Source organism: Canis lupus, chromosome 14 (genome assembly GCF_048164855.1).
Source record: "Canis lupus baileyi chromosome 14, mCanLup2.hap1, whole genome shotgun sequence".
NCBI lineage: Eukaryota > Metazoa > Chordata > Mammalia > Carnivora > Canidae > Canis > Canis lupus.
This window is the reverse complement of record NC_132851.1, coordinates 33,713,093-33,785,181: the sequence shown is the minus strand read 5'-3', so window position 1 is coordinate 33,785,181 and position 72,089 is coordinate 33,713,093. Positions and strand designations below refer to the sequence as shown.

General features: G+C 42.3%; 1 long non-coding RNA gene across 1 annotated transcript; it reads right to left on the bottom strand.

Annotated features, from left to right (window-relative positions):
- Positions 1-28,073: 28,073 nt before the first annotated feature.
- LOC140603426 (uncharacterized) lies at positions 28,074-51,344 on the bottom strand. Its single transcript, XR_012006411.1, has 4 exons — positions 51,136-51,344; positions 50,614-50,714; positions 29,456-29,551; positions 28,074-28,840 (listed from the first exon to the last, which is right to left on the bottom strand). It is a non-coding gene; the product is annotated as an uncharacterized lncRNA (long non-coding RNA).
- Positions 51,345-72,089: the final 20,745 nt, after the last annotated feature.

Genomic DNA, 72,089 nt, shown 5'->3' with positions numbered 1-72,089 from the left:
GAGATGTTGGTGGAGTGTGGAGTGTCAAAGGCTTGCTGCCAGACTGTATGTGAGTTGTGATTGAAAAGGAAAGGTAAAGGGGACTCAGAAATGGAATGGATGGAGATGTGTCCCCTGGGAGGAGAGAGGAAGAGCCGGCTTCAAGGTGCAGGGATGCAACTCACAACGCAAGCTGTCTGTTTTGAACAGAACACGTGAGAAAGGAGCCTGCTAGACATCCTGCAGAGATAGCGGCTCCACAGGGCATGTTCACAAGTGGCTCAGAGGAGATGATGAAGCTCCAGCCTCTGTGAGCTCATGACTACATGAGTGCTTACTAACATAAAGCACCTCTAAGGAGCTGCGCAGAGTTCCAGGTGTTCACAGTGAAGACATGACCCAGAAATGTGTAGAAGATGAACATAATCAAGTAAGTTTTTTAAAAGAACTAAAAGCAGATGATCCAAGGAGGAAGCAGCAAGAAGTGAGAGAGAAAAAGGGCATGTGACAACACTTGAGAGGTGAAGGAAACTGAGCTGGGTGTGACAACGCACTGGAGTTCACCAGTTTAGAAAAAAAGAAGAATATCTATCCAACAGTCATGAAGGTATGTTTTATGGAAGTTGGCAAGTCCAAAATCTGCAGGGTCAGCTGGCAACCTGGAGACCCAGGAGAGCCCACTGTGCGGATGAAGTCTGAAAACAGTCTGCTGCAGGAGTGTCCCTTGTTTGAGGAGGCCAGTCTTTTTGTTCTAGTCAGGACTTCAGCTGAATTGAAAGCAACCTGCTTTACTCAAAGTTTACCTATTTAAATGTTAATCTCATCCAAAAACACTCTCCAACTTGACACATAAAATAAACCATCACAAAGCCTGATGCACTATTTGCAGAGACAAACAAGTATTCAAAACCCAACTTTACCATACTAGGTGAACGATAACAATGCTGACCATTCATTAATTGTGATTAATACTCTAGGAAGCATTTTATTTCAACTCATTCAGTCTTCACATCCACCAGTAAGAGGTGCCAATATTATCATTTTACAGAGAGGCCACGTGAACTCTGGAAGATTGAGTATGCTTTTCAAGGACAGATGAGTCAGAGCAGGGTATGATACTGGATAATCTCAAAAGCCATACTCTTTAACCAAACTATGCTGTGACCACTTTGAGTCTCTTGTACCCAGTTTCCCTGATTGCCTGTGGAAATTAGGCATACTAAGAGCTAGTAGAGAAGAAATGGCATAAAATCAGCTAGAAAGGTGGCTGAAATTTAATAGGTGGCAAATAAATTCTAGTGTCCTTTCTTTCAAATCATCAGATGGCTTATTCTGTTATATTCATTCATTCATTCGTTCATTCATTTTGCCCATACATTTTAACCAACAATCATTAGGTCCAATGTTAATACCATTAGTAGCCTTTACAGAGAGAGATGATTTGATTCCCATCCTTCACTGATCATGGTTTGGGCATTGATGATATTCTGCATTTGTCATAAAATAAAATCCAAACCTCCCAAGATGGTGTTCCAGGCCTTTCAGTCTTGAGCTCCTGTGGCTCCTGTGCTTTGTGCGGTGATATGACACCATCATAACCCACACGTGGCCATATGCTGGGCAGACAAATGGGCTTGTGAGCGTTATAGAGCATTATACAGATATCTCAGTTCTATGCAGAGCCTCTTATTTTTCCCATTATCTTTGCTGTTATCTCTTCTGAGACTTATGGCAAGTACTACTACAGTTATAAAGTCGCATTATTTTTATTACTATGGGAATTACTACTACAGTTATAATAGCATTGTGAATTATTGTGAATATTCAGTGAATACTCAGTAAGTTATTCATTCATTTAAAAATATTTATTGAACATCTTTTACTGTGAGTTTATCTGGGAAACTAATGAAGGGCTTTGAGGAAAGGGTGATATGTTCTAACATAGATTTCAAAAATAGGATTCTGATTCTTATATTGAGAGGAGGGTAGGGACAGACAAGGTGACAGCAGAGGAACCAGTTGAGAGGCTGTTGCAATGATCCAGATGAGAAAGGAAGGAGTCTTGGGCCATTGTGGCATCTGTGGAGCTGGTGAGAAGTGCCAAATTGGATCAATTGTAAAGGGACAGGAGTTGGTAGGGGTATATGAAAGATCGGATGCCATTTATAAGAGAAAGATATCCAAGGATGATACTCGAGGATTTGGGTCTGCTCACTGTGCTGAATAGAGTGTGTGAAGAACAAGATGGGGAGGTGATGCTTAAAATGTTTCTTAAATGTCCCTGTGGAGATCATCAGTTAAATTACTTGCATAGCAGTAAGGGCATCTGAGTAGTGCAGTGGGTTAAGTGTCTAACTCTTGATTTCAGCTCAGGTCTTGATCTCAGGGTTGTGGGGTAGAGCCCCACAAGAAGTCCTCACTCAGCACAGTCTGCTTGATATTCTCTCTCCTTCACCCTCTACCCCTCCCCCACTATCTAAATAAATAAATATATAGATAGATAAATAAATTAAATATTTTAAAAATAAATAAGTAGATATTGCATATCGTGGAACTAAAATGCACCAGACATTGGATAGGGAAGTGGGAAAATAAAGCTCAAGGACTTAGTCCTGCCTTCAAGTCCCTCACAATCAACAGGAGTTATTGGAGCTGTTTTAGCACACATGTTGCAGAGGTGTGCCCAGGTTAGATGCCCAGGGGCATAAAAAAGGAGCATTAGCTATGAGCAGAATTCTGAGAGGAGCAGTGGCTTACAAGAGTCTCAAAATTCATTCAAGGCCCTGGTAGCCAATAAAATAGGGATACGATAGTAGACTAATTAATCAAAAAAGTCCATTAAAGAGAGGATCATAAAAATGATGCATACACAAGTTAAACATTTTATATTAACTTAAAACATAAAAAGATACCTTCATTTGCCAAGTTTCAGATGTACACATCCAAGATCTTGATTTGAAAACAGGTCCCCAATTAATTACTCTTCCCTTGGTCCTTTTGCATAGATAATACCCATAATGTACGGTCTTTGGTTTCCAATATGAATTTTTTGGCAGAAGAGTAAAAACATAAAAATATTTGGAAAATAATATGAAAACAGATTTCTGGGTTTTCCAACTTTTCCCCCCAGTCTTTTACTGATTCAACCATAATTTTTTCAACTACTCACCTTTGCCAAATCTTCCCAAAGCATTTATTGTCATAGAAACAACACTTTTGTCTTTGGATTCACATTTCATTACTTACACAGTAATTAGTTCAATGTATAAACATAACAGATACAACTGACACAAATATAAGTGGGTTTTTTTGTTGTTTTTTTTTTGTTGTTGTTGTTGTTGTTTTTTATTTATTTTTTTTTGAAGCCAAAGCTCTCTCTTCGGGAGCAGAGGAATGCAGATGTATTAAGAGCAGCTTACCAGTTTGGCGCCATCAAGCACACTCTAGACATTATCAGTATATTTTATTAAGAATAACTAGGTGCAATTTAACCAGCACGAAATTAAGTAAAACTCATTTCAGAGACTCCTTGGGAAGAAAGTCTCTATAAGCAGCCTCTTCTTCCACCTGTATTTCTAACACCACTTTCGGCTGCAGCCAAGGTAATTAATTTTAAATGAATACAGATGGTCCCCAATTTACAATGGTTCAACTTCAATTTTTCGACCTCAGAGTGGTGCAAAGGGGATACACATCCAGTAGAAACTGTACTTGAAATTTTGAATGTGGATCTTTTCCAGGGCAAGCGATGTATGGGACGGTCTTCTGGTGCTGGGAGGTGGCAGCGGCCATGGCTCCCTGTCAGCCAGAGATCACGAGGGTCAACAACCTACAAACAGACAACCATTTTGCATTCACACAGACATTCTATTTGTTACTTCCAGCACAGCATCTAATATATTACAAGAGACAGTTAACACTTTACTATAAAGTGGGCTGTTGGCAGATTTTGACCAGCTGTAGGATCATGTCAGTGTTCTGAGCATGGTTAAGGTGGGTGTGGCTAAGCTGTGAGGTTTGATGGGTTAGGAGTATTATGTGCATTTTCAACTTATGATATTTGCAACCTAGGGAGGGTTTATGGGAATGTAACCTCGTCATAAGTTGAGGAAGAGCTGTAGGATTTGGAACACACCTGCTATAAATTATCTTGATTTTACCTCTCTGGCTTCAGGGTAATATTACTAGTAAACATTTCTTGATTGCCCTCAGCTACCTTCTATGTGTTAACTTATGCTGAACTCAGAGAACCCCATGAGATGGGTACTATTACTGTGCTTATTTGATAGTTTGGCAAAGGGGACACAGAGAGGTAAAGTCCAAATTCCCTAGTGGCATCAAGAATACTATTTCTTGTCTCCTTTCTTCTTTCTTTGCCTGCACAGGCAAAACACTAGAGCAGCAGAGGAAATTTTTTTTTCCTGTGAAAGACCAGGTAGAAAATATTTTCAAATTTATGCACCATATAGTTCTATCACAACTACTCAACTCTGCCATTATATCATGCAAACAACCACAGGTAATACATAAATAAATAAATGTGGCCTTGTTCCAATAAAACTTTACTTAACGAAACAGATGATGAGCTAAATCCGATTCCTGCACCGTAGTAAGCTCTAGATAAAGGGAATTATTCACCATTTATTCAGCAAACCAGATAATCCTCAGTCAGATCACTCCCCACCCTTATGTAGTTCATTTACATAACTCATTACCTTGCTGTAGTTGATTATTGTTTTGTATTAGATATGATAAGCCCTAAAATTATATGGCTATCAAAGTAGAAACTTATTTCTTACTCATATTAAGTCCAAAATGGCTGTTCTAGCTAGGAGCGAACCTCCTCGGAGTGGAGGAGATTTAGAGATCCAGCTTTTTTCCACCTGGAATTTCATCTCCAGTAAGTGGATTCCAAGGTCATTCTGGAAACAGGGAAGCACAAAAGACCATGCAAAGGAAGGCTAGAGGTAGGGAGTGTAGCCACAGATGCAGAAAGGAAACACCATCTAATAAACATCTTTAAAACCAAGTAAGATTTTTAAGGAATGATGTGGGTAGAGCTTAGGGAAGAGCACAAGCCAACTTACATATCTGCACAGGAGCAGAATGTTCTGGCTGGAGTGTAGAGCACGCATGATGAATAGTGAATCAGGACACACCATGCAAGGGTATGCATAGTGTGTAAATGTCAGAGTACAGATAGCATTTAAATAGTCAACAATGGAAGCATACAAAAGAATTTCCAACTCTGATTTGAGACTCTCTGGCCCTGCTAAGGACAAAACCTGTTTGGGGAATTAAGGAGGCCATTTGAAAGGTGGATGAGAAAGGGGATCAGGGAAGCAAGAGGCACAGTAAGAGGTCATAGGCGTAATGGAGTTCACATTACAGTTACCTAAATAAAACCCAGAGAGCGGTGTGATGTGATGGAGGAGAAAGAGCACTGGATTTGAAGGTAGGAAACTTGAACGTCAAGCTTGGCCCCGGCAATAAACAGTTGTTACCTTGAGTAAATCACTTCTCATCTCTGGGACCCAGAGTCTTTATTTCTCATGGAAGAAAGTCAGGGTACAAGAAAACAGAAGCATCTTCTTTCTGCACTAACATCCAGGGGCTTGGCAAAAATTAAAACTAAACAAAGAACATCTCTACTACCTGTAGTCCAGATGCAGAATCTAATCACAAATGCGAGAAGACTCACTCTAGAATGAACCGAAGGTTGTAAATGAGAAGCTTCTGCACATTATCACCTCCACGTGGTCTGTGAAAGAGTTAGTTGCCTCAGGGCAAAAATGAATGTACCCCTTTAAGAACACCTAAGGGGACCTTTATTTCTACTGATAATCATGTCCATTAATTTATTCAACTTGCTTGCACTATTTTTTCTCCTATTGTCTGGAATCCATCAAATGTTTTGCCCTCTCACAAGAATTGCTGATGGCCATTGATCGATTACTTTGTTTACAGAGGCTTGCAATGTCCCAGCTTTAAAATAAAATTAAAATGAAAAAAAAAATCCTAAAGCAACCCTGCAGCAATTGGGAAATTAATCGTTGGTTTCCAAAGCATACCGGAGGCTGAGATTAAAAACATCAGCCCTCATCTCCCCCTCCGAAGGATCACAGCATATAGGGGCAGCTATTCACCACCAGCAAATTATTTCAGAGTTTCAAGTGAAAGCTAAGTAAACCCTTTTCCTCCTGGCTGCTCTCAGAAACATTCCCTACAGCACTCGGCCTCGACACTGATGACTACCTCAGATGTGCTTACACAAAACAGAGCAGTTTGGAAGCCATTTTGATAAATGATACTTTCCTTTCAGCAAAGGCTGGACATGGAGGTGTTGTCACTTGTAAGTGCATCTAAATTGCCAGGCACAATTAAGGCATCATCTAAGCTCTAGGAATGTTTTGTCTGATTCAGAAACAGAGAGGCACTTAAATCATAGGTCTTGGCCAGACACATAATAAGAGTGTGAAGATTTTTCTTAGTAAATGCCTCTCAAACCCTGGCCCACCCTGGAATACCCATATCTCTCTGTCTCTCTATGCATCCCACATATATCTCCTGAGTCATATCAGCCGTGAGACAGATACTAAGTGTGGGTTACAGTTAGAAATGTACCAGGACCAAAACACCCCTCAGATTTCCTGAGATTTTAAAACTTCGTCAACTACTTTAGTAGCTTGATGTCTGAACAAACAAACAAACAAACACACGTGACTTTGATTCTTGCTACCAAACATGGCAGCAGCAAAGTGCACAGTAAAGGACAGGGAGCCAGGAGGTGGAAGGAAAAGAGGAAAAAAATTTATGTTTTTGACTTGTAGAAGCATAGTAGATTTGCTCTAACATTGAAACAGAGAAAGTTTGAGGAGAAACGGGAGCTGGGACATGGGGAAATGGGGAGATGTTGGTCAAAGATTGCAAATTTCTAGATAGAAGATGGGTAAGTTCCAGAAGTCTAGTATTCACCACAGTAGCTGTAGCTAACAATGCTATGTTATATACTTGAAAGGTGCTAAGAGAGTAGATTTTAAATGTTTCCACCATACACACGAATATATATATTGCAGTAATGCAATGTGATGGATGCGCTGACTAACCTATTGTGGTCAATTCACAACATACACAAATATAAAATCATCCTGTTGAACACTGTAAGTTTAAACAAGGTTATATGTCAATTGTGGCTCAATAAATCTCAGAGGAGGAAAAAGTAGAAAGAAAGAGAAGGAGAGAGAGAGAGAGAGAGGTAGGAGGGAGGGAGGGCAAGGGAAGGAAGGAGAAAAGGGTAGATCCAGGAGAGAGAGAGAGAGAGATACGCTTGGAAGCAATCTAGAAGTCTAACTTTTTATCCTAGAACCAGCAAGCTCAGTACATGACATGTGACCAGTACCAAAGAATAACAGATACAATCAGGTTCTCCTCATTCTTGGTCCCTTTACTGCTTTTTCTGAATCTAACATCTAGCTTTCACTCTCCATTATGATCTGGGCCCTTCTTTGAGCCCAATCCATAGAACTAATTTTCTAGCTTTGAAGTCATTTCCTCACTTATAGCCATATTTCACATTCATTCATCTTATTTCAACCATGGTCTCTACAGGTTAATGGCTTGCACAGTCCTCCCCATGGTGAAGACTCTATCCTGGATGTAGGGCTTTGTGGTCAGGGTTTGCAGCTAACCTATTACAGCCCTGCAGGTAAGTCTCAAAGACTGTCCAAAAGGACATGGCAAAAATTGGACGAAGGTGGCATGAACTCTGGATCCAAGGAATATGGCAGAAGGAGGAACTTGTTTCAAAAGGAAAAATAAATCCACACTCTACTCATTGGTAAATTTGGCCCTGCTGCCCAGGATGACAAAGTTAATAAATTGGCATGACCAGTAAAATGTGACAGAAACCCAATAGGTCTAATTCTGACAGTTGCTGGTTTTCAATCTTCCAATTCAAGCAGAACTAACACAAGAATGAAGCCTGGAACTGTGCCTTCTATCTTTCACTGAGTACTGCCGTCTGATTCTTGATTAGGTTCTTTTAGGACAGAAAGCATCCTCCAGGTAGTCATAAGACCAAGACCTTTGGAGTCACAGAGGGCATGGGTCTATGACTCAATTCTGATATTCATTGAGTTTGGGGCTCTGATCAAGTTCTTTAAGTAATCAACATTGTAATTTCCTCATCTCTGAAATGGAGAAAGAGAAATACTTGGCATTACTGTAGTGAGAATTTAGGAAGTCCCAGTGCATACCACATTGCTCTTCAAAGGCCCATTCGTTTCCTGTCACTATGATATTAAAGAAAGAAGTAACCTCAAAAATTAGCATTTTGTGAATTAGAAAAGTTTAGGGTAATTACGAGTCCAAACAGTTAGCTTGTATCAGAGTCTGAGTAGAACTCAGGGTATCTAATATTAATGTCAATTTTAATATTAATAATTATAATAGCAGATATAAATTGAGTGCTGCATTTTAAACTTAATCATATAGTTTAATTAATTTTGAATAAGTAATCCATTAAGTTCGTTCAAAATAAAAAGGATAAAAAGTACTACAGTGAAAAATTTCTCTCCCTTATCTGTCTACCCTCTCCTGAACAAGTAACCCCTATTAATATAGTTGCTCATGTATCTTTCTAGAGTTTCTCTATGCATAAGAAAGCAAATAAAAGTATATATATCTTCTTATTTTTCTTCATTTTTATACTAAAAGTACCATGTTACAGAACTTGTTTTCTTAAATTTACTATATTTTAGAGATATTTTCACATGGACATTTTTTCTCCACTTTCTTTTATGGCAACTTAGTAGTTGGTTACATAAAAGTACCATAATTATTTTCACGAGTGCCCTATTAATTGGCATTTACATGGTTTCCTTTCATGTTACTATAAACAGTGCTGTGGTGAATAATCATTTATAAATAGTCTTACATATGAGTAATGAACATGATAAGATAAATTCCCAGAAGTAGAATTCATGGAACAAAAAAGCATACGAATTTATAATTGTGATAGACACTGCCCTTCATATGGGGTTCTACATTTCTATCAGTAATATGTACAAGGGTCTGTTACCCCATAGTTGTTTTTTTAAAAGTATTTTATTTATTCCTGAGAAACACACAGAGAGAGAGAGAGAGGCAGAGACACAGGCAGAGGGAGAAGCAGGCTCCATGCAGGGAGCCCGACGCGGGACTCGATCCCAGGACCCCAGGATCATACCCTGAGCCGAAGGCAGACACTCAACTACTGGGCCCCAGGCATCCCTGTTTCCCCACAGTTTTGTCAAAAAATACAATCCCTACCTTTTCAACCTTTGACAATAGGTAAACATGACAACTCAGCATAGTTTTGACTTCCATGTGTCTTATTGCGAGTGATGCTAAGCATCTTCTCATAGGTTAAAGAACCCTTTCTGTGAACTTTCTCTTCGTATCTCTTTTGTATTAAGGATTTTTCCCTTTACTCTATTAAAATGGATGGAAGGTTTTCCTCTTTGTCTCTAATTCAGTTTTGTTTTTGTTTTTTTTTTACCAATGCAAATGATTTTACTTTTTTATTTGATGGTTTCTTCTGGAGTTTGAATTCCGATTAGAAATTTCTTTCACATTCCAAGATGACCAAGTACTTCTTCTCCCCTAGGCCTTCTTTCATTGACCCCAGACCACCCAATAGCTCAGGATCACACCTTGTGAAGGTTTTAGCTCAAATGTCATCTTCTCAAAGATGTCCATTAGCCCTACTTGAAAATGCAAACTCTCTCCCCATGCAATCCCTGTTGTCTCATTCTCCTTTCTTTCTCTCCATAGCAATTGTTCATCTCTTTTATGTGCATTTTAGTTTATCAATTTATCTTATTCATTAGTTTGTTGTCCATCTCCTAACTTCTCCACTATGTAGGCCTAAAAGGAACAGGGGTTTTGTTTCTTTTGATCAACACAATACCCCCAGCACTTCTTCTATATCCTGGCATATGACTGGCACCCAGTAATACTTCTTGAATGAAAAAAATATTTTTTTCCACTATGTTTATGGTTTCATTTTTATATTTAAATCTTCAATCTCTCCTAATTTTAACCCAGTTTATGGTATGAGTTTCAGATCCCACTTTGCAATTTTTATATGATTAACTCATTATTCCAACACTATGTATCAAATAACTGTATTGTCCCAGCTACTTTAAAATGACTCCTGTCACCATGCTTTTATATATTTTGGAATTTGTCTTATACATATGTAATTTATTTGCACTTAATTCACACAACAATGATCTCAGTACGTATTGTTATTTTGATTTTATAGATAGGGAGATTAAGATCCCTTGAGGACAATTGACTCATATAACAGGAAGTCACAGAATCACAGCTAGATATACATGCCAAATGGTAGCAGAGCATCCATCCAACCTCAAATACTACCTTCATTTTATACCCTGTGGAATCCTCCATGGTACTCTCTAGACAAGACATGACAATGTATGCTGCTTTTCATGAAAGCAAACTGTGAACTGCTTTGAACAACAAATTTTCATGCATATGGAGTCATAGAATATAATTAATTTGGATGCCAGAGACACTCAGAAGGAAATGTTGCTTCTTTAACACCACTAAAAAATCCCATGCTCTAGGCCCTGGAGGCCAGAAAAGCTCATCTCAGACCTGGATATTCTCTACGCAGGATAACAAAAAACAAAACAAAACAAAACAAACAAACAAACAAACAAAAAAGAAAACAAGCTCTCAAATATAAAATAATAAATTCAAATGTTCATGATCAAAGAATTTATAATTTTACACTTTTTACATATTGAATATATTATGTTATATATATGTTATGATATATGTATATATATATATATATATTTTAAAGATTTTATTTATTTTTTCATTAAAGACACAGAAAGAGAGGCAGGGAGCCTGATGTGGGGAGCCTGATGCAGGACTCAATCCCAGAACTCTGGGATCACGGTCTGAGCCAAAGGCAGATGCTCAACCGCTGAGCCACCCAGGTGCCTTGTTATATAGTTTTTAAATTTATAATTTATTAAGAAAAGTATGTTAGTAGGAACCCCACAGGCTTTAAGGTTTTTCCCATGGAGAAGGATGCCTGCATAAGACTTCTTCTGTAATGGACAGATTTTGGGGCTGAGCAACTCACAGTAATAATAGTAATTGCATTCATTGAGTAGCATCAATAGAGGCAATGGGATTTATGTAGAATAAAATATTGTTGTTTGTTCAAAAAAATACTAATATGATTATTTCCCTACACATATAAGAAAACCAAGACTTGGAAAAAGTAGAGAACTTTTGCCTTGCCTCAGGCCTCTCAGCTAGGGATGGTAGATCCAAGACTCCACACAAGTCTCACAACAAATATATGATTTTCCCACAACACACTGCTGCTCCCAATCTTGTGGCTGTCCTCATTTTGGTATGGTTATTGAGCAAAGCAGGGCCCACTGAAGGATCTAAGATGTTATTGTAGTACCTGCTAGCATACTTTTCATTTTTCTTACTCTCCTTGCCTCACTTCAGTGAGACACTGAGGGAGGAGTCTCCTTTGCTTGGGCCCTTTAAGCCATCCCAGCCCAACAACGTGCCCCATACCAGCTGGCCCTACAGATTAAGTGGGAAATAACCACTGTTGTTTCCCTCCATCATCTAGGTTCACCTTCTGTCTCCTGACCTCATTTCATCCAAACTGGACTCTGAGTGTTGGCACCAGGTTTAGTCTGATTTATAGACCAAAACTTGGACCATGGAGTTTCTCAATGATTTTCCTATGATGAATGATTTTCCTTTGATTTAAATCTTAACTCCTCTGTTGCTTTGACTTATCTGACCTCTCCAACTCTGGGTATTTAGGGGAAGTTTCAGGTAGGAAACATTAACTCTAGAACCAGAGGTAGGGCCAGGTCCCCTTATGCTCAAACTGCAGGATGGAAAGAGTCAGGCAGGTAAGTCTAAGACATGTTCACTCCATAGCCTTCCTGATTCTGCCTTCAGTCTTCTCTAGTCTCTTCTCAACACAGTGGGAAGACATTGTTCTCCTCAAAGCCTTCTGCGGGCTCGCACTGATTCGAGTAAAGAACAACATAGGGTTTGACAGATCTGCGCTACCTTCCCCAGCTACGGAATCTGTGCTACCTTCTCCAGCTCCCTGGCTGCATCTCTGACTTTTCTTATCATTTTATTCAGCCACATTCATCTTATTATCGCTCAAACTCTGCAAATATACCTCTCACTTAGGGTCTCTGTTTCAACACTTGCTGTTTTTTGCTCTTTCAAATGCTGCCTTCTCAATGAGGCTTTCCAAAAATATATTACTTACAATTACAACCCCTTCAGCCCCTCATATCCCAACCTCTTCCATGCTTTCGCTTTTTCTTAACATTCAACATCTAAACACACACACACACACACACACACACATTTCTTTTAATTATTATCCCACTCTCCACACCAGATTATAAATTCCATGAAAGCAGGGATTTTGTGTGTTTTGTTCACTGCTGTATTCCTAATGCTTCAAATAATGCCTGATACTTGCTAAGTAGTTAATAAATAATTATTGAATGAATGAATGAATGAATGAATGAACAAAATGGCAGCCAGGGAAGATATCTAAGCGGTAAAGAGTATTCTGGTAGATTCTATGGGTAGCACAGATAAGGAACCAATTATGAGGGTTGGGTAGTCAGATTTTGACTTGTAAATGCTATATTTATAAATGTTTTATACTGAGTATTTAGAGAAGATGTTTACTTCCATTTCTTTGGAAGAAGAGAAAACCATGATCCCGTTCCCTTAAGGTAATAGCTCTAGCCTAGGACAAAAGATCCCCTAAAACAAGAACCATGGAAAACTGAGAGTCCCAGAAGTGTATATTATGTATGCAGTATGGTATTGCTTTGTTTGATGGCAGTGTTGCCCCAGACCCCTTGAGTATATGTGACATATAGTGTACCCATTCAATATTTTAAACAATTGAATTTCAAATACATCTGACTCCAAGGAGTTCAGATAAGTGGCTTTGAACTTGTATTTTCACAAGCAGATACAGTGAAATTATAAATAAAAAGAAGATTATAGAGTTCAGAATTTGGCATCATTGGGACAGGAGTTACAGAGGCACAGATTTCCTATTTCTAAAATAAATATGTCAACAGTTGATTTATGATTTCCAATATTACTGATTGTGAATCACTGACTATAGTCCCGTTCCCACAGACCAACGTGAACAATGTCTAAATCTGATGGGCAGGGATTGGGGTGAGAATCTGCATAGAGAAGATTTTAACCTAAATAGGTTAACCAATGAATTTGGACATAATCTAGAAGATGAGTAATTGGATTTCAAGCACAATCTCCCCATATTTTGGTGGAAGTTATAATTTTATTGAAGTCTTTTTATGTGATCAGCCTGTGTGGCCAGTTCTTTTGCTTATTAATGATTATCTTTTACATTCAAATGAGGGAATAATTTTGACCTTCAAAGATCAAGGTTCTGGGACTCAGAGAGGGAAATGAAATTAGACTAATATCAAGCCTTATCAGCATCCAAAGACTCAGTAGGTGAGTTCTATTGTTTCCTAGATGAACCAATAATCTAATTTGCAATATTAGCAGATATGACAGCCAGACTGGGACAAACAGGGAAAGCAAGTTCATGAAACACAAGACTATGTGTAAGTCAGCTCAAAAACCAGTAAGTCTTTATTTGAATGAGCATGGTTAGAGTATGAAGTCTAGGAAGTAGGATTTTTTGGATGATGAAGCTCGGAATATCTGTTGAGCTTAAAACTTCAAAGCTTAGTCATCATTCTTGCCCTTAATTCCCAAAGAAGGAAGATGTCAGCCACTCGGGCCAGGCATACTGGTGAGCAGTTTCAGAGAAAAAGCCTCCTGATATAAATGTCCATGTCTTAGACAGTTGTACTCTGGAAACTGAGGTTTAAGAAAATAGCAATGTTTCAGAACAAAGGGGCAGATCCCAAAGAAACTCAAAAATTAGATCACAAAAAGGCAAGTTGAGATTTTCATTTTGAGACAGGATGTTCTTTGGTTATCCAAAATTCCCTAAGCAATTAGAAGAGCAAACTGTCCCTTTCCCTGGCCTTGGGTGAGAATGGAGGCAGCACAGGAGACATGTCATACCAGGTTGAAACTCTCTGACTGCCCCCCTCACCCCCTACTTAGTTCTTAGGAGAGTGTGCTGAGCTCACACTGCTCCCTGCCTGAACTGATCTCTTTTCTTCCTTACAGCAGCATCCACTCCACTGAGAAGACTTCCTGCAGGCCCGAGACACCCATGAGCCCTCATTCCCTTGACCTCCTATTACAGCTTGCCTATTCTTCCATTGCAGCATGCTCAGTCAAGGATGGGATCTTTCTTGTGTCTGTTCCCAGACCATACTGTGTAGACCTTGAGGGCAGGGACCACGTTACATCTTCATAGGTCCGAAACCTACAAAGGACTTTACCTGCGGAGAACAGGTTCCTCAAAAGGGGGCATTTCCTGAAGCCAATGGAGAATGGCAGCTGGTATATGTCTATTTGTTATGTGTGTGTTTAAGACACCAGGTTTTTCTCCCACTCTGTTTCATTTGCTGATGAGTAATCACTTCAACCTGAAGAAAAATATTTTATTATTGGGAATTTGATTAACTCTTAGCTCTGTGGGTGTGTGGACACTCTGTGCTTGATATTAAGGTTAGAATATCAGCATTGGGAGCTAATTTAATTTTGATGTCTCATTTTCCTCTACTTTTTCTCCTCGGTAAAGTGCCAACAAATTGGAAGTTAATCCTGCTTCTAAAATTACCCAAAGTACACGACAAATTTGTTTGCAGGAAATACAGACAGAAGATCACCTGATTCTGCTGTGTGCTTTGCAATGAGGCTGATTGGACAAATGTCATGATATGCCATTACTATTTTTAAAATCTAGTGCTGTATGTCAGGCTCAGTGTAGTCCATTCTTCTGCCTTTTCTCAAGCAGAAAAGGCTGAATTATGCGGATCTCTGGCTAACAAGAACTTGTCTGTGCTAGAGCAAATGCTGGAAAAAGGTGCCTTTGTCATGTGGGGAATCTGTCTTATATGTACTGGTGCCTGGTGTGGATCAATGGCTCCATACACGTTGTTGAAAAAAAGGAAGAAACAAAGGATGGAGTGGAGGAAGGACAGAGATAATTATCAACACATTGAGTGTATCTGTTAAGTATCTTATATTTTATTAAAACATATGTAATCTTCATTATACACTTTGAGGTAGCTAATGAAAGACAAACTGAGGGGTAGAACCATCCTGTAACCTGCCCCAATTCTACACTTGTCCAGAGCACATGATCCTATATGGACACAATGGAGATTAAAAGTAGTTAAAGGGCTGATAGTGGAATCCACGAACGGCAAACTTGGGTCAGCTAACTTGTCTCTTTGAGCCTCAGTTTCTTTATCCATAAAATGGGATTGATAATATCTATGTCATGGTATCTATGTCCTGTGGACATCCAGAGGAATAAACGAGATGATGTTAGTAATCCACTCAGCATAGTCCAGTACAAAGGAAATGTTTGACACACAGTTCGACCAAGTTTTAGTGGTGTCAGAGCTGCTTGGGATGTTATTTTTAGGATCACTGTTTTTGTTGTGGCTCCCTGACTTAAATCCTTTTAGGGCTGGTGCCAAATATAAATGAGGAATGAATGATGCTTTGACCTAAAAGCTTGTAGTAGGAGGACTGGCTCAGAACTGCTTATGGTACCTTTTCTTGTGAATAGAAGGTGAACAGAAGCAGACTTTGAGTCAGTTGACAACAATAAATCACAGCTTAAATGCATCCGACAGGGCAAACCCATAATTGCTTCCTTTGTTGCTCACAATTGTTCATTATGGCTTGGAAAGGCCCCCAGATCGTATAAGGTATATCTGATGTAAAATATCATTAGCTATAGCTCCTTCCGCGCCCTCACCTTTGCACATTATTGAAAAGAGCTGGGAGAGAAGGTGACCAGAACCAAAGCAATTCACAGCACCACAAAAAAGTGACAGTTTAGCATGAATACAGAGCTTTTTAAGCTTTGTCCCCAAACACTGATGGAGCACCTACACCATACTCTGTCTCTAAGTGAGGCGTGTCACCCCACCCGCCCTCCCAGCCTAGAATGGGCACATGACGACATGTGCTCTCCCTGGAGACCTCTCACCCAGCACCTCCCACAGCATCCCATGCTGGCCAGAGCGAAGTATTTATGGCCTTGCAAAGATGGTCAGTCTAAATATCTCACTCTCAGGTGGAAGGAGCGGTGAGCTTCTTGTCTAACCTGGGATTACATTCTCCAAAATACCAGTGATCTAACTGGGCTAGAGTCTGGTTCACCCACCTGAAAACTCAATGGTCTCCCTTCCACATGGTCTGCCTTTCCACTCTCCTCCACTGCAAGATGTACCCATATTTGTTCAAATATCACAACAGTAATAATAATAATAATAACAATAATAGTAATGAGAGTGATACACACCAAATAAGCTCCAGGCACTGTTCTAAAGTAACTAATTTCAACTTCAAAACAAAGCTACGAGGTACACGGTACCTCCATTTTACAGATAAAATAACTGAGTCACAGAGAAGTGAAGACACGGGACAGATCATAGCACTGACGATGTCAAGTGGAGAGAAGTGCCTATGTTTCATTGTCTCTTGGGTTGGCAGTTAGGATAGGCTGAGATGATAGCTCCACCATCTCGGCAACTTGACACAACTGGGGTTTACAACCTCATCACTACATATCCCACTTGGGCTGATGGGGTCTTTTGTTGCATATTGTCTTCACTCAAAAACTCAGGTAAATGTTGTCTATATCTTCTCTGTGCTTCCTTGGCCAATGTCATCAGAGGAAGAGATTACAGTTGTGTCCTGTACTGGAAATGCAACACTTCTTTCCAGAGGCAATACAATCAACCCACAATTTAATTCTTCAGTACCCCCCATCCCACCAAATACCTCTGGTCTCTGCAGATCTCTCTGCCCGGTGGTAGCTGCAATGGGTCTCTCCTGTTAGACACTTGGGGATCATCTGTGTTTCCTGTTGTCCTATGTCCCCCAGTGGTTGGCAATCACTCACAGTGCACTCACTGTCTAGATGTTGCCCAGGCATCTAGATGCTTCCTCTCCATCACTATGCTTTCTGTCCTTGGGTGGGTTTCTGTTATCTCTCCTCTGGACCACTGCAAATGCTTCCTGACTGCTCTCCCGGCCTCCTGATAGAAAGGAACAAAGAGGTGTCCAATGCACTCCATTCTCCCCCTCTCTGAGACAATTACTCCCTTCCCGTTTAGCTGCTTACTTGGGTATTTGCTCCACCTCAGTGATGTTTGGGTCTTCCTGAAGTGGTAAATGAAATTTGTTTGCACAAGCAAAGTTGAATCTATTATGGATTTCTAGGGTAACTACTATTTATAAGCATTTGTTTTAGAATCATATAGACTAGGAATCATAGCTCTGTGGCCCCCACAAGCACTGGAAGTCACTGAAGTTCCCTGAATCCTGGTTTCCAGATTTGAGAAATGGGAAAAATAGAAATAATATTTATCTCCCAACATTTTGATCAGAAATATGTGAGAGCATGTTTGTAAAAAGTCTAGCACATTTCCTAGAGCAGAGTAGAAAATGTTCATTGCCTCTGAAGTACACAAAGTATTCACCAAGTGTGAGCTGGGGAGTAAGAGCAAGTTGGTCTTTGCTCTCTTCTTAGAGAAACAGGAAAGTCTATGAGGTAAGTGTAGGCTCTGGAGCTAGACTGGAGAGTGCACATGCTGAATGTGCTGCTCTATCCTCTCTCTGTCCCAGTTTTCTCTGGGTGTAATTATGGCACCTATACTAATTGTGAGGTTATTGTGAGGATCAAATGAATAAATGCATGTGGGAAGCTTACAAGAGGGATTGGCGCATATTAAGAGTTAGTAAACATTCGTTGTTGTTTTTCACCTTCAAGAATTTAGGAACAGGTTGAAAATGTAAGATTTGTGCAAATAAGAGCTTGTAGAATCCCACAAGAGACCACGTGAAGCTTCCCAGGGCAGAGGGTGCTCATGCTGGAGAGAAAGGAGGTAGATGTTTTATGAGATCTTGAAGAATCTTAGCTGAATCCTAGGTCATTTAGGAACCATGGAGGGATATAACAATGAAGTCATAAGAGGTTTTTTTTTTTTTTTTTTTTGAGAATAACTACTCTGATCATTTCCAACTCAATGAGAAGAAATGACATGGTGGCCTATCAATGAGGTGACACATAGTGCCTTGACTTAGTCTTCCATGCAGCCAGACATACATTTTTATTATTGTTGTTTAATCTAAAAGCCCTTTCCTAAATAAATAAATAAATAAATAAATGCCCTTTCCTGCATCTTTAGCTTTATGAAATAGAAATGCAGCTACATTGACACATCTTCTGACCCTTTGATCCATCATTCTCCAATGACCATACTCAGGAATAGTCTAATTGAGTGCCTGAAGACATATGTGTCACAATTGCCCAAGGCCCTTTGCTATGACAATGGTACTGGCTGTACTTCAGTAGCCCAGGAACTGTGCTTAGTTCCTGAAAGAGCAAATCCCACTATACCAAGTATTTGATTGCTGTAGCTAAATTTGAGTCTAAAGGAAAAAAAGCAGAAAGTTTACTCTAACTTTGTCTATGGAAATGCACACCATGGGCTCAGACTATCCTGGCAGGCATTCATTCAGAATCACCCCCTGAGCCCCTGCCATCGTCAGGAGTTCTGTGGGCCTGAGGATACAAACACAGAAGAGCAGTCCACGGACTCAGAAGGATTCAATGACCCCCATGTTAGTCCCAAGTCCCCAGGCTCCATACAAGCTCAGACTTTGCTAATCAATTAGGAAAACATGTTGGCCCACAGTACTGCATTATTTTACCACAATGCAATTTCCATTTTGCATGGTATCCCTTTGGATCTGAGAACAAAGATGTTCTGACCTGGAAAGTGGCTCAATCACTCAAGTTCTTCCTATCTTGATTACATTCTTATTGTAAACTGCATAGCCAGCTTGTCTGCTTTTCTTTCTTACATCTCATGTTCCCTGCAGAAGCTCATAACTTGGGATGAATACAGACTTGTGCCCTCAGCCCTTGACTTGTCAGATCCAATCAATATCATTGTTGAGTCACCTTAGGATAGAGCAGTGGCCTGAGAAGTAGGGCAGAGGTCCTGGACCCTAATCATTCCCTCTTTGCCTCCCTTGATTAGTGCCAGCTACGTGCCCCCAGGTAACAGAAGAAACAGATGCCTCTCTTGCCCCCTCTTTCCAAAGCCATGGGGATCAGATTGTGGTTTCATTTTGCTCATGGCCAGACTTCAGAGCATTGTGTAGTTAGAAGCCTGAGGTTTAATGTTCAAGAGCAAGGAAAGGAAAGAATAGGATTTACCGCGAATATCTCTTTTCTGAAAATTAAAAATGTCGAAACTCTGTTATATGTAACATGATGCTCTCAATGCCCACGCTGCTCCATTTCACGGTGCTTGTGAGAACTAAAGCAACATGAGCCAAGAGAGCTTGGGGGAGATCACTGGGCACCCAACAGGTGCTAGAGTTTATTCTTGAGCAGGTTGGAAGGAATATGAACTTTGAAATCAGATGTCACTGGGCTCCAATCACAACCGGTCCACTGTAATGAATCCTAAAAACCCAGAGCCCTTTTTTCTCAACCTGCAGTGTAGTGAATATCTAGTGCAGTGATTCTCAAACTTGACTGCATGTTAGATTCATCTAGAGAACTCCCAAACCCTGATGCTCAGGCTGAAACCTCATTGGTTTTATCAGAATATGTCGGGTGGGACCCAGACACCAGTATGTCTTGAAGCCTCCCTCTACTTCCAGCAGTAGGCAAGTCACACTGAGAACCTCTGGTTTAGTGCCATGAATGTGAACTATTAGCTGCTCACTCCCCAAACTTCTAATATCCATGCGTTATGATCACTCTGTTGTCACTTTGAGTGTCTGAGGTCAAGTCACTTTCTATCTCACAGTCTTCGTTCATCTCATCATTTATTAAGTAGGAATAATAATTGGATTGTTGTGAGATCAACCTGAATGGCCTGAGTGATCTCTGTGAACAGTGCACTGCTGGGGAGATGTTACGATGTCACTAACCATGCCTGTTGAGGTCCCTTAGTCATTAGAAGGCCAAGAAGCGAGAACATACATGGTTCGAAGCACATCATTCCAATCGCCTGGAAATAAATACACAAACTACTGATCTTCTGACAAAAGGGACTCCTACCACTCCTGCTTCGCAGCAGACCATAGAAGGATCTGGGTTCAAGCTGAGCCTAAGAATGACTCTCACTGTTCAGAGAGTTCCTAGTGAATCATATGATAGCTGGTTGTTTTTTTTTTTTTTTTTTTCCCCTATGAAATGATCCATTTTGCCTGACTCCCAGCAGTTTCTGTGCCCAAAGAAATGAGGACAAGGGGAGGATTCAGATTCCAGAATGGCAGGCTCTTTTGTTAGAGAAGGCTGCTGGGAACCTTGCAGGCCTCCTCTGTCCTCCCTCTTGCTTGCTAATTGATTTAATGGGAGACCCTGATAGATGTATTTCAGCTCCGCAAGGGCCTGTCCAGCTGATTTATGTCATGCAAGGAGAAACTTATATTTGCTCTTCCTGGTTTCTCTTTTAATTGCTACTGAAGGGAAGGCATGTAACTTTAAGAGTAGGGCAGTCATTCATCAACTCAGCAATAGCTCATGTTGAGGTTTCGGTCTTTCAGATTTAATAAAATTCTCATTTCTTAGAGGGATGACTTCTGGAGGGCATGTGCAGAAATAATGCCCGCAGAGAAAAGCCGTTTATGTGTCTACCTTATTCCTGGCCTTTAAACTCAGCCAGGTGTATGCCCACACGGCCCGTGGAGAAGCACACACTCCCCCTTTCCCATCTTCATCTGAAGAGCCTGGCTGTGTCAGGCCAGGCAGCTCCCTCCCAGCTCCTTCACACGGATGTCAGGAAGCCACCTGGGTCAAACTCAGGCTTTCTCAGTCTCAGCGCTAGTGACACTTGGGGTCAGATGATTCTTTATTATAGCGAGCTGTTCTGAGCGTTGTAAGATGTTCAAAGGCATCTCTGAAATCTACCCATTAACTGCCAGTAGTAACCTCCCCACCAAAGTCGTGACAACCAAAAATGTCTCCAGACATTGCCAAATGTCCCCTAGGGGGCAAATCACCTTCCCTGCTCAGTTGAGAATCGCTGGTCTGGTGGGACAAGGAGAAGGGGGTCATGTCTGCCCCGACTCTGACCTCTTACGACTGTCACACTACAAAAGCCACCTCCTTTCTTAGACTCCTGGTGTCTCATGCCGAATGCACATTAGAAGGACTGAACATAACAACATGTTTGAACATGTTCAGTCAATTACAACACACGATAAAGGGACAGTGACAGCAATGATGACAACAAAGGTGACCATTGCAGTGTGTTCTCTTTGTGCTTTTAGAAGCTTCTAGCAGCAGAGAAGCTTTGGTCAGACGTGTATGGATGTTTCATACACCCGGTTTCAGACAGCCTGCTATTCAAAACCATCCCTTTCAGACGTGCATGGATCTTGCTTGTTACAGTGTCAAAGAGCTCCTCTTGTGTGTGAGTACCTGCCAGCTGTATCCTCACGGGTGAACGGGTGTGTGTATGTTTGCTAGTATAAAAGTGTGTATCACAACTGAGGAATGGGATATGTTGGGATATGTGGCAAGGGGACGGGGGCTAGCTACGTAGGACATAGATGCTGGGGCGTGGAGGATGGCTATGAATATGTGTGGGATATGTAGTCGAAGGAAGTTCGAAGGCCCTTCTGTTTGTGGTGTGTAAATATTTATTGATTGTGTTTTTGTACCTGAGCGATAGCTGTGTGCACACAATGTGAGTAATGTGGGCGAGTTTCGTGCATAGTACAAGTAGATGTGCTGGTGTGATATGTGTGTGTAAATCACACCTGTAATTTTGGGTGTGCACACATGAATGCCTGTGCGAGGTGAGGGTGTGTGTGTTCCAGGTTTGGAGGCACGTAGGAGATGACTATAGAGGATGGTATATTTATTGATTATCATGTTGTTTATGTAAACTGGGTGCACTCTGCACTAGAGATGTGTGCAGTTAGGTGTGACAGGTACATATTTGGATAGAACATGTATGTGTGAGTATGTGCTTATCAATCCTTTATTTTTAAGCCTTTACAACTCAATGCATCTCTGTCGAATTTACTTGAATGAAATGAAAAGGAAATGCTTCCCTGGTCCCACCTTATTTCAGGACATGCCCATGCACTGCTTCCCAGACCATCCCCAAAGCGACCCTTTGCTAGTCCATGGCCCCTCTGGTAGGTTTCCCCTCCCCATGAGGAGCCTCAGCTGGCAAATGGAACAAATGGAACTCACGTGCTACTGGGAAGAGTGTCCTAACTTTGCTGTATGAGGAGCTTCCAAGTGGATTGGGTCAATCAATGAGAAACATAAAATAACTGTTTGTTGTTTGTTTTGAGTGAATAACGTGTTGGCACCCTGTCCATTCTACCAATGCTGTGGTATAGACCCTGAGGCAGCAAGCAATGAGAGAAACCATCTTGAGAATAGGAACGTGTTAACTCTGACTCCTCTTTATCTTCCCCACATTCCATGCTCAAGAGTCTTATTTTTGCATCCAACAAATGTATTTGTAGGGTTCCTGAAATGTGAGGAATCTGCTGGAAGGTCTGGAGGCTCAGTGGTCACCAAGAGATGACCTCTGCCAAAAGTGTTCATGATAAATTAGAGGGAAAAAAACAAGTGAGAGACAGATTTCAGTTTGGGGTGATATGCCATAGGAGATGCTGACTGGGGGCAGCCTGGGTGGCTCAGCGGTTTAGTGCCCCCTTCAGCCCAGGGTGTGATCCTGGAGTCCTGGGATCAAGTCCCAAGTCAGGCTCCCTGCATGGAGCCTGCTTCTCTCTCTGCCTGTGTCTCTGCTTCTCTCTCTCTCTCTGTGTCTTTCATGAATAAATAAAATCCTTTTTTTAAAAAACACAAAGAGATGCTGAGCAGGTCTTGGGCTTGCCTAGGCCTGAGAATGTGGGGGTGGGGAAAGCAGGCAGGACATCTCCCTGAGGTCACAGAGGAGGTGTTCGTGGTCCATCCTATTGACAAGGCAAGAAGGGAGTTCTGAAGGGCACTGGCTGATGTGTCCCTCCTTGTAACTGGCAAATAACTCGGAAACATGAATGCAGAGGTGCTTTAGAAAAAAAAAAAAGAAAAGGTGCTTTAGGCTTGCATTTTACCTGCTGAAGGAAGCCACCCAGGAGCTCGTACACAGGAAAGGCATGAAAACCTCTGTGTGACTCTACTCACTTTTTTCCCACCTCTGAATTCGTCTGTCAGGAAGTATAAAAAGAATTCCTGTCTGAGGCAGAAATCCTCTCCATCCCACATACCTCTCGTGTCTGGTATGTCCAGGTGAGGTGGAAAAATCCCGATGTCATTTGTTTTTGTGTCATTTGCTTTTGTGGATAAACCAGCTCTAATCTATGTCCAAATACCTTGTTTAAATTTATGTTTTAGAACATTAACAAACAGCTCCTGGGAACATTTGTGTCAAAGGCAATTTGTAAATATAGCCAGAAAGTTGCCTCTGTTGCTAGGGAGAAATATTTAACTTTTGGCTAATGCCAAACTTCCTCTCTAAAAACATGCAAGGAATAAAATACTTCTCTGGTTTTTTTAAATAATAACATAAAGAAGTAGATACTTCTGATTGAATCGAAAATATCATCTGTATACAAGCATGCAGTGTGGGCCTATTTTTATTGCAATTTTCTCTTCTGCTTCATCTTCTCACATTTGGAGGATGGATAAGAACAAACCTAAGGATGGCCCCGCAGATAAAGAGAAATGTCACTGGAAAGTGTGAAATGAGGCAAGACACAAACTACCCAGTAGCTCTCAGCTTCATCACCAGGTACCCTGGTGGAGGAGCCCTGGGTGGGCAGAAGAACACCAGCCTCTGTCCCAGCCTTTCTCTAGAGGCTTTAGAGCAGAGGAAGGGGCTAAAAAATGTGCATATCTAGCAAGTTCTAGGAGATGCTGAAGCTGCTCCTAATTGTGGGGTCACCCTTTGAGAACCACTACCTAACGGATCCCAAAACTCTCTAAGCCCTTTGCAATGTGAATAACAAAATCTCAAAGTGAGATAGAAATTTGAAAGCGCATTTAAAAGTTCTAGGGGCACCCGGGTGGCTCCGTGAGTGAGCATCTGCCTTTGGCTCAGGTCGTGATCCCAGGGTCCTGGGATCGAGTTCTGTATTGGGTTCCCCACAGGGAGCCTGCTTCTCCCTCTGCCTATGTCTCTGTCTCTCTGTCTGTGTCTCTCATGAATAAATAAAAAAAATAAAATCTTTCAAAATAAATAAATAAAAGTTATTACAAGGTAGGTAGACATTCAGCCAGGATACCCTAAGTAAGAAGCGTGAGTGCAAACCAGTCCTATACACTCCTGGCTGCCACCCTAGCCTCCTTTGATCAAAGTAAACAGGCTGACATGATGGAACTGGAGGGTATTATGCTGAGTGAAATGAGTCAATCGGAGAAGGACAAACATTATATGGTCTCATTCATTTGGGGAATATAAAAAATAGTGAAAGGGAATAAAGGGGAAAGGAGAAAAAATAAGTAGGAAATATCAGAAAGGGAGACAAAACACGAAAGACTCCTAACTCTGGGAAACGAACTAGGGGTTGTGGAAGGGGAGGTGGGCGGGGAGTGGGGGTGACTGGGTGGCGGGCACTGAGGTGGGCACTTGACAGGATGAGCACTGGGTGTTGACTTGACGGGATGAGCACTGGAAATGAACTAGGGGTGGTGGAAGGGGAGGTGGGTGGGGGGTGGGGGTGACTGGGTGGCAGGCACTGAGGTGGGCACTTGACGGGATGAGCACTGGGTGTTATTCTATATGTTGACAAATTGAACACCAATAAAAAATAAATTTATAAAAAAGCAAAACAACAACAAAAAAAGTAAACAGGCTGCATCATTCCCTAAAGAAATTTCTGTTTTATAGAAACTTACATAATTTTATATCCAATTTGGCCTAAAATCTAACAGTCTTTTCCTAACAGTGAAAGACATCCAGGGGTCCGCAGAAATATTTAGAAAGGAGCATTTTATTTTATAAATGACACATATTCAATCCAGGTATCACCGACATATATAAAGAATTAGCGAAAAATGTGTATTTACCTAAATGGTTATTTCTGTCAAAGTGTCCCACATATAGCTAACATTTCCATGATTTAATATTTGCACTTTCCAGAGAGAGTTGCATTTGAAATTCAACTAACATGATTTTTCAGCAGTAAGTCTCTAGAATGTGATGCAGACAAAGCTCTGCCGACCGCAGTCAGCGGCTCTCTGGTGATGGAGCATTAACTTGCAAAGTGAGACGATGAAGCTTCCTGTAAGAACAGGTCATGTGGACCTGCTCGCATTGACTCCCGTCGGGTGCCAGGGCTGGAGGGCTCTGCTTTTCCAGCTCTGCTTCAGCCAATCACCAGGGATTTGGGGCCCTGCACTTCGGAACTCTCCATAAAAGTTTTTGAGGCTTACATCATTTGACACAACAATTTCACCTCATCTATTTGTTGACGGGCACATACTCCAAAAATGCTAGTACAAAAAAATTATTGTTTTGTAAGATCAAACACGAGATGGAACTGAAATGTTCTGCAGCAGGGCCCTGGGAAGATTAGTCACAGTTCGTTTATGTGACGAGAACTGTCAGCACTTGGCAAGGCTAAGTCGGTCTCTCCGGAGTGTGGTGGAGCGATCCCCAGAATGAAAGGGGAGAGAGAACCTATGGGAGAGAGCACACGGTGCGCTACACCCTGCCCATGGGGGGAAGCGTGCTGAAACAGTTCCACCTGCAGCCCCAGCCGTGTCCACCCCGATGTCCACTCCTCAACCTGCAGCGACATCCTGGACCTACATGCATTTTCACATTGACGTCTGACCTACATCTGCATCTACATCTACGTGTGCAATTGTATCTACGTCAACACCTGCATCTAGAAGCACATCCGTGCCCATCCTCACGTCCCCCCATCACTCATCTACATCCGCATCTACACTGATAGCGGTGGCTCTCTCTACACCACACACCTAACTCCACACGCATCTGTATCTTACATCTATGTTTAAATCTGTGCGACTGCATCTCTACCTCCACCTGCACATCCGTCTTTGTCTACTTCTCACCTACGTCTACACATGCGTCTATTCTTACCTGTGACTTAAAATCTCCAGAAAAGTATCTAAGAAGTTGCTAATCATGTTTGACGGGTGGGTAACAGGAATCTGGGCCAGGATACAGCCCGAAAGAGTGTTTCATTCACTATTTTGTACTCTTTACAGAGTTAGCTAATGGCATGGCCTAATTTTTCACTATATACGCAGACGTAAACTCTGGAAGACAGAGCAAGAGAGCGTGGTGCTGTGAAATGCCAATGGGATTTAGCCACAAGCTGGCTCCCACACTTGTGGTTTCTGTGTCTGTCCTCCAGGTCAACCCTTGGTTGAATTTGACCTTGAATTTCTTGTTGGAGTCTTGGGTTCCTGAAGAAACTCTGTTTGAACTTTACTTCTGCTATTCAACTTTCCAGCCCAAGCTTGTGCTGATGATGCTGACTGGGTTTTCATCTGGTTTCACCAATATAATTAGAGTCAATGTTACAAAGGAAAGGGAGCTTGAGAAGGTGGGTAACACCCCAGAGTCACACCACAAATGCTGATGGAGCTGAGATTTGTTTTAAAAGATTTTATTGATTTATTCTTGAGAGAGAGAGAGAGAGATTGAGAGGCAGAGACACAGGCAGAGGGAGGAGCAGGCTCCATTCAGGGAGCCTGACGCAGGACTTGAACCCAGGACTCCAGGATCACTCCCTGGGTTGAAGGCAGGTGCTAAACCGCTAAGCCACCCAGGCTGCCCCGGAGCTGAGATTTGAATCAGGTCAGTCTGGAAACTTCCCCAGCCAGACATTTCCACCTTCTCTGTGCCCTTGGGTCCATCCTGAAACTTACAGCTTATCATGATTTTAGGAATGGGTGACTGGGGACAACCACATGAAAATTTTGCTCATGTTCTTTGTGTCATTTTAAATACAAAGTTTTTTTTCTCCATCACTCCACCACCCCATAGGCCTTGTCTTGGTTCCTCTACCTCTCTTCCTTTCTACATTTGCTCTTCTTTCCCCCCATTGAATGCGTGGAGTCAGACTAAAGTGCATGCCTATGCATTTTTCATCAATCTGGCAAGTTTCTTAAACATTTGGTATAAATAAATCACCACCATATAATTTATTATGAATAGCATCAACCTGGGGTACAATTCTGCTATGAAAGAGTCAGCATGTTTTATAATTTTCAATACGGGGATTTTTTTCTCTCTCTCTGTCCTTTCTTCTGAAAGCAATTTTAAAGTGTTTCTCATATATGTATATGTAAATGTCATTATTCTCATGTTCTTCCACCATTCATCTCTGAGCTGCCTCCACTCAGCTCTGTCATGGGAGAAGGTGATTGATCATCTCTGTTCTCACACTCAAGAGAACAGAACAAAAATGAATCCACATGGCAGTCATAACAACAGACATCCAGAGTGAGAAGTACATCCGGGGCCGGTGGGTAGGTCAGAGTTCTGCTTTCTTTTTATAATATTCTGAAAATTGTGGTGAAATGACCAGCTTTAAATTGCACAGGATAATAGGAATAGTAACACATTTTTTGTTGGTGCCTCCTACTGTACTTGTGTGTGTGTGTGTGCATGTGTGTGTGTGTGTGTGTGTGCATGCGTGCGTGCTTTAATCTACTCCAGTCCTCAGACTCCCTGTCTGAAATAACTTGGCTCCTCATTTTCCAGGAAACAGAACCTCCAATGCTGAAGTAGCTTCTTCAGTGCCACACACTAACTAGTAAATGGCATTATTGACACTCAAATCCAAATCAGTTTACTCCACAAATCTGATTGGTGTTTGTCTCGATGTAACCCATAATGTGTGGTGAAGCTAAATAAAATAAAATGCAGTGGGTGCAGATTTATTAAAAAAAAAAAAAGTTGCTTCCGAACCCCTCGTGTGTGTACATCTTGCCTGGATGTCTGCCATGATGTAATTACCTTCATGAAAATTTTCTGAATTGGCATCTTCCCGCTTTTAGCCCTTTTGAGGAAAATCTGAAAAGCTATACAGATTCTCTTGCAGTTGAATTATATTAATATGTTTAATTAACATGAAAGCAGCCTTAAGTCAGTAGTTGAAGTCTGACACTGGGAAAACTCTCTTCCCCTGTGCTGCAAAACTTCAGCACTCGTCAAGGTTTGACCCAATTTATGTTGCTTGACTGTACAGGATGTGCTAACATTTAGTGAGTCCAGAGGCCGCAGTCCGCCTCCTGTGATGGATATGCCTCTCCCAAGCCTGCCCTTTCTAGATCCGTGAGCCCAGCAGTGTGCAGAGCTGCTTCAGAAGTGGGCTGGCCTGTCTCACTCTAAGACCTGTGGTTCACAGCTCATGCCTCCCCCACACCTGTTTATTCTCTTGACCCCTTAAACTGTTCATCAACAGAACATCAAGTCAGCATTCTGCGGAGGCACCTCTGCTCCCCAAGCTATTTTTTTCCGACTCGTCTACAGTTTCTTCCCTGGAGGCACCCCCAGCAGCACACAGCAGGGACTCTGCTGCTAGCTGTTGTCTGCAGCATCTGACAAAGTCAAGACCGAGGAGCAGGCAATGGTGGGATGGATGAGACCAGATGAAGCTGGGAGACAAAGGTCCAAATAGTTAGGATGGGGGACAAGGGAGGATGGGCAAAAAAGCAATAGGTCAGATGTGGGTGACTTGGAGATGTGAAACTGGGAAGGCAAGTCCAAAGGCAGCTTCTAAGTTGGGGTCTGTCATATTCGCTGTCATCCTATTGGCTAAAACGTTGCATGCTCAAGTTCAGTGGCCGCATGGTAGGAGCTACCCCAGTGCACAGACACAGAGAAAGAAGCGTGAACAAATCCATGTAGCAACACAATGTGGGAGCAGGTTCAAAATCAGAGATGGCTTCCCCATCTCAAATAGCCTGACTTAGGAGTGAATAGAAGCTCTAATATGGAGAATGAGTAATAGAGGGTCTGGAAAGGAAGGGCTGAGAAGTGGCATGCAATGCAAGTCAAATCAAAAGAGTTTGGGGCATAAACTGGGCATCTAGAGTGGAAAAGAGTGGGAGAGCCACCAGCAGGGAGGGAAAGATGTCTGGGACCCCTCCAGGGAACCAAGCCATGCAGCAGTGGGAAGAGCTAAAACAGTCTGAGTTTCCTCATAGCACCAGTTAGGCCATTAAAGCTGTCAGGGAAGGAGAGAGGGTCTGAGCCCAGCTATGACATACCCTGAACATGCTCACAGGGATGGTTGGAATGATTGCCAGGGCCTTGAAACGGCTGGAGAAGGAAGCAGCCAGTTCTCCCATAGACACTTTGCAAAACTGCAAAACAGCAAAGAAGCAAAGAGTTAATCTCTGGGAATGTCCCGCATAAATATCAGAGATACTACCAAGTGATTTGTGATCATCAAAGAACTGAAAAGTCCATTCACCCCCACTCATTTAAAATGGGTTATTGAGGGGAGGAGCAAGATGGCGGAGGAGTAGGGTCTCCAAATCACCTGTCTCCACCAAACTACCTAGAAAACCTTCAAATTATCCTGAAAATCTATGAATTCGGCCTGAGAATTAAAGAGAGAACACCTGGAATGCTACAGTGAGAAGAGTTCGCGCTTCTATCAAGGTAGGAAGACGGGGAAAAAGAAGTAAAGAAACAAAGGCCTCCAAGGGGGAGGGGCCCGCGAGGAGCCGGGCTGAGGCCGGGGCGAGTGTCCCCAGGACAGGAGAGCCCCGTCCCGGAGAGGCAGGAGCTGCACCGACCTTCCCGGGGGAAAGGGGCTCGCAGGGAGGTGGAGCAGGACCCAGGAGGGCGGGGATGCCCTCGGGCTCCCGGGGACAGTAACAGCAACTGCGCGCCCAGGAGAGTGCGCCGAGCTCCCTAAGGGCTGCAGCGCGCACGGCGGACCCGGCGGGACCCGGAGCAGCTGAAGGGGCTCGCGCGGCGGCTCCGCGGAGGGGGCTGTGCGGCCCCGGGAGCAGCTCGGAGGGGCTCGGGCAGAGGAAGAGGCTCCGTGCGGAGGGGGCTGCGCGGTTCCAGGAGCAGCTCGTGGGGGCTCGGGGGGCGGCTCCGCGGAGGGGGCTGCGCGGCCCGGGAGCGCGAATCCACCAGCGCAGGCTCCGGAGCACAGGGCGCCGGGACACAGCCCAGGATCCCGCCTCCCCCGGGACAGGCAGAGGCCGGGAGGGCCCAGGACAGCGAGGAAGCTCCTGCCCCAGCTGAGCAGATCAGCGGCCCCGCCCCGTAGCCTCCAGGCCCTGCAGACGGAGTTCCTGCCGGAGCTGAATCCAGGTTTCCAGAGCTGCCCCGCCACTGGGGGGCTGTTCCTCCTGCGGCCTCACGGGGTAAACAACCCCCACCGAGCCCTGCACCAGGCAGGGGCACAGCAGCTCCCCCAACTGCTAACACCTGAAAATCAGCACAACAGGCCCCTCCCCCAGAACACCAGCTAGACTGACAAATTCCAGGAGAAGCCAAGGGACTTAAAGAACACAGAATCAGAAGATACTCCCCGGTGGTTCTTTTTTTTTGTTTGTTTTTGTTTTTGTTTTTGTTTTTGTTTTGTTTTGCTTTTTGATTTGTTTCCTTCCCCCACCCCCTTTTTTCTCCTTTCTTTTTCGTTCTCTTTTTCTTCTTTTTTTTTCTTTTTTCTCGTTTTTTTTTCTTTTCTTCCCTTTTTTTTTCTCTTTCTCTTTTCTTTCCTTCTTTCTCTCCTCTCTTTTTCTCTTTTTCCCAATACAATTTGCTTTTGGCCACTCTGCACTGAGCAAAATGACTAGAAGGAAAACCTCACCTCAAAAGAAAGAATCAGAAACAGTCCTCTCTCCCACAGAGTTACAAAATCTGGATTACAATTCAATGTCAGAAAGCCAATTCAGAAGCACTATTATACAGCTACTGGTGGCTCTAGAAAAAAGTATAAAGGACTGAAGAGACTTCATGACTGCAGAATTTAGAGCTAATCAGGCAGAAATTAAAAATCAATTGAATGAGATGCAATCCAAACTAGAAGTCCTAACGTCGAGGGTTAACGAGGTGGAAGAACGAGTGAGTGACCTAGAAGACAAGTTGATAGCAAAGAGGGAAACTGAGGAAAAAAGAGACAAACAATTAAAAGACCATGAAGATAGATTAAGGGAAATAAACGACAGCCTGAGGAAGAAAAACCTACGTTTAATTGGGGTTCCCGAGGGCGCCGAAAGGGACAGAGGGCCAGAATATGTATTTGAACAAATTCTAGCTGAAAACTTTCCTAATCTGGGAAGGGAAACAGGCATTCAGATCCAGGAAATAGAGAGATCCCCCCCTAAAATCAATAAAAACCGTTCAACACCTCGACATTTAATTGTGAAGCTTGCAAATTCCAAAGATAAGGAGAAGATCCTTAAAGCAGCAAGAGACAAGAAATCCCGGACTTTTATGGGGAGGAGTATTAGGGTAACAGCAGACCTCTCCACAGAGACCTGGCAGGCCAGAAAGGGCTGGCAGGATATATTCAGGGTCCTAAATGAGAACAACATGCAACCAAGAATACTTTATCCAGCAAGGCTCTCATTCAAAATGGAAGGAGAGATAAAGAGCTTCCAAGACAGGCAGCAACTAAAAGAATATGTGACCTCCAAACCAGCTCTGCAAGAAATTTTAAGGGGGACTCTTAAAATTCCCCTTTAAGAAGAAGTTCAGTGGAACAGTCCACAAAAACAAAGACTGAATAGATATCATGATGACACTAAACTCATATCTCTCAATAGTAACTCTGAATGTGAACGGGCTTAATGACCCCATCAAAAGGCGCAGGGTTTCAGACTGGATAAAAAAGCAGGACCCATCTATTTGCTGTCTACAAGAGACTCATTTTAGACAGAAGGACACCTACAGCCTGAAAATAAAAGGTTGGAGAACCATTTACCATTCGAATGGTCCTCAAAAGAAAGCAGGGGTAGCCATCCTTATATCAGATAAACTAAAATTTACCCCAAAGACTGTAGTGAGAGATGAAGAGGGACACTATATCATACTTAAAGGATCTATTCAACAAGAGGACTTAACAATCCTCAATATATATGCTCCGAATGTGGGAGCTGCCAAATATATAAATCAATTATTAACCAAAGTGAAGAAATACTTAGATAATAATACACTTATACTTGGTGACTTCAATCTAGCTCTTTCTATACTCGATAGGTCTTCTAAGCACAACATCTCCAAAGAAACGAGAGCTTTAAATGATACACTGGACCAGATGGATTTCACAGATATCTACAGAACTTTACATCCAAACTCAACTGAATACACATTCTTCTCAAGCGCACATGGAACTTTCTCCAGAATAGACCACATATTGGGACACAAATCGGGTCTGAACTGATACCAAAAGATTGGGATTGTCCCCTGCATATTCTCAGACCATAATGCCTTGAAATTAGAACTAAATCACAACAAGAAGTTTGGAAGGACCTCAAACACGTGGAGGTTAAGGACCATCCTGCTAAAAGATAAAAGGGTCAACCAGGAAATTAAGGAAGAATTAAAAAGATTCATGGAAACTAATGAGAATGAAGATACAACCGTTCAAAATCTTTGGGATGCAGCAAAAGCAGTCCTAAGGGGGAAATACATCGCAATACAAGCATCCATTCAAAAACTGGAAAGAACTCAAATACAAAAGCTAACCTTACACATAAAGGAGCTAGAGAAAAAACAGCAAATAGATCCTACACCCAAGAGAAGAAGGGAGTTAATAAAGATTCGAGCAGAACTCAACGAAATCGAGACCAGAAGAACTGTGGAACAGATCAACAGAACCAGGAGTTGGTTCTTTGAAAGAATTAATAAGATAGATAAACCATTAGCCAGCCTTATTAAAAAGAAGAGAGAGAAGACTCAAATTAATAAAATCATGAATGAGAAAGGAGAGATCACTACCAACACCAAGGAAATACAAACGATTTTAAAAACATATTATGAACAGCTATACGCCAATAAATTAAGCAATCTAGAAGAAATGGACGCATTCCTGGAAAGCCACAAACTACCAAAACTGGAACAGGAAGAAATAGAAAACCTGAACAGGCCAATAACCAGGGAGGAAATTGAAGCAGTCATCAAAAACCTCCCAAGACACAAGAGTCCAGGGCCAGATGGCTTCCCAGGAGAATTTTATCAAACGTTTAAAGAAGAAATCATACCTATTCTCCTAAAGTTGTTTGGAAAGATAGAAAGAGATGGAGTACTTCCAAATTCGTTCTATGAAGCCAGCATCACCTTAATTCCAAAGCCAGACAAAGACCCCGCCAAAAAGGAGAATTACAGACCAATATCCCTGATGAACATGGATGCAAAAATTCTCAACAAGATACTGGCCAATAGGATCCAACAGTACATTAAGAAAATTATTCACCATGACCAAGTAGGATTTATCCCTGGGACACAAGGCTGGTTCAACACCCGTAAAACAATCAATGTGATTCATCATATCAGCAAGAGAAAAACCAAGAACCATATGATCCTCTCATTGGATGCAGAGAAAGCATTTGACAAAATACAGCATCCATTCCTGATCAAAACTCTTCAGAGTGTAGGGATAGAGGGAACATTCCTCGACATCTTAAAAGCCATCTATGAAAAGCCCACAGCAAATATCATTCTCAATGGGGAAGCACTGGGAGCCTTTCCCCTAAGATCAGGAACAAGACAGGGATGTCCACTCTCACCACTGCTATTCAACATAGTACTGGAAGTCCTAGCCTCAGCAGTCAGACAACAAAAAGACATTAAAGGCATTCAAATTGGCAAAGAAGAAGTCAAACTCTCCCTCTTCGCCGATGACATGATACTCTACATAGAAAACCCAAAAGTCTCCACCCCAAGATTGCTAGAACTCATACAGCAATTCGGTAGCGTGGCAGGATACAAAATCAATGCCCAGAAGTCAGTGGCATTTCTATACACTAACAATGAGACTGAAGAAAGAGAAATTAAGGAGTCAATCCCATTTACAATTGCACCCAAAAGCATAAGATACCTAGGAATAAACCTCACCAAAGATGTAAAGGATCTATACCCTCAAAACTATAGAACACTTCTGAAAGAAATTGAGGAAGACACAAAGAGATGGAAAAATATTCCATGCTCATGGATTGGCAGAATTAATATTGTGAAAATGTCAATGTTACCCAGGGCAATATACACGTTTAATGCAATCCCTATCAAAATACCATGGACTTTCTTCAGAGAGTTAGAACAAATTATTTTAAGATTTGTGTGGAATCAGAAAAGACCCCGAATAGCCAGGGGAATTTTAAAAAAGAAAACCATATCTGGGGGCATCACAATGCCAGATTTCAGGTTGTACTACAAAGCTGTGGTCATCAAGACAGTGTGGTACTGGCACAAAAACAGACACATAGATCAATGGAACAGAATAGAGAATCCAGAAGTGGACCCTGAACTTTATGGGCAACTAATATTCGATAAAGGAGGAAAGACTATCCATTGGAAGAAAGACAGTCTCTTCAATAAATGGTGCTGGGAAAATTGGACATCCACATGCAGAAGAATGAAACTAGACCACTCTCTTTCACCATACACAAAGATAAACTCAAAATGGATGAAAGATCTAAATGTGAGACAAGATTCCATCAAAATCCTAGAGAAGAACACAGGCAACACCCTTTTTGAACTCGGCCACAGTAACTTCTTGCAAGATACATCCACGAAGGCAAAAGAAACAAAAGCAAAAATGAACTATTGGGACTTCATCAAGATAAGAAGCTTTTGCACAGCAAAGGATACAGTCAACAAAACTCAAAGACAACCTACAGAATGGGAGAATATATTTGCAAATGACATATCAGATAAAGGGCTAGTTTCCAAGATCTATAAAGAACTTATTAAACTCAACACCAAAGAAACAAACAATCCAATCATGAAATGGGCAAAAGACATGAACAGAAATCTCACAGAGGAAGACATAGACATGGCCAACATGCATATGAGAAAATGCTCTGCATCACTTGCCATCAGGGAAATACAAATGAAAACTACAATGAGATACCACCTCACACCAGTGAGAATGGGGAAAATTAACAAGGCAGGAAACAACAAATGTTGGAGAGGATGCGGAGAAAAGGGAACCCTCTTACACTGTTGGTGGGAATGTGAACTGGTGCAGCCACTCTGGAAAACTGTGTGGAGGTTCCTCAAACAGTTGAAAATATACCTGCCCTACGACCCAGCAATTGCACTGTTGGGGATTTACCCCAAAGATACAAATGCAATGAAACGCCGGGACACCTGCACCCCGATGTTTCTAGCAGCAATGGCCACGATAGCCAAACTGTGGAAGGAGCCTCGGTGTCCAACGAAAGATGAATGGATAAAGAAGATGTGGTTTATGTATACAATGGAATATTACTCAGCTATTAGAAATGACAAATACCCACCATTTGCTTCAACGTGGATGGAACTGGAGGGTATTATGCTGAGTGAAGTAAGTCAGTCGGAGAAGGACAAACATTATATGTTCTCATTCATTTGGGGAATATAAATAATAGTGAAAGGGAAAATAAGGGAAGGGAGAAGAAATGTGTGGGAAATATCAGAAAGGGAGACAGAACATAAAGGCTGCTAACTCTGGGAAACGAACTAGGGGTGGTAGAAGGGGAGGAGGGCGGGGGGTGGGAGTGAATGGGTGACGGGCACTGGGTGTTATTCTGTATGTTAGTAAATTGAATACCAATAAAAAAATAAATTAAAAAAAAAAAATAAAATAAAAATAAAATAAAATAAAATGGGTTATTGAAAATAAAATAAAAAATAAATAAAAATAAAAAAATAAAAAATAAAATGGGTTATTGAGCCCCTACTGTATACCAGGCACTGCCAGTGTCCCATGCCTGCTAACCTGTAGAACTTTAAGTCCCAGGGGTTAGCTGCTCCTTCTCTGAAATGCTTGCTTTACCAAAGCTCGCTATGCTTTCCCAACCCTCCTTTGAAAATCATTTTCTGTCTGGGAAACAATATATGGTAAGAACTTTTCCTTCCATGTTCCTCTAAGTGAGTTTCATTCACATTCCCATGTAAACACCAAAACACTATCTTCAATTCAAATGCCACTGCACAAATTTAGTTTTTTTTTTATAGAAGTCAGATGTGGAAACCCTCCACAAAAGCACAGCTTCATCATGAGGAAAATGGGACAGGCTGAAATCAGCTAAGACTTTAACAAGAAGCTTCTAATAACATCAGTGAATGATAACCACAATATTTAGAGAAGAAGCGAATGCATTTCTACTTAGAAGTGGTAGTTGTCCAAATCTTTTTCCTCATTGGCTCATTACTTAAGCAAAACTAATACTTACAGATTATTAACAATTTCTTTTTGATTATTAACAATTTACACAGGAATAAAATACTTGTGTTTTATAGAGAAATCAGTAACTGCCTGCATTTGGGTTTCTTTCAACAGACCCAATCACACCCACATGAGAGTAGTTTAATTATGTCACCCAAGATGCAAAATCTAAGTCGGAGAAGAAAACCAGGGAGGTTTGAAGGGAAGCACATAATCTTCCAAGTTCCACTGGGGAGACCTCAGTTTCAGAATCCATCAGTAATGTAATTACATTGATCTAGAAGCTTCTTTGAAACTATTTCATATGCGTCTTCTTCAGTTTACTAGGTGAACTAGTTTCTCATTTCTAGAATGCTCTCACCTAAGGTAGGTTGTATATCCTTTCTATGCCTTTAGGCTTATTCCCATCATAGCATTTGATCACAGGGTTTTACAAATGACTATTTTTTTGTTTGCTTATTTCTGCTTCTCCCCCATATGCCACACTCCAAGCTCCTTGAGACTAGCAAATATATCAAATATATATAAGCAAATTATATACAGAACACTTCCAGGGGGATATGTGCATGTGTTTCCCCCATAACCAAGGGTCACAGGGTAACATTCCTGAGGTTGACTATAGGAAGACCCAATTGAAGAGGTGAAAGCATGCAATTCAGGCCTATAAATAAGACATTTTCTTTTCTAAACCACTTTTTATGTAAAATAACAAATTAAACAGCTAGCAGTCCCCTCTAAGAGCTTGGATACAAACAGCCTGTCTGCAGCACCTGCTGGGCTTACCTGCTGAGCCTATTCCCACCCTTTCTGATTATGTCCCACTGAACACTAGAGCAGAGATGGAACAGAGAGACACTACTGGGGAGGGGTGGAGTGTGGGAAAGCGGGAGTAAGTAAATTTAGGAATCTTTGACAAGTGCTGCACTATTGCAAGTGTTTAACAGGATTTAAATATGAGTTGGATCACATCTGTGTGCACATAGAACCCCCATCGTATGCAACACTTAATTCTCCCACAGAACACCTGCAAGCTTGGGTGTTCGTTCAGCCTTTGTTATCAATCACTGCTTTTTAGACCCTTTCTATCCTTTCTTCTCTCTAGGAGGTTTTGCTCTATATCATCTATGTTTTCAGAAAGTAAAAATCCCATCTAAGTGTTAGCTTTCCCAAGAGGCTTGTACATTAGCATGGGAAGCCCCATGGTACCCTTATCGAAAGGAGGCATCAACAGTGTCTACAAATCACAACCAGGATGAGGTCTGCTTACAAAAACCATCACTTCTTTGGGCAGACATCACAGCTCAAATGTGACTAACTAACTCCACAAATAGTTCCTGGTGAAAATAGTTCTTGGTGACCAGAGGTGGGGGTGACAGTGCAAGTGTACAATGATGCCACCAGCATCTACCAAAGTAACATGCTTTTAGTTGACCTAGACATTTCCTATTAGCACTGGTAGTTAATTTCTGGGGATAGCTAACCCTTCACTACAATGAACATGCCTTTAGACTAAAGATTAAAACTCCTTGTTCCTAAAGACTCAAGGTGTAGCTTTGGGCCTTTTAATATGATCTTTATACAGAATCCATCATTACTTCCTCGTGAAGAGTTTAAAACAACGTAGCTGAACAGAACAAGGTCAAACACATTAAAAGAGTTATTTATCAGTATGAATGAAACAGATGTGATCTTAACTCTATACTCTATAATTTAATACTTGTATCATGCTGGACCTGCTTCACTTTTCTGAAATGCAAAATTGGATTAATAAAATAGTCTATTTCATCATTTTGCTAAAAGGATGTGGTGGTGTGGTGTGAGGAATGCACAAATCCTGGCCTTGCATATGGCACAGCACATAATAGATTCATCCCCTTATTCCCTGACACTTACCCAAGAAAAATTAGGGTGGATTACAGAAAAAAAATATAATGAGAGATTGGTGAAGGAAAGAAAACACAATGGCAATGCAATGAAAAGAAGAAACTGAGTATCAAGGGTTATGTGCTGTACCAAGGTAAATAATGGAGGCACCAGGGAGCCAGGGGGATAGTATTTGGGGTACATATTAGGCCCTGGCATTGTACTTAGATTGTAACACCTAGGAGTCAACTTTGGCTCCACATTAGCCTGATCTTGAATCCTTCCCAACATCTTCCTCATCATGATTACCATTGTCTTTATCATTGCGGTTGCTCAGATCTCAGGGCCTTAACAATTTACAAAATCCTTTCTCATTTTTGATCCTCACAAGAGCCTTGAGAGTTGTATGGAGAGCGAATTTTCTTTCTTTCTTTTTGTATGTTCCTTATGGGAGTTCGACCTGCCAACCTATAGTATAACACCCAGTGCTCATCCCATCAAGTGCCCCCTTCAGTGCCCATCACCCAGGCAATTGTCTTCCACTTAGAATAAAAATATGAGACTCAAAGAGGTTAGTTGGTTGCCCAAAGACACAGAGCAAATAGAGGAAGATCTCAGCTTCCATCTCTGGCCATAGGATCTCCATTCAGCTCATCTCCCCTGTTCTGTGCCACCCTCAAGTTTAAATCCCCCTGTTGCCAATGAAGCCCCACTCTTATAGCATGACTTCCCTTAGGAATTAATAATGGTGATTCATTCCTATGACGTAGCTTGCAGTTGCTTCCACAATCGCTGTTTTTATCCTTAAAAAGGTTTCTACAAGGACCCCTTCAGTTGCTAAATAAATTGGCTTCCTTACTTGCTATTAATTACTCACAAGGACTCTGGCCTATTACAGAGAGTCAACACAAGGCGAAGTTTCTCTGCTAATTTATTTCATTTCTTCATTCTGTATTCTGGTTGATGGACCCTCTTGGCATTATAAATCCAGAGCAAGTAATTAACAACCACACTTTGAACCCGATTCTCTTTCTTTTTTCCTTCCTAACTACCTCTGTCTCCTTTGATCTCGTTCATTTTCTTAATTAACTTATGTGCATGCTGGATTTGTTTCCTTGGGTCTGTGTAAATTTGGAAGGTTTGGAAGTATGAAACAGGGAGGCTGACTTTACAGCAAAGGGGTAAAAGACGCTATGACCACCATCACAAGAGCAGAGCAGCAGAACCCCCAAGAAAGAACAATTAGCAACAACCTCCACCATGACAAAGTCACCACTCACTAAGCAACCACTATGTGTCAAGAGCTCTTCAAACTTGGCTTCTCATCCTTGCCATCACCTGTAAGGAAGGTGTCAGTATCATACCCACTTCAGAGACAGGCGATCAGTCTCATAGTGTGTTAAGTGGTCTTCCCAAGATCCTACAGCTAGGAAGTAACTCCAAAACTATTTCTGTTCCAGAAAGATGTTCTTATAGCGATGGCCCGAAAGTTGGGTGGATAGCAATCTAGTATCAAGAGTCCAGTGGTGTTAGTGGTACTCATGGTTAACCATGGTAATAACTGACCTGGCAATAGCCAGGCACATAGAAAGATAGACATGGAGGAGGAGGTCTCTTCTGCAAGCCCATCAATTCTGGTTGGCCAATAACCTCTTAGTAGCTGACCTCACGCAGGGGCTGGTGGTACAAGAATCACCAGCTTGGGTCCAAAGAAGCATGAACTAACAAGAAATAGGCAATTTTTCAAGACTTTAGACAACTAAGTAGATTCAGAGTGAAAATTTCAGATCAAGTGAAAGATCAGAAGAACTTAAGAAACTAAGGTGGGAACCAAGCCATATGGCAGGGCTTGAGGAGAGGTACTCACATTCTCTTGGGACAAGTCAGCCACCATGTCCACAGAAGCAGAGGTGGTCAGGCCTGCATGCCACCAGCTTGCAGGGAGGCATGACAGGACAGACCTTGGGGTCAGAGCAGTACTTACTTAGTCGAACCTTGATTCTACTACTGATTTCCTGTAGCATGTCCTTAAGTTACTCAGTAGGGCCTGAGTCTTCTTTTTCTTATCTGTAAAATTAGAAGGTTGTAACCAGTCTCATGATGGGAGGTGGGTTATGACAAAGTAATTCATGTCTTCAGTGGGCTTAGCATGATACCTGCCAAATGGTCAGCACCTAATAAACAATATTACGGTGGTTTCTACTTTGAATCAGTACTCATTCTTGGACTGAATGGAGTTTAACTTGTACTTGGGGAGTGTACCATTTATCCACTCATGTAAGCAAAAATCATGTGCCTGCCACTGAGCTTAGACTGGGGCGTGGCACCTTACTCATTTCTTAACCGTTTCTTCCATTATTTACTGCAATAGGGCTGACACTAGGAGCTTAAGAACCAGCACGTTACTTGATCCTTTCATTGAATTTACTTGTCTGGCTTCGTTTAACTTAGTAAAAAAAAAAAAAAATATTAACTTCCTATAAAAAATTCTATAGAAAGGATGGATTAATTTATAAAACAATGTATACTTCAAACCATTCAACCTTGATTGTATTCAATGTTCAGTAGTTCAGATTCCGGACTCCAGACAGGTTAATTCATGAAGAAGATGCATAAACCCATTTATGGATGCAAGGCAGGTTCCGACACCACTCATTAACCCAGCTGGCTAGAGCTAGAATGACCTTGGTTTTAATCTAGCCTCCAAACAGAGGCCCGGGTTGGGTCACTCAGGTCACAGAACTGGTGAATCTTAGAGTCAGAATCTCAGCTCTCTCTTCTGTCTTCAGCTGTAGTCCTCTGTGGGTAATGTTTAAAGGAAAATGATCACTGGAAAAAAATAAAAGCACTGCAGAGCTACAATAGTCAAGGATAAGATCAAGGAATAATATCTTTGCTTCTTGCTTGAGGAGGTTGCTGGAGAGCAGGTGAGAGGGCTGATGGGACCAAAGACCCTCCTTTTGTATGAAATGTTCTGAGCAAGAAGAAGGCTGTATATATTCTGGTGCTTCTAAAAGGGGCTTAGAATTAGCCTAAATAAGCCCTCAAGAATCTTCCAGAGGTTTGCTGAGCTAAATACATCAATAAATGTGACTGCGGCTTTTCCTCCTCCAAGCAATCATGTCAGTCTCTGCCTCTGGAGCTGTAAGGACACAGAAGATGGACAACTGTCCTGTTTTTACACCTTGCCAGGAGTTTCTTCTCCTTGTGCATGTAGCCAACAATTTTCCACTGAAGCAGATGGAAAATCCAGCAGTAATCACAGGCTGGGTGCAAGGCCACAGATCTCATTTGTTGGGTGTTACCTAATATGCAGTCAAATTTCAACTGATCAGAGAAGGCTTGGGCAAGAGATGATATTGAGCTAGAATTGCTCCATACAGTGATTATCGATTATGCCTCTAATAGTGCTGCAGCACATTGACCGTGAATCCAATTAGAAGTAATTATACACTTTAAACTAATGCGTCCAAATTGAGAGGGTTGGAATTTGCAAAGGAATCTAGGAATTGTTGCATGATGATGGAATATACCTAAAGAGAGGGGAGTTACTGAGTTTTGTTGAGGGAAATACTATGCTCTGCAAAGCTGTGCTGGCAGAAAGAGCCACCAGAGTCTGTTATTACAGATGCCAGAATCCAAGAAATCTCAGGATGAGGGCAGGTGGCCAAGTCCAATAGATTGACAGATGCCAATCATCAGCATCAGCATCATAATCTCTATAATAACTATTATTTTATTAGGTACTTTCTAGGTTCCAGACATTGAGCTAAGCATTTTCCAAATAGCATCGTATTCAATTCTCTTGACCAAAGGTTGGCAATACGCAGCCCAAGGGCAGGTACAGTCTGCCCCTGTTTTTATAAATACACTTTTATTAGAACACAACCATGGCCTTTTTTTTTTTATTGGAGTTCAATTTGCCAACATACAGCATAACACCCAGTGTTCATCCCATCAAGTGCCCCCCTCAGTGCCTGTCACCCAGTCACCCCAACCCCTACCCCTCCCTTTTTACCACCCCTTGTTCATTTCCCAGAGTTAGGCCTTTTATTTACATACTGCCTGTGTGGATTTCACCACTTGGTCAGAGTCTGAGTTTGTCCCAACCATCGCGTTTAGAAGAATAGATGGAGAGCTACTCTTCCTGGTACTTCCTGCCATTCCCCAAGCTGCCTGGAAGACCTCATTGTTCCCCCCCACACACACACACACACACACCAGGCAGGGATTCTGCTGCCAAACCTTCTGTGTGGCAAGTACTTTGATGATTGCATTTCTGACTATACAACAAAGAACATATTCTGTTCAATTTAACCCATTTTCCCTAGAAATAATTCTTGAATGTGTTAGTCACAGGAAGCTAAAAGATAAACACTATAAAATAAAAGATTAAAACTGATTGCCCAACAACAAGGGGATGATTAAGCAAAATAAGTTGTTTATTTGGTGGAATAGTAAGTAACCAATTGAAAGCATCACTGAGGTCTGATGTTTATGATGTAATGCTAAGCGAAAAGGGCAGATTATAAAAGTATGTTTTTATAATGAAATCCAATAGTTTGGGATACCTGGGTGGCTCAAGGAGTTAAGTGTCTGCCTTGAGCTCAGATCCTGATCCTGGGGTTGTGGGATCAAGCCCCACGTCTGGCTCTCTGCTCAGTGGGAGCCTGCTTCTCCCTCCCCCACTTCCTGCCACTCTGCCTGCTTGTGCACTCTCTCTCTCTCTGTGTGTGTGTGTCAAAAAAATAAATAAAATCTTTAAAAAAATGCAATTGTCAATAATGATTCAACTATGATCCGGATTTTCTGTCAGGGACTGCATATACAATGATGAATAAATAGATATTTTCCACCTTCAGGTGGCTTACACTCTAGAGGGGAAAAGGACATGGGACAAAAAGCAACCCAACTGTAACTGTGGTGAAGCAAAAGTAAAGTACAAGGTGCCCAGAGATAGTTTAGGTTTTTTTTAAGATTTTAAGATTTTGTTTATTTATTTATTTATTTATTTATTTATTTATTTATTTAAGAAAGAGGAGGAGAGCACAGAGGGAGAGTGAGAGCTTCCCCTTGAGCAGAGAGCCTGATGTGGGCCTCGATCCCAGGACCCTGGGATCATGACCTGAACTGTAGGCAGATACTCAACCGACTGAGCCACCCCAGCACCACCACCCTCCCCCTGAAAATAGTTTAATGAGAAGAATCTAATTTGAACTGGGGCAAGAGACAGTTCTGACACATGTATGTGCATTGGAATCATCAAGGAATTAATAGAGGGAGAATGTTGTGGGCAGAGGACAAAGCAGGGCACAGAGATCTAGCAGTGACAGCAAACCCACGGGATGTTTGAGAACCTGGAAGAGCACCGTGGCAGGTTTCTGGCAAATAATAAAGATATTGGTGAAACATAAAAGTCAGAGACATGAGCCAGACCCCACCGTGGAGGCTGTGTTTTTCGGACTCTCTAAGGAGTTGAGATACTATTCTGAAGACCCTGAAGAAGCTCCTGCAGAACATAAGCAGAGCATAGTGTGACTGAGTTGACATTTTTAGACAATGTCTCTGATTGCCTGGGAGAACGGGTTATTGGGGAGCAAACTAAAAATGCAAATATGATGTACATGTGTGACCAGTACCATGATACGAACATGAGAAAATTCAACTACTTTGATTTATTGTAGATGAGATCTGGTGTTTTATTTTTTTTTCATCTATTGATATTCTTTTTATTTTGTTTTTTATAGATTTATTTTTTATTGGCGTTCAATTTGCCAACATATAGAAAAACACCCAGTGCTCATCCCGTCAAGTGCCCACCTCAGTGCCCGTCACCCAGTCACCCCCACCCCCCGCCCTCCTCCCCTTCCCCCACCCCTAGTTCGTTTCCCAGAGTTAGGAGTCTCTCATGTTCTGTCTCCCTTTCTGATATTTCCCACTCATTTTTTCTCTTTTCCCCTAAGGAGCCTCGGTGTCCATCGAAAGATGAATGGATAAAGAAGCTGTGGTCTCTGTATACACTGGAATATTCCTCAGCCATTAGAAACGACAAATACCCACCATTTGCTTCGATGTGGATGGAACTGGAGGGTATTATGCTGAGTGAAATAAGTCAACCGGAGAAGGACAAACATTATATGGTCTCATTCATTTGGGGAATATAAAAAATAGCGAGATCTGGTGTTTTAAACATGATCTATTTGAGTTTCTCTTCTTGTTTTCCCTGTAATTATAGTTGTTAAAAAATAATAATTCAAATAATTATCCCAAGGCAAACAAAATAGGACAAGACGACGCATGAGGCCATCGTGTCTGGATTGGATAAAGACCATCTAGAGACCCTTCTTCCCTGCCCTGCCCAGGTTGCAGCTCCTACCTGGGCTTACCTGGGCTGCCCAAGGCTGAAGTCCTTGCCCTGGGCTCCTGTCTGCTCTGGGCTGCACCCAATGAACAGCTTTTGCCATTGATTAAATGCTGCAGCTCGCCTGGAGTCATTAATCAATTCCGCCAGCTGTTTACGGCTTTATTTACTACAAAGGAAGCAAGGTAATCCCTGTAAACTCAATAGATCTAAATTAACTGCATGTTCAGGAGCCAGCTTAGAGAGAATTATTGCTCCCTGACTCGGGGGGACAGAGGGAAAGAACGAAATCGAGAACCTGTGACAGAGGCTCTGACTTGCTCTCGGGCGTCCGGGAGGGTCACATCACAAAGGGTGCTCCTGCGATGGGGTCTCTATAACCAGGTCTCTCAGCTTAGGGTTCAGGGAAAGCGCTTCCCTGTTTGGAATCAATATATCGTGCCAGGAACCTTGGGCCTCACTGCTCTCTCCTAAACTCGGCTCTGCCCTCCCCTGCCCTGTGGGCCCGCAGGAGGCAGTCTTGTTCGGTGATAGACATTTCGTCCACATTCCTGTATTAATGATACTGATCATTTTTAATTTATTTATGTTTACTTAATGAAATGATATTCAGTCCAAATTTACTGGGCAACCCTGAATGCCTGGGGAAGAAAGCAATACTAACTTGTCAGGAACGGTGCTGGGTATTTTATGCCTTTGGATTTTTTTTTTTTTAATCTGCCAGGCAAACCCTGTAAGATAAATACTGATGTACTTGTTTTAAAAAGAAGAAGACTGGGGATCCCTGGGTCCCCAAACCCACTCAGCAGTTTGGTGCCTGCCTTCAGCCCAGGGTGTGATCCCAGGGTCCCCGGATCGAGTCCCGCATCGGGCTCCCTGCATGGAGCCTGCTTCTCCCTCTGCCTGTGTCTCTGCCTCTCTCTCTCTCTCTCTCTCTCTGTGTGTGTGTGTCTCTCATGAATAAATAAATAAAATCTTTAAAAAAATAAGTAAAAAGAAGAAGACTAAGGCTCAAAGAGATGAAATACTTTACCTAATGTAACAAGAATGGTTAGTGGGTGACCCCACAGGGTTTCACCCTGGTGTCCTAATGCTCGCTTCTAGGACATAGCACCTTGTCATAGTATGGGTGGTTGGCACTGTTGGGTCAAATTGCTTCATAATGAGTCAAACCAGGGCCCCACCTACAAGACCTCTCTGTGTCCCATCTCTCTTCTCAGCCCATCCTTTTCCCCTCGTTCCTTCACCTCTTCCAAACTCCCACCATCACTACTACACATTTTAGATCTTAATATCCCCCTACTGCTTGCATTATCCCCAAACAAACCATGCCCTTATCTGGGCTATTTCTTCTGCCTGAAATGTCATGACCTGCTTCCCTCCCTGGCAAATTCCTCGAAGGCTTCCAAAGCCCATCTCTGTCACCTCTTTGAAGATTTACCTTATCTCTTTTGCCCATTCCTGCCCTGGGAAGAGTTAACAAGCCCAGTTCTGGGCCCTTCTGGGCACCAACCACACCCAAACCACTGCCCCTCTCTCTCTGGTGTATTCATCTCCCGTGTGGCAAAGACATGGGCACAGAATCAATGCTGTCACTTTGTCAAACTGCACGACCGTAAAGCCGAGAAGATGCTGTCGCTCCAATGCACTGGGCAGACAGAACTTAAACACATGAAATAATGAGACAGACAAACAAGCAAATAAGCTTACATCATCACAAAATTATCATCTTTCCCAAAGACAACAACCTAGTCTTTTCAGACGTGTCATGACATCAGGCAAAATAGCAACAGGGGGGATTTATCCCAAGTCCCCATGGTGTTCCCTCTTCTCGCCTTCTGTGCACACTTTTGTTCCTGGCAAGCTAACCAGGAGCAGATGGATTATGTAGCACCCTCTGCTTCCTCCAAAGTCGGAATCCAGTGTAGCATCCAGGCACAGTGTAATTGCATGCGCTTCCCGCCTTCGCACCCTTCCCACCCCAGGCTAAAAACACCCATATTCCTCTCCCTTTATGGGATCCTCATGACCCCCACCAGGTGGAGATTCGAGGCTGGAGGATCCCATTGCCGAGAATTCTGTGTGCCTGGTCATTCTTACGAATCCAGAGATGTATTCAGTCAAGGGCTTACTAGTCCTTTCACGCAGATGCTATTGAAATTGTCCTTAACCTAGGAGTAAGAATTTACTCTTTGAATACAGTTTATAAACAATAGACAATAGCCCTGACAGCTCTTGATCTAGGCTGAACAACAGACGCTAATTATGACTCTTCAAAAGAAGTTGTAAGTGCTCGTGGCTCCTAGCATGCCCTTTACTTTTCAATCTCTAGATTGTTTTGCTGCTTTTGCCTCCTGATGCTTCTGCAAATATGAACCTAATGATGAACAGGTACAGAGAGGGTGTGTTGCTAACCCATGTAGTAGAAAAATTACTATTTTCTTTTTTTTCCTTCAAGTAGGGTCCATGCCCAGCGTGGAGCCAGTGCACGGCTTGAACTCACAATGATGAGATTGAGACCTGAACTGAGATCAAGAGTCGGTTGCTTAGCCGACAGAGCCACCCAGGCACCCCCAAGCTCTGCTATTTTGTAAGCACCTGATTTGAAGAGTGATTTAACCTCTCTGAGGTTTAACCTCTCTGCAGTTTTCCTAATCTGCAAAATGGACACAGGGCATCTTCCCCACTGCGCTCTTTTGATGATTAAATGAGATGAAGAGCTAAAAGCATTTAGCAAAGTTCCCTGCATGAAGTAAGGCCTCAAATAAATAAAACGACTCACAGAGTTGTTGTAAAGAGTCAGGAAGACACACAACACAAGGCCCCTGGGACTAGGTGCTCAGGAGCAGTTGCCTCCTCTTTCCTCTTCCCGACCCCTCAGTGATCTCCAGCAATGGGGGTAGAGTGACTGATCCAAGTAGCACCTCTGGGCCATTTAGCAATAGGTATCAGGAGCCGAAAAAGATTTCTAATATTCAACCTACTAATAACGTTGGAAGAAATCTAACCTAAAGAATGGCTCCTGCCCCCCAAACACCACTATTTGCTGGAGATGTTATTTACAAGTGCAAAAATTCGGGAAGAACCTGACGTCTAACAGAAAGAGAATAGTTCATTAAAACCATTGAGACTCTCTCTGGGATAGTGTTAGGTAGGCATTAAAAATGACCCCATAAAGGTGCTAGAGCCACTTCCCAAAGCATGATGGAAAACTACCTATAGCCAGATTGCAATGGTAGAAGATTATATAGGCGTTTGGAAAAGCCAAGAGATAAACCCATGAGAATGAAAGTCATCGTTAGGAGGTGACGAAGTGGAGGCTAATGTGAAACCTGTTTTCTCTTCTCTCTCTTCTATTGTTCCACTGCCTTTACCAGGGAGAAAGAGAAACAAAAATAAGCATCTTCTGATGCTCAAGCTTTGACCTGAGCTTTAGCTAAAGCGATGAGGGCCCCTCGCTCCTGTAGGAAATGGGGCCTGAGTGCCAGGTGATGATAACAGTCATCCAGACCCTCCTGGGTGTAATAACACTTTTCTGAGACAAGCTCTCCTGTAAACGAGGCACCACAATCCTCTGAAGATAATGGTTCTCCCTCCTCCCATTGTCTCCTCCGGGTCCTTTTTATCACCAGAGTGATCCTTCTAAAACATGTCCTAATATTTTGCTCTTTTAGTCACAAAACACTTGGCTGGTGTCATGTCCTTCTTTGGACAATGTCCAAAGCTCAGAGGCAGTGCTCTGTGTGCTGGCCGGCCCCAACTACCCCCAGTCCTCAACAGCACCTGTATCCTCACCCCTGGGCCTTTGTCCATGCAGCATCTTCTCCCTAGAGGTCCCTTCCTCAGACTCCTTCTTTCGAGTCTCAGCTTAGAAGCAGATCCCTCCAGAGAGCTCCCCCTGACATCTCAGCCTACCCTTCCCTGCCCCAACATGGATACACGTGCGTGTGCGTACATATTCTTTCTAAATACCGCCACTGTTTGGTGGCACCTAATATACGCATGGCGATTTCCTGGGTAGTGGAGTCATATTTTCTGAAACATGAAGATACTTTTTCTCTTTGGTTCTTTTTTGGAAATGATTTCCTACCTATTGAGTCAGAGGCTTCCAGATCTTTGAGGAAGTTTAGGATTGTTAACACAAGCAGGAGAAAAGAGTCATGATCCTGGGCTCCCATGGTGGGTGCCAAGACCTCCCTACAAAGGGCCACAAGCACATAGGACCACACACAGCAAAATAGCCCCCTGAATGGAAAAGAGTGCCCACCTGGGAGGCAGTGTACTTGTTTTCTAGTGCTACCACAACAAATTGCCATAGATTGTACCTAAAACAATACCCACTTATTATTTCATTCCTTAAGGTCAAAAGTCTGGAGATAGTGCGGATCAGCAGTCCTCTGGGCTCTTACAAGGTCAAAATAAATGTGTCAGCAGACTTGCCTTCCTTCCTAGAGGCTCTGGTGATCAATCTACTTCCAACCCCGCTCAGGAATTTGGCCGCATTCAGTTCCATGTGGCTGTAGAACTGAAGTCCCCATCCTTGCCGACAGTCAGCAGGGCCCGCCTTTGCTTTTAGAGACTGCCCTCTCCGCCTTCTCATGCTTTGCATGTGGCCCCTCCAGCATTAGAGGATCCAATCCTTGTCACACTCTGAATTACTCGGACTTCTCCTGCTACATCCCTTTCACTCCAGCTGGAAAAAATTCTCTGCTTTTAAGGGTTCATGTGATTAGACTGAAAATCCAAGATAATCTCCAGATGGTGAAGTCTATAACCTTCACTGTATCTGCAAAGTCCTTCTTGCCACAGAAAGTAGCATAATCTCAGAATTCAGGGACCAGAGCATGGACATATTGGGGTGTGGAGGGTTCTGTCTACCATGGGAGGCCAAGGCCAGAGGATGTCTGTGGACCCTTTTCCTAAAAAACCACAGGTCGTATCAGCCACACACCCCTTCCTACAACCAAATCCGTTCTAAGTCGGAAGCAAGGGATGGATGGAATCTGTAAGCCGGAGCATTACTCAGGCTAAAGAAGCTGCTGTGTTTTTCTGCCCTGGGCTCAGACCTGGTTTGCCAACAGAACTGTACAAACATCTTTTTCTTCTACCCAACAAACATTGGCTTATGAGGAAAAGAAACATTATAAAAGAAATAACGCAACTATAATTGATAGCCTTCACATCAAGGCTCATTTTATCAGGCTTATAAGATTTTGTGAAGAATATATGAAATGATATCAAAAATAGCCTGACAGATAAAAAATAAATATTATACCTTCTAAGGTGGATTTCCTAGTAAAAGTGTTCAAAAGTGATCTAGAGAAGGAAGAAGGTTCATGAAGACCCATCCTAGAACGAGAGAGGAAAATCCCAAAGGAAATTCTAGGAACTATGTTCCCAAAACGTATGTGTAGGGATGACTGTGACAATCCTGTGAGATTTAAGAACTCCTGTCAGAGAGGTAGGAAAGCCAGCGTCTGGCTTTTCCCTAGTGATCTTGTCTCTTTACCTCTATGGATCATTAGAGAAAACCACTTTTAGTTTTAAAAATATCCAAAAGAAGGAAATGAAGAGCTTTTGAAACCATGTCCCATTCCAAAGTAATGTGAGCAGAAGAGAAAGTCCACCCTTACAGTGGGTGGTGGTAGCTTCCAGAAAGAACAGCTTGGGGGCAGGGGTGCAACAGGAAGACGGAGTCCCAGAGTCCCTGTGTTCCATCTCTGCTGTCTGACATAAATGCAAGGCCTCATCACTTCCCCTTGTACAAATGAAACTATTCAGATGTGTATTCACACTTGCATTTTTACCTCCAACTAATCTTGAGCAGTTGGTTCTCTACCCATCAGGGACTGGAGCAAGGATGTGAAAGTGCTGGATGAGCAGGGGTCCACAGAGCAGCGTGAGAAGACTGTAACCAAGACAGAATGCAAAGGGTCAACCCCGGGAGTCTCAGCTCGGAGTCCAGGCATAAGGAAGAGAGAAAGACAAACATTAGAATTTGTGAAAGTTATTCACTGAGGCTTCACATTTATATGTCACTTAATCCTCACTGAAGTAGAGCCCGTAAGACCAGCATACAGATGTGCAAACAGAGCTGCGAGGTGACAAGACATGTGAAGTCTTTGGGGTGGACCTGCTGGGCTAGGAGGGACCCGCCAGGGACCCCCCAGTGCTTCCCTGAGGCTGAGGCACTTGGCAGTACATCCCACGCCTAGCTGGCCGTGGACTGAGAAAATGTCCCTCCTTTCCTTTCTTCTGCAGGTTGGATCAGTTCTATTTTAGCACAGATCTTTTGGGAAAGACACAACTTAATAAATAAAAATAGTTACCAGTTGTTCTTGCCTTCAAGGAAGCATAAAACCTTTTGTTTTCAAGGCCATTTTCCTAAGAATGGCTCGTTTCATTGTCATGGCAACTTCTGAATGTGGGCAAGGAAACTGCTCAGGGCACCCAGACGGTGGAGAGGTCTCAGTAAAGCAGGAATCAGCCGGCCAAGACGTCAGAGGTTAAGTTGAGAGTTACAGAGCGATTTACTATAAGGTAGTTTAAAGATATTTTCTTTTTTTTTTTTTTTTTTTTTTAATTGGTGTTCAATTTACTAACATACAGAATAACACCCAGTGCCTGTCACCCATTCACTCCCACCCCCCGCCCTCCTCCCCTTCCACCACCCCTAGTTCGTTTCCCAGAGTTATCAGTCTTTACGTTCTGTCTCCCTTTCTGATATTTCCCACACATTTCTTCTCCCTTCCCTTATTTTCCCTTTCACTATTATTTATATTCCCCAAATGAATGAGAACATATAATGTTTGTCCTTCTCCGACTGACTTACTTCACTCAGCATAATACCCTCCAGTTCCATCCACGTTGAAGCAAATGGTGGGTATTTGTCATTTCTAATAGCCGAGTAATATTCCATTGTATACAATTTAAAATTGCGTATCCAGGGCGCCTGGCTGGCTCAGTCACTTAAGCATCCGCCTTCAGCTCAGGTCATGATTACGGGGTCCTGGGATCAGTTCCCTCATCGGGTTCCCTGTGCTGCAGGGAGTCTGCTTCTCTCTCTCCCTCCAGCTCTCCTCCTGCTCATGCCCTCTCTCTCTGAAATAAATAAATAAAATAATTAAAAAAAATAAAACAATAACAAAAATAAAATTGCTTGTCAAATAACTCTCTTATGGACTTGTGTGTCTCCCCAAGGAAGCTGAGAGATTTCAGAGCACACAGAGGCTCTCCTTCATTCTGTGGTTAGAATAGTGTCTGGCTTGCCACGGGTGTGCAATAAAATATATAATAAACACATGAATGATTAAAATAATAAATGAGTGAATAAGTGGAATCAAGCACTCTGTTATTGTCGAAAATCACCAAATATGGGGTGCCTGGCTGGCTCAGTCAGAAGAGTGTATGACTTTTGATCTCAGGGTTGTGAATTTGAGCCCCACGTGGGATGTAGAGATTACTTAAATAAATAAAACTTTAAAAAAACAGAAGAAAAGAAAATCACCAAATGTTGGAGAAAGGTGTCTAGTTCAGGGATTCTCAATCCTGAGATTTCTTATGTGCCCCTAAGGGATATAAGGACAGTACCAGTCAAACTTTGACACAAGATTTCCACTTGAGGGAGTTAATTTACCCAGTGCAAATGCTGGAGCTAAATTAGGGGAAGAACTTGGCTCTTAGTTATTCATATACTCGACTAAGACATCACTTTTAGCTTTCCATAAATTATCTAAACAAAAACATGAAATTTAAAAATCCTCACTGAATACTCAACTATACCAAGAGTATGTTCGCAAATCCCAGTAGATCCATGGACCACAGTGTATGAAACACTTGGCTAGTCCAGCTCCGTCAGTTTACGGAGAAACAAGACTATAAAAGTAAATGACTTTCCCAACATCACCGTATTTAGTGGCAGATCAAATTTGAGAAGGCAGGTGTTTTGGCTCCTAGTACAGTGCTCTTTTCCAGCAAACTGGCCAGTAATCTAACAGCAGGCTAAAAGAATGTGCTGTGACACCAAATTAAGTGTTTAAAATAATATATTTGGAGAGTAAACCAATGACCACAGCCTCTTTGTCACTGGCTCCTAACTGACTGGCCCGAGACCCCTGGCCCCACAGGGTCTCTGGCTCACCCTGCAGCAGAGGAAAGGGCCCGAGTTCTCCTCCCAGCCAGTCAGGGCAGCAGAGACTCAGCACTGGAACTCATTATAGTCCAAGTGCAGAGACTGCAGAGTTCCAGTTCCCCTGAGGCACCATGGTTTTCCTCTGTTTGTGAAGAAAAAATGAAGAGTAAGCAAAATTAGTACATTATTTTATATGCAATACGTTTAGAATCATTACGTTGATCAATGGAGGCTGAAACACAGTCTCTGGTTTTACTGCATTCTCAAGATTTGGATGATGCATAATGACACGGATTGAGGCTCAGACAAACAAAATTCAAGGCAGAGATTAATTGGGCAAATGTTTTGTCGTTTGAGAAAAAAAAGCATATAGTTTGATTCCCAAGTTTCAATAAGAGTACGGTACAACAATGAGCATGTTTTCTCTTCTGATATTTCTATGCGACCTATGGCTAAAAGCAAGAGGTTAATTATCAAGTCAGCATATATTTTTGCATTACACATAAGAATAGAAAGTTGTTTGGGGCCGTATAACATTGAACAGAAGGAGAAGACTATGAGAACCCTCACTCCTTTCTTCTGATATTTGCAGTTTTCCGATACTGTTTTGTGTCCAAATTTCCTGTGTCCTTTGCTGCAAGATAGCAGGTTGTGCTGTGGTGGCCAAGATTGTTGATTCTCACACCAGCCCAGCAGGGACCCAGGGAAGGAAGGGGCAGGCACACCAGATGGGCAGGCGGCAGGTCAGACAAGCAGGGGGACTTACACAGGAGAAGCAACTCCCTTCTTCTCAGAGCTAAGAGCACAAGCGGCCCAAGAGAAGCTGCAGAGGGGTGGGGAGGCGAAGCAGTGACAGGCCCCCACCTCTGCCCTGAGCCAGCAGGTAAATAAGATCAGGTGCCACGTGCTGCTCCATTTCCACCCCCGCCCCCCGAAGGGTGGCCAGTTGTCCCTGTTTACCTGGAACTGTCCTGGTTTAGCATAGAAAGTCCCATGTCTAGAAAAACCCCTCAGTCCTGGGCAAACAGAGATTGTTGGTCACCTTGCCTCCCAATTTTGCACTAGAATCTCTCTTGTGCTCCCGCCCCCCCCCCCACCTCCGTTCCTGCAATATGCTGGAGAGAAGATTCTAGACAATGTAGTAAGTACACTTGGGTTGACTCAATACAAAGACACCGCAAAGGAGAAGCAGTGGTCATCTTTTCTCTCTCTAAATACAATTCTTGCTTAAAATCTCAGCAGATGGCAGGGCTTCTGGCTTTGTGGAAAACTTTCTGTAGGACTTGGAAGGCCTGGAGATTCTTAACAGTCACCCCTGAAGATGGAAGGAATAATCCTGCAGGTCATTTCTCCAGCCTATGCCTGGAAACCCATGCTCGCATCACCATTAGGAAATACCACTCATGGTGTCTATTTCTAGCTCCCATGGGTAAATGTCTATCAGAAATGCAGAAAAGCCAGCTGCCCAGAGTGTGAGGAAGCCTAGGCCTGCATTGTCCAAGATGTGGTGGCTCACTGAGCACTGGAAATGTGGCCACCCTGGGAACTGGGAAGTTCCCTGAGCGTAAGAATGGATGTGGGATTTCTAAGACATAGCGAAAAGAAAAGAAGGCCCCAAAATGCCATTAACAATGATTTATATTGACCACATGTTGAAATGGTAATATTTTGGACATATTCAGTTAAATAAAACATATTATGAAAAAAAATCTCAGTAGAAACTATTTGATTGTATATGGCATAAGATATAGTTAAGGATATATATATATACATATATATATATATATAAAATAAGATTAAAAAATAGGAGTAGCCATGAATTTTGTCCTTTGCTATTTCCAATCACTACTCAACCAAATGCTTGGCTGCCTTTCTACTTTCAGGGGTTCTTTGTAACCTCCTTCCACCTCCCGTGCTTTTAGATTGAGGAGCTCTGGGCCTCAAAACTATTGATAGTCGCTGATGGATACGAGCGGCTTGGGCACAGGAGTCCTTGTGGACATTCTTTCTGCTGTCATTTTCACTGAGGACTGTTCCTGGAGGCTTTGCCTCATGGGGGCACCTCAGTCCGTCACGAAGGCCTTCCAGGGAATGGATCAAGTGCTGCTGCTTGTCCCGTGCTACCCATTGCCATTGCCTATTCACTTGCACTGTTGTGTTGGGGAAGGGCACTTTCCTCTTCTGTGCCGGAGCATGAATGACTGAGACAAGACGATTGTGCATCTGTCATCTCCCATCGTGACTTACTCCCAGCGGGAAACAGGTGTCACAGTCAACAGGGACGATAGAAGGGTTTCACGCCACAACTGTTACTAAGACATGGGCAGAGCTAAGGACAACCAGCGAGGGGTGAAGGAACCTTCTGGGTTGATGACCACAGAGATAGAGAGACAGGAGTGGTTGTCTTCTTCTGAGGTCCGAAGGGGCAGAGTAGGGAGCAGTGAGGGGACCTGAAGTGTGTTGCAACTGTCCTACTGCTGCAGAGACGCACTCCTGGTAGGAGGTAGAGCATCCGGCAGGAGCACCCCACCGTCAACAGCCGCCCAGAGGAATAAATACCCCAAACTCTCTATCTTCTCCTGTCCTGCTGCTTCCCATTGGTAGAATCCAATCAAAACACAGGAGGGCAAAGAAGTGAGGTTGAAGCAGTCCTTTGGGGTCAGCCTCCCATGGTGCGAAGCGGGATAGGGAAGCTGGGAGGAGCTAACGGACAATATCCAGTTCTTAGAGTTGTGTTCAAACCAACTTTTCCTGATTCCAGTAAGTGAAGAACTATCTTAGCAACTAACTTACTAACCCAGCTGATGAAGTCCTCCGAGCCTTCATGGATTCAATTAACGTGGCCACGTCAGTGCAAAGCCCCACGATTTGACAACGTATTCAGATCAATATACCCTTTCTAAAGGGCTCATGGCTTTATTTTCTCTTAATATTTCCAAAATATGCAAATATAGCAGAACAAATTAAAAGAGGCTATTTTCTGCATATCTATGTTCGGAATCTATGCTTTGGGACAATGTAGCAAAAGAAATCATGCAAAAAGACATTGTCAATAATTAGCCTAATTATGCCCCCTTGAACCTAAGAAAAGCTGATGGGAGGCTCAGGGGAGATGTCAGTTGTGTCAAGAGTTGGAAGAGCTGTGTATGCACCTGCCACTTGGGAGCGTGGGACCTTGGGCAAGTCATTTACCTCTCTCATTCTTGATGTTCTCACCTGCTTACAGAAATAATCACAGGGACTCTTCTGTATGATGTTATGAATTACAAATGAGAAAATGAATATGAATGAACTTTAGAGATTGCAAAGTCTATACAAGGATTTATTGATTGTGGACGGACAATTTGCACTTCTTGTAACTGAATGTCACATTCTGGAAAGTCTCACATCTGTGTACCAGATACACTTGGAGGGGGAAAAAAAAGCCAGTAAAAAAATTACTTTCCAAGATTTCTTTAAAAATTATGAGGAATAAAGCATCATTACCTTAATTTAGTAATAATAATATTCCATTTGGGCTTTTATCCTTTCATAATGCTTACCAGTTTTTTGTTTGGTTCTCTGAACAATTCTGGGAGGTAGATGGGCACATTATTGTTTTTTTTTTCCCCCTTTTGATGAATTAGAAAACCCAAGGGATGGGTTTTTCATAGAACTCAGAATGGTTTCCAGATGTCTAAGGACCTGTATGGACCCATATGATATCATACAGAAAGACTGGCATGAAAACTGATGTACTCTAGAAGTTAATACCACTCTCATATTTTCCATATTGGCTCAGTCCCTACGTCTGTCCCTTACCAGATCTGTGAAGTTAGACCATAACCATATCTGTCTAGAAACAAGATTTTTAAGGAAATTATATGTACCCCAGTCCTTGGCATGTCTGATCCTTAAATGTCATCTCAGTCCAGACTCTTTTTTTTACCTAAATATTTTAGGGAATCTTTCTCAGATACCTTTGACTAAGGCTCCTGCACTTTATTGATCTGCATTTTATTTTATAACCATTTCCAAAGATGTTTCTAGCTTTGGCCCTCCTGTTCATTAGAAGACTGCACCTCATATCTCCCATTAGCATGGATAGTTCTCATTTATGCATAATTGTATTCACTCTAGAAACAGTGAATGATAAAGCTATTAGGTATTGGCACATGCTTACTATGTGCCAGGCATTGTGCTAAGTGCTATATAATCATTTAATTTACAAAAACCTGAGGTGCGTATTGTCATTTCCATTTCACACATGTGAAAATTGAATCTTAGAGATATAAGGTGAATGCATGCAGGTCCTCACTCACGGATCCCCTGAGCTCCTCTTCTGTGTCTGCACCATGCTACTTAGGTAAGGGAGTCCTGACTCCATGGAGTTCACATGTCAGCTATTTATCTTCTTGCCCAGTCACACCACAAGTAAGTGGTAGCACTAGAATTATAATTTATTTCTCTCTGGCTCCAAACCCTGTGCTGCTAACCACTGTGCCTTATGGTAGTTTGTTCTCCATAACAATAAGGCGCAATGAGATGTTCCTCACCTTGGAGACCCCCACCCCCCCCCCCCCCCCACACACACACATTCAGCCAGGAAGGAGAAAATATCCATGATAGCATTTGTGAGCTGCGGTCATGCTGAATGGCTGCAGGAATCAGAAATGATCACTTTTTCAAACATTAATATTTTATATATTCTGGAAAGAGAATTTATTTTTATTGACCTACTTGTGTAGCTTTCTCTGGACTCAGGGGTATGGGCAGAGACTAGCTTTGTAGAGTAGATTTTATTATTTGTTTGTTTGTTTGTTGCCTTCAAATTCTTTTCTGCTACTCAGTCACTGGGAGGCAGCACAATGTTGCTGAAAGTATATTATTACCCTGGGCTTCAAGAGCCTGTGTTCAATCCCAGCTATGCTGAGAATGACGACAATGATGATGGAGCTGATCATACCATATATGCCCCTGATCGAATGTGACATCCTCAAAGACACCTCCTTTATGCCACCTATCCAGGTAACATACCCATTACCCTATTAATTCCTTATACCACTTTATTTATCATCGTAGCTATCACTACTTGACGTTATGTCCTACATGAATTTTCTTGTTTTGTTTATGCTTTGCTTCCTGATAGAATATAAACAACAAGGAGTCTAGGACTTTGCAGATTTCATCTATAACAACCCCATTTCCAAATAAGGTCACCTTCTGAGGTCCTGGCGGTTAGGACATCGGAATACCTTCTTAGGGAACACAATTCAACCTGTAACATATGGGAAATTGTAAGCATGTTAGGAAGTGGCCGCAGGTGAACTCGGGGGTAAGCACTGGGTATGCAGGGCAAGACAGCAACAGCTGTATGTGACCGCCTGAACCAGTCAACTTAAGGATTGCCTGGAATGAAAATTGCCTGAGGAGTGGGAGGAGAACCAAGGCCAATCCCAGGAGATGTGACCCACAGTCAAGTCCTCCACGAGAAGTAACCTATTGAGCCTAAGAGCTCATTCATATGGTGATTTGCTGTTTGATAGATGAGGTCAGCAGCGTCAAAGGTAGAGACCTACCAGTTCTGGGAAACTTAGTCGTCTCAGAGAACTGAGCAGCCAGGGTGGAAGACAGCCATGTCTGAACCTGCATATTATTCTGGAGGGTGTCTCACTTTAGAGAAAGTTCCAGCACATGAACTAGGCAGGTCAAAGGGCAACATTTAAGCATCACTCTAATTAATCACTTTGGACGGAAAGCTGGTGACCCACATGCCGGTGTCTGTATCTTAACTCCCATCTGTAATATCTACATTAGAAGAACTTCTCAACCCTTAGAAATTCTCTTCCCAAGAGGGTCCTGTTGCAGAGCAGATGTTTGCAAATCATTTAGCCTGTCGGTGATGAATTAGTTTTTAATGGCATTCTCGTGTACTTGTTATAAATCATTAAGCGTCCAACAGACTGGCTCCTATCTGCACAGACTTGATCTGCTGGGGTGTCTAAGTAACAAAAATTCACAGTAGTGGGGATGAGGTTCCCAATAGTAAACGGTAGCCCTTGGCTAGTTCTCTCACCTGTCCTTGACCTCTGTCTACACTCCTTTCCTCAGAGGTCCGCATGCCCCAACCCGCTCTTCCCTTCCATTTCTTCTTCTCACCTCCCAGAGACACTTGCCTTCCCCCACTCCCACTGGTCCCTCCTTGCCCAACCTTGCTCACAACTCCCTATTACTCTTATCTCTTCTTCCCTCCACACTTCTCCTTACTTCTCCTGCTACCATCCCAATCTTTTCTCAGCATTAAAAATAAAAGCTGTTTTCTTTTGATAAGCTGAGAGAGAGATCCACATGCTGACACAGTATGATTCTTAACGCCAGTAATAAATTCATGGTCAGCTCTTCCTGGAAATGCAGGAAATTAGTGTTGGGTAGGGGTCCAAAGAGAGAGAGAGAGAGAGAGAACAAACCTAAAAAGAGGAAAAAGAGTTCCAAGTCCACTGAAGAGCATGCGTTAAGTATTGACTGTATGTGACACAGTGCACTAATCATTAAAATTAACAGTGTAGTGTTCTCATGCTGGCGGGATGCATATGCTTTTCCGAGACACGTGAATAATGGTCAGAACCGTGGATGTGCCACTTGCTGACCACATGAGTTGGAGGAGAATCCAGGAAACCTGGGGTCTAGGACAATGTACATAAATGATCGTAACACAGAGTAGGTGTCTCAGAAATAATTTTCCTTCCTCATCTTAGCATCTACTTGGGAGTTCAGAAAGGAAGGAAGGTTAGAGATAAGATCAGTCAAATTCAAATACTGTTAAATACAGGCGTGTATTGAGTGTTGCCATGTGCAGGCCTCACTCGCGATCCAGCACTCAGAGTGGGCTGTAGGCATGCAGCACCAGCAGGTGTTTCGGACCTCACCATAACCATCAAGTTAACATCCTTTTAATCCAAGGCTGTGACTATTGGCCAAAGAATCAAACCTTCACTGAAGAGATGAGGACTGCACCGAGCAGCTTCAGCCTCTATCGCTCCTGCCAAGGGATCCTGCTGGTCACTCACTCTCTTCCACCCTCTGGTACCAAAGCCTATAGGGCCATTTCTTCTGCATTCAGGACCGGTCTGGGTGCTGGCCATGCCATCTGTCAGTGCCTGGCTCCACATCTGTCTTCACTCTCCTTCTGCCCTGCTGGGACCCTTTTCCTCGGCTGTAAGAGGTGCTCAGGCTGTCCTTGTTCCCAGCTGAGTTACTCTTGTCCCATCCTTCACCCCCTTCCATACATCTGGAAGAGTCCAGGTGGCTCGATGCCACCTTTCCCGAAGAGCACTTTCCTTGGCCTCAATGCCCCTCCACCCAAGGTCACACCCTGTTCTTAGTGGTTGGCTTTCCTCTGCCTTCTACAACAACCTCATACTCCAAAGACCTGGGCTGTGTCAGAGCCTGAGGAACTGAGTCTGGGTTAGGCAGCCCGACTCCCACGTTCCTCCCAACTTGTAGTCATATCCCCATCTCCTGGCCGCCACTTCCTCTAGGCTCTGCATCCCCTTCTCTCCCCTTCTGTATCTACACCCTACCGGGGACTCTACCTTATTCCTACACTTTGACATCCAACCCTCTGTAGTTTATACACAAATACCCAGATCCAGCCAATTCTGTCCCCTGAATCCCTGATTCTGGAGGACCCACTCTGCTAGCTACTTCTATTTGACTATTTGTCTAAGCTTCAAATGAGATACACCTAGGAATCAATTTTTATTCCCCAAACTAGTTTATTTTCTGGGCCTCCCACTTGCTAGAAGTAGCACCATTCCCCTGCTGGGTACCCAAACTCTACAGCTGACTGGCCTTGGATGCCACTGCCCTCCCTGACTCTCACATCAATCAGTGCACATGGTTCTTCTCTCTCTCTGACTTTATGGAGTCTTTTATGAAGCCTCACACCATGCTGTCCAGCACCATTTCCCTTGTCACGTCCCAGGTCCGGGGGCTTACTACCACTGGCGTGAACTCTTTCACCAGTCTCTTAAATGACCTCTCTCCTTAGTGTCTGTCTCCCCTTCCCTACCCATCCTGCACCACTCTGCTCCTGACACGGTACTGAAGGAAGTACCAGCTCCTTAGCCTGCTGTTCAACTGTCTCCATGCTCTTTACCAGCCCAGCTTTTAACGTTTGTTAAGTGGAGACCTGTATTAAATGATACCCATGCATGTATGTGTGTGTGTGATCATTACATTATCTGACAAATAGTGGGTGCTCATCCTATCGCGAGTTCTCAATAAATAACAGCTATTTTCATTACTATATCAAGAACCCTGAGTATCAGTTTTCTCTATATAGCAGAGATGATCACACATAATTCTTTGAATTATTGTGAAGATCAAATTAGATAATATATTTATAAAGCTTTGTATATTATTCACCAAGTGCATGTTAGATACTGCACTGATGTCAGTTCCCTTTCTGCCCAACACACCTGGACTGATGGCTACTCTCCAGGGCTTTCAAACTGACCCAGAGGTCCATACAGTGGTTCAAGTGTCTCTTAGGGTATTGCAATATCCAAGAAGGCACTGTTAAAATCAAGCCGAATGGGACAGAGATTGAATGCTTTAGAATTGCAGAGAAAAACACAGCTGAAGCATAGAGAGAACTTAGAAGTCAAGATGACGGGCATGACACCTTAGAGCAGAAGGAAACATACACAAAGCTTAAAGTAAATTAAAGCCTTTATTTATTCCAAAGAAAACATAGTTTCCTCACATTTGTTCTGGGCAGAGTAGAAAAATTTTCTTTTCAGTCTCCACTCACTTTTTTAAAGAATAATATGCTGAACCTTCTTTGCAGATAAAAACAACTAATACTTGTTGATCACTTATGAAGCAATGTCATATGCGTTAAATATTTACACCAGCCCTGAGAAGTAGGCAAATTGATCCTTTCCATTCCAAAAATGAAAAATAGAGGAACTAAGAGCTAATTTGCTTGCCCAGGACACAGAGCTCAGCGTTTTGGCTCATAGTGAGACTCCAGATTTCAAGATCTTTTGAACCTACTACACGAATATTTTTATATTATTCAAATTATTGAAGTGAATACCTATGGATATATGTGTATGTGTGCACACACGTATATGAGCTATCTAGATACACACATGTATATGCACACATATGCACGCTCATACATATGTTGTCTAGGATAAAGCCTGGCACGCAGGAAGTGCTGCCCACCAAATATTTTCATTTTTCCTTCCTTCAGGCACACAGAAGAGAGAATCCTCTGTAAATCCTTGGCTAGGGCTGATCACAGGACTGGCTTCAGCCAATGAGATGTGAATAGAATTGGCATATGTCAATTCCAGAAGAAAGATTTTATAGCCGGTACCTCCTTCAGTGTTCTTGCTTTCCTTACACCATTGAGACCAAAACGACCCAGGTAATGGCTGTTCCATCTGCCTGGGTCCTAGAGAGATGTTGGAATCCCTGGGTAGATGAGAAGTATGAGTGAGAAATAGACTTTTGCTGTTTGAAGCATCGAGATGTTGGGGTTGCTTATTTCTGCACCAAAGCCTACCCTCTCCTGGCCAGTGTTTTTGTTGCTGCTATTGTTGCTATCATGACTATCATTATGTTGCACCACCTCACAAGTATTTGTAAGGAGAAAGTGGAAGTGCTCAGGGCAGGCCTCCATGCTACCCAAATTGGAGATTCATTTTACAGACCAGGACATGTGATTCAAATTGCCTTTACCATATTCTATTTAAGACCCCAGCCTCAAGTCAATCCCTGAAGGGGAAAGACGAAGGGGTGTAGGCAAAGCCAAGAGTATTTAATCACACTCATTAATTTCAAAGTAAAAGTTGGGTTTATAGCATTATAAAATGCAGAAATACTCCCTTGCCTAACTCCTTGGGAGACAGGCCTGAATGTCATTCTTGGTTTATTTCTCTGGGGAATTAACTGCTTGGATTCCTTCAAAGTTTAATTAAATTGTCACATAACACATAAAATAGCAAATAAAACAGGCTTTTCCTATGTCCTGGTGTTAATTTTATGTCATCAAAATTGTTTAGCTTGTTAGCTGCGTAACTCTGGCTGCCCCAGTTACCAATTAAGGGTTCTGTGTGAACGCTTCTCCTCCATTTCAACACCAGCTCCGGCTGTACCCTTGTTAAACTTTTCATTTCCTTGGGGCTGCAACTACTAATTTTTTAATAGGTTCTTGGTCATTTAAGTTTTATGCTGTACAGCTTTTGATAGCAGGAGAACATTCAAAAAGTTTGACTCAGGGAAAAAGTGTCAACAAGCTGAAGTGTTTGTGAGAAGGGACCTTACAGATTATCAGCTGGAATCTGCTTGTTGGGTTGATGAAGACACGGGGTGGTCACATGATGAGTTGATGGGAAAGATGGGGTTATCATCCAGGAAGGCAGATTCCAATGATGCTACTTTTGTGAGTGTGTGCACCTGCTTCTTTGTCTGATACAGTGTCACCGTTCAGTAACATGTACCCTAACTGAGGGCTTTGTCATCTCTTGGGCAGGCTATGGATGCCATATTCTTTCCACTGGCCTTTCTAAGTCTGTGAACACCACTTTTATGTGTCCCCCACCCTTCCCCCTCTGTCCTTATAGCAGCTCAGTCTCTGTAAAGATGAGGAGATCCTCATATCACTCCCAGCATTGACATGTGTTCCAGGTCATCTAGGCCCACCTACTTTGCCTACTCATCCCATTGGAAAGGGAGTGACCCGACTAATGTGTCTCAGAGGCATCATGCACACTAGACCATGGGAGCTGAGGGCAGAGTCACTGCCCTAAAAAGCCAGCAGAGCCCTGGACATTGGCTGTCTCATCCCCTCTGCTCCATCAGACTGTGGATGTGTGAACAAGAGTATCTCCTGTATTTCAAGGACTGGACAAGTGTCTTGTTGGTAGGGCACGCTCTCGCCGCTTTAGATTTGTCTTTGTGAGTTGGGGGAGGTAGGAGGAAGCCTCATTCTGACATGGATTCAAGCTGTCTTCTTGAATTTAGTTCTAACAGGGAGGTCTGAACACAAAGAAATAATGGAAACTAATCTGACCCAATCACAAGTGAGATCGCACTCTGACCTCCAAGTCCACTTCTTATGTTGTTAGATACCCATGGGAAGGAGGGGCAAGTGGTTGGCATCCACAGATTTCCAACACTAATTCTGCTTTTCATTCTCAGTACTGAAATCCATGATGTTGCTGGATGGCTTAAATATTTCAATATGTCCCCAAGACCTAAACTTGGGATCAAATTCAAATTGTTATGAATAATGGAAAAAAGACTTTTCCTATGTGACCCCTCCCCACCTGTCTACCAATCTCTCTTACCATCCCCCCACTTTCTGATGACCTCTCAGCCATACAGAACCACTCTAAGGTCCCTCTGAATACGGATCCACGAATCTCTGCGTCCGCACCCAGAAATAGCCTTCTGTGTAAATTCTATACTGATAACCTGTCCTTTCCCACCTCCGGTTCCACATACATGCAACTCACTGCTTCCAAACTCCTACATTCCTTCTAGCGTATGCTAAAATGTCACAATCTCAATGGGAAGACCAAATTTGAAGTGAATAGATTAGCAAGGATTTCAGCTAGGTTCAAGTAAATGAAAAGACCACTTATGAGTGATTTAGATTCCTCTTCCAGTTTTTCTCTTTTTAATTAAAATTTTTAATTACTTTTCTTATTTTGGTAAGAACATTCAACAGATTACCCTCCTAGCAGTTTTTTTTTTTAAGTGCACAATACAGTAGTGTTATGTATTGGCACATTAGATCCCTAGGACTTATTCATCTTGCATAACCGCAACTCTATACATATTGATTAGCAACTTCTTATTTCCTCCTCCTTCAGTGCCTGGCAACCACCATTCTATTCTTTGCTTCTATGAGTTGGTCTATTTTAGATACCTCATATTAATGGAACCATGCGGTATTTGTTCTTCCATGCATGCTTACTTCACTTAGCATAATGTCCTCCAGATTTGTCTATGTTGTTGTAAAAGGCAAGATATTCTTATTTTTTTAAGGCTGAATAAAATATCCCATTGTATGTATATGCCACTTTATTCTATCCACTCATTTGTGGATAGACATTTGGCTTATTTTCATAACTTGGTTATTATGAATAATGCTGCAATGTACACTGAAGTGCAGAAATGCCTTTGAGAGCTGGATTTCAAGTCTTTTGGGCAAATACCCAAAAGTGGGATTGCTAGATCACACAGCAGTTCTATTTTTAATTTTTAAGACCCTTCATACTTGTTTCCTTGGTGGCTATATCTTTTTGCATTCCTACCAACAGTTATAAGAGTTCCAATTTCTCCACATCCTTGCCAATCCTTGTGGTGTTTGGGGTTTTTTGATAATAGCCATCCTACATGTGTAAGGTTACATCTCATTGTGATTTTGATTTGCATTCCCTAGAAGATGATGTTGAATTAGTGATATTAAGCATCTTGTCATTTTGTACACCTTTTTTAGAGAAATTTCTGTTAAAATATTTAGTCCATTTTTAAAGTCAGGTTATTAGGCTTTGGTTTGGTTTGGGTTTGTTTTTGTTTGTGTTTTCATCTTTGTTTTTACTATTGAGTTGTAGGTTTTCCTTACATGTTTTGGACATTAACCAGGTATCAGATATATGCTATATCATATCATATATATATATATATATATACACACACACACACATATATATATATACACGATTTGAAAATATTTCTCCCATTTCACAGGTTGTTTTTTCATTCTGTCAATAGTCTCCTTTGCTGTACAAAAGCTCTTTTACTTTCATGTATTCCCACATGTCTAATTTTGCATTTTTTACCTCTACATTTGATGTCAAATCCACGAAATACTAACAAGACCAAAGCCATTAAGCTTTTCTCCCTGTTTTTTCTGCATTTCTGGGTCTTACATGTAAGTCTAATACATTTTGATTTGATTTTTGTGTGGTGTAAGATAAGGGTCCAATTTTATTCTTTTGCAAGTAGACATCCAATTTTACCAACACCATTTGTTGGAGAGACTATCCTTTCCCTGTGTGTGTTCTCAGCAGCTTGTCAATGACTGACCATATAGGCATGGACTCATTTCTAAGCCCTCTGTTCCATTGGTCTATATGTCTGTCTTTATGTCAACACCATACTGTTTTAATTACTATAGGTTTCAAAACAAATAGTATCAATTCTTCTCCCCTTCAATTTGCTGGAGTTGACTTACACCCTGAACCTGAATGGCTTAGCTTGTCATTTTAATTTGGCCAATATTCTTTTGAGATAGAGTGGGCATATCCTAAACTGTTATAAAGTCCTTTCTCATCCCTAGTTTTGAACAGAAAAGATAATACCCTGAATATCATAAAGGTAAACTCCTGTATAACATCATAAAGTCATTCATTGATTTTATTCAACAAATGTTGAGTGAGCACCTAATTTATGTCAACCCTTCTGCTATTCCTTGAGGATTTCAGGATGATTAAGATATATTCATGCTCCTTTGAAGTTCAGAAATTAGAAGAGACAGGACTTAGATAAATGTATACAGTGTAATGGTGCAATGGACAAGATTTCAATAGGATCTGAGAGAAGAGAACTTCAGCCTCCATGGGGTAGATAGAGCCCTGAAGAGTGGGTAACAGCTTGCAAAATAAAGGGAAGATAATGTAATCTTGGCATTGGGACATGAACAATGCCAGAGATGGGTGTGGGGGAGGAATGGCTAGGGGACTAACAGTGGGGGAATAGTGTCTAGAGATTATTCTATGTCTCATTCACAATGACGAGGCTGGATACTGAAGCTGGGCAACACGGCTTATGCAATTTGATACATGGCCGTTGATTGGGTGAACTTTACTCTCTACAGCATTAGTAAAGAGGATCCAGGGATGCCTGGGTGGCTCAGCAGTTTAGCGCATGATCCTGGAATCCCAGGATCAAGTCCCACGTCGGGCTCCCAGCATGGAGTCTGTTTCTCCCTCTGTCTATGTCTCTGCCTCTGTGTGTATGTGTGTCTCTCGTGAATAAATAAATAAATAAAATCTTAAAAAAAAAGGTAAAGAGGATCCAATGTAATTCATATATATGCAAAGATAGAAGATCATCATCTCCCACCTCAAAGTTATAACCCTCCGGTTTTCTGTCAAAAATATTCTGCTAGGCCTTTGATCATCTTGGCAACTCAGGCATCAAACTGGCTCACCATATTAAGCACATCCTGCTAACCAGACTGAATGAATAGGAAGTGGCAAGTGTTGCAGGTAGCCTAGTGGGTTACATGTGAGCCAAAAGATTAGAGAAAAACTCCAAGATGACCCCATGAAGTCTTTTAGGAGTCCAGTGTTCAGGGATATACCAGAGCATTCCCTCCAATGAAAGGGCACATTTGTTCCCACTTAGAAATTTCATCACGAATGAAAGAAAGAAAAAAAGAAAGAAAGAAAGAAAGAAAGAAAGAAAGAGAAAGAAAGAAAGAAAGAAAGAAGGAAAGAAAGAAAGAAGAAAGAAAGAAAGAAAGAAAGAAAGAAAGAAAGAGAAAGAAAGAAAGAAAGAAAGAAAGAAAGAAAGAAAGAAAGAAAGAAAAGAAAACACACAGCATTCAATGTTTTTTTTTTTTTTTTTTAATTTGGGGGCAGTATGTATTACCCTGGGGGATCTGGTGCTGAAACATGGATTGAACAATGTGAACATTTCCACTTTTGATTGAAGGCCAGAGTAAGACTGTGTAACAGGCCCAAAAATCAGTATAAACTTCTCTATCACTTGAGCTTTATGACCTGGCAAATCCCACAGTGTTGGGGTCTCCATAATAGCAGATAACGCTGGTGTCTAGGATCTCTGACTAGCCCCATTAGGAAAGTCACAGGCACACTCCTAAAACCCTGGAGCAGTGCCATAATCTCTGCCTCAAAGAAATACTCTGCATTTGAAAATTGCCTCCTGGCAGTAGAGACAATAATACGACCATGAAACACTAAGTGCTTCTGCTATCTGACCTGACCATATAAAGTTATAAGTGCAGGCAGGCAAGCAGGATTTATTGCATGGTGAGTGGGGTATGCTCAGAACCAGACTGGAGCAGATCCATAGTGTCTGAGAAAATTTCACTGAAGATGGACCAGACATCTAGGCCACCAATATCTGTTACACTGACATCTCTTCTTGATCTCACAGTGATCCAATAGGAAGGGGGAGAGATATTCCTATGATCCTGTGACAGACAAGAAAAGAACTTAGCTGCCTTATTAAGGCCTCACTCGGGGGTGGCTCTGAAAAGCCACAGAGGAGAAGCAGACGTGCAGATATGTAACCATACGTCCACTTTACTCAAAGGGAGGAGGAACCAAGGTACGGATGTACACTGCCTCCTGGGTAGTGGTTAATGTCTTGGATAATTGGTCAGGAGCTCGGTAAACACATGACCCAAAGAATATGGAAATGAAATTCTGGGAAATACCATGTGAATGAATTAATAGGACTGGCTACAAAGCAGGTGGATCTTTATGTTTCAAATTAATGCTCAGAGCTCATTCACCACATAGGAATCACTCAATAATCCAGTGAATAGAATAACTTATCTTGTGTATGGCTCCAAATTCTTGCACTGTGGGCCCATGAACATATTGTCTGTGGTGACACAGATGGGGTTTATGCAGGAACTTACAGGTCTCCTCTATCTAGGGGGATAGCCACTGATACTATTGGATGCCCGACACGCCGGCAGAAACCAACACAAATCCTCTCTATGGCATTATTCTTCAGGGAGATAGTGAACTATTAAATGGGTGGTTGATTATATCAGATGCCTTCTACCCTGTAAGAGTAGTGATTTGTCCTTCCTGGAATTGATGCACACTCCAGATATTAGTTTTCCTTCATGGCTGCCATGCCTCCCTCAGCAGCAGCAGCAGCCCAGAACTTACAATCCATATTATTTCACACCACCTTGAAGTAGACCAAAGGAGCCATTCAATATGAAGAGGCAACGATGGGCCCAGAGCCATAAGCTTCCATGGTCTAACCCTGTGTGCCATAACCAAAAACATGTGATCTGAAAGATTCAGTGCTTACATGCTCAAAGGCAAAGCTAAGACATCAACCTGGAGACAATGTCTCATGGAGTTTGAATGCTTGTTTCTGAGATTTGGTATTTGTGTCTAATTAAGGGTTGGCAAGCCACTCTCTGCACGTCAAATCTGACCCAAGGCATGGTTCAGATGTCGCTATGTAAATAAAGTTTTATTGAAACAGCCATTTCACTTGTTTGCACTTTGTCTATGGCCACTTTCATACTCACATGGTCACTATGAGAAGCTGTAGCAGAGATGGTATGGCCCACAAAGTCAAACATGTTTATTAGATGGCCCTTTATAGAAAAAAATTAAGGGCACGCCTGGGTGGCACAGTTGGTTAAGCCTCTACCTTCAGCTCAGGTCATGATCTCAGGGTTCTGGGATCGAGCCCGGCATCCTGCTCCCTGGTCAGCAGGAGTCTGCTTCTCCCTCTGCCTCTGCCACTCCACCCCTCCTCCCATGCTGTCTCTCTTTCAAATAAGGAAATCTAAAAAAAACAAAAACAAACAAAAAAAAAATCTTTAACATAAAAAAAAGAAAGAAAGAAAGAAAAGAAAAAGTTCACCTGCTCCAGCATCAACCTGCTATACAGTGTCCTCAATAGCTATAACAAATGGGTACAGGAACCACAGGCTGCCCCTGATGCAGTTACTGCCAGTGAGCCGCCTGCTTCCTATCCCCCCCACTTTAGGCTCTACCTGGTTTAATGTCCTAGTTCCAAGCAGAAAACTGAACAGGAATCTGTGACTACTACATGGACAGTTTGCCCCCCCCCCAACACACACCCATGGCCATAAACCAGGAGGAAAAGAAAGGAGACGCTGACCTGCTGAGTGTAATTGACCCTGAGTTCCAGGATTTCTACCTAATGAGAGATAGGAAGAGTTTATTTAGACATCAAGTATTCACTGTGGTGTCCTCTGATACTCTTGTGCATTGTAAATGGTCAACTGGTAGTCATGACCTATTAAAGACTAGGAATTAAAGGCTCAGATCCCTCTGGAATGAAGATCTGGGTCACTAGTCAAGCAACCTTGGATAGCTGAAGTGCTGTCCAAATATAAGGAAAATCTTAAATGAGTGATAGGGAAAGAGATGATAGACATCCCTTATGTTTCCAGGATCAGCTATGGTACCAGGGATTGCAAATGATTTGTTAGTTCTAGTTAAATCTTTTAAGGAGACTACAACTGGCCACCACCTTGAAGAAGTGGAAGAAATGAATCCGTCTTGTTCTACTATCATAGTGTGAGATCCAGATGTTCTAAGGTAGCGAATGGATCTGAGCACACAGAAGATAGATTTACATATCCTCATTTATTTACTTCCTCAGATTCCTATGGCTCACCTACGTCCCAGGTGTAGGATGCTAGCTCCCAGTATCTCATCTCCTAATGCTATTGGATGTCTCATCCTTACTTGGCTGTGGGTCAGGCCCTGGCATGTCCTCTGTCACACCTACCACTGTACCTCCCATATCAGATCCCACCCAACTGGACCCACATAAGATCTGACTCTTCTGGCCCCTTCTGATCTCAGATGAAAGGTTTTACCATGACACATGATCAGCTCTTTCACTGTCTACCTGGAGAGAGGTAAGACAACACCACCTGGAAGGTAATGTAACACTCTCTAAGGTAAATGTTGACCAGCAAGACAATGTCCTGCTCCCTCCCAGACTAACTTCCTGCAGGGAAACACTGCTGTTCTGCCTACCTAAAGATGTCCTCCGTGCCAAAAATGAGCTATGTTTTCCTATGAACCCACAGGTTCATTGGCCAGCTCCAATGAACCGCCTTGTACTTGCTTTTTCGCCTTCTTGTCCCACTTTCCCTTTACCCTTTTTCTTGCTGCCCTGATATTACACCTCCCAATAAAGCCTTAAAATGCAATTCTTATTTCCTTTTTTTCTTTTTTTTTCCCTAGTGGGACAGAGCTCAGAGAACCTATGTGAAAATTAATCTTGAATGAGGCTTAGCTGAAGAAAATAAATCAGAGAAGTTATTCAAAGCTTTTCACCTCAAAGGCATCCAAGATATACTTCATTTCAAACTAGTAAAACCTTATTAAGCAGAAATGAATATGAGTATTAAGATCAGACAAATCTAATATCAGTACTTGGATCTGCCATCTACTTGGCCTGGCCAAGTCATTCATCCTTTCCTTTTTTTTTTTTTTTTTTAAGATTTTATTCATTTATTCACAAGAGATGTAGAGAGAGAGAGAGAAAGGCAGAGACATGGGCAGAGGGAGAAGCAGACTCCATGCAGGAAACCTGACTCGGGACTTGATTCCAGGTCTCCAGTATCCCACCCTGGGCTGAAGGCAGGCTCTAAACCGCTGAGCCACCCAGGGATCCCCTCACTCATCCTTTCTTGAACCTTAGTATCTTTACCTGAAAAATGGAAGTAATCATATTGGTTTAATAGGGACATTTTTAAAAGGCAGCAAGTTACCATATAAGGAACTGGCACATCACTTAGCACATAATAAGTAGTCAATAAATATTAGCTCCCCAGTTTAGGGTCCTAACTTCTAAGGATCATGAGTTCTGTGAATCTCCTAATACCAGACCTCTCTAGCTTCTTCTCTTCACTTAAGTCCTAGACAGAGAGGCCATATATCAGAAGGAACCAGAGTTGGCTGCCAGGGACAATATATCTTCCAAATGGTATCCACATGGCAAGGGATTGACATTTCTGGCACCCAGGTGGCCCATTTCCTCCCAGATGCCTGTCACATCTCAGAGACCTTATGTCATTCTTCAGAGCTATCGTGCCAGGGGATGTCTTCCACATGTGGCTTCTACCTATGCTCCCCTTTTGGCAGAAGACAAATGAGAAGATATAATTCATAACCATTTTCACACAGTACAGGAAAAGCAGCTTGATATTTAATCTGGCAACCTTTCCCAATGAAGTTCTCCTGAATCTTAGGATCAAGTTCTATGAATAAATTGTCATTTTCAACCTTCTGTGTGGGATATTCTTTCCCATTGAATCCAGGAATATATCTACATAAGTATGAATATTAACATGCAAATGCATGGAAATGAGGCCCAAACGGG